Source organism: Daktulosphaira vitifoliae, unplaced genomic scaffold, assembly GCF_025091365.1.
Source record: "Daktulosphaira vitifoliae isolate Bord-2020 unplaced genomic scaffold, ASM2509136v1 Scaffold_3, whole genome shotgun sequence".
NCBI lineage: Eukaryota > Metazoa > Arthropoda > Insecta > Hemiptera > Phylloxeridae > Daktulosphaira > Daktulosphaira vitifoliae.
The window spans coordinates 2,721,162-2,793,250 of record NW_026099574.1 but is presented as its reverse complement, the minus strand read 5'-3'; the positions used below and the strand labels follow the sequence as shown (position 1 = coordinate 2,793,250).

The following is a 72,089-nucleotide window of genomic DNA, read 5'->3' as shown; positions in this document are numbered from 1 at the left end:
GCATTTTATCGGATTATATAAACGTAAAATGAAAGTCAAATTTCTAAAACATGTAAACGGGAACACTATTCACAGTAAAGAAACGAAAAATATTTTCTTGTTTATAACCTCAAATAACAAGACGCGATGGACACGTCAAGGAGTAACCACACTCTCAAAATTGTAGTTCTGAGTTTTAAAAAATATTTATAAAATGTGTAGCTATTATAAATAATCAATATTTTAAATAACACTTGTCTTAACTGTATATTAGATTATTTATATTAATTAGTAATAAGTTTAAAAATTTACCGAGTAATATGAAAATTTTAAATAATAATAGTATAACAAATGTAATTATATAATTTCTTTGGTCTGTAATTTTCGTGTTATCTCGATACTTTACTATCAAAAGTATAAACCTTTTATTAAGGTAAATTAATATGGTCTGTTATCAAAAGTGATCCTATATTGTGATACGTACACAACTAGACTGATAACATATAAACATTTTAATCAACTATATTATATATTGCAATTAATGCACAGCTTAATATATTTAATTTGAAAAATGTTCTCCTAAGGTTAATGTTAATTAGTTTCCCAACATCTTTAAAAACTTATTACGTGTCATTTGAATGTGATGAAATTGATTACTACAATTTTTTTTGTAAATTTTTAAGAATGTTTTCATATAAATCATATTATTTTATCTTAAATACTTTTTTTATTAGCATTATACTCTCACTTAACAAACATGCTTATTCTTATGAAATTCAAGAACAAAGTAGGTATTATCTTATTATCTTATTAACTTGTCATTTTCTTTTTCTGTTTTCAAATTAAGCCATCATTAGTTAAATTTTATGTAACTTATTATTGTTAATTTTATAAATTTATAAAAGCATTTATGTAATTTATCTCCATGACAAATTTTTCAATTCAGACTTGTTGGGTTATTGTATCTTTCAGTCTAACAGGTTTAAAGTCTAAAGAAGTTTGATTTAGGTTAAAGTACTTTTCGTCTGAGGTTCAAGTCAGTCACCAGAGCCATCGTGCATAGTTGATTCCAAAATTTGCTCTAATTCTATTTTTTTGCAAAATGCACTTTATTTTGAAGAATTGTACTTAAAGACAAAAATAGAGGTGTAGAGGCTTTCAAAATTGCAATCTTAATTATAGGTATTCAAATATGAGTACTTTCCCTTTATAAATCATTAACAAAAACTAAATTATGAAGAATATTAATGGAGTAGGTGCAGCCTGATTATAATGTTATTTATGAACTCCAAAAGTCTATAACTTTTTATCTATTCTTACTGATATTTTATTTCTGCATATTCACAATATGAATATGGAAGACTCTACAATGTAATATAATAGTATATCAATTAAATATACAAATACAGTCAAAGGTCTTGATGATATATTAGACAGTTGATTATATTTAAAAAAAAATAAAAATAAAATAAATTATCAGTTTAACATCGTTCTATTTTCCAAACCAAATATGCTACAGAGGGTGGTGGCCTTTTTTCATATGTTAGGAAGTCAAAGATGGTTCTTGGCTAATCCAATGATGGACGGGACAGATATTATTGCTGGCTTACAACAGATATCAGACACCACTAATGAGAAAATCACAAGAAAAATCTCGTTGGCACTCTGGAGATCAAACCGGGATCCTTTATGCCAAAACATGTTTCTAGCCATTAGGCTAATCCACCCCTTATTTTAAGAAACACATAGATTACATAATAATGCAAATCAGATGTCAGGATTTATAAAAATACCTTAATAAAATGACAACCAATATTTTTTCATTATCAAAGCCTCATCTTAACTATTTGGGATCGATTCTGTTTTAATTATTTGATGGAATTTTATACCAACTATCGACTGGACGTAACCTCAAAATAGTTTAGAAAATGAGTATGGGGCAAGTTGTTTGACACTATTAATTTTCCCGTATGGTCATCCATCTGGGCACCAACAGTAAACAGTACTGCTGAACATCAGCGATAGGGTAGTGGCTGAATGATTCACTGTGTCATACTTAACAATCAATATTTTGTAAACCTCATTAATTTGCTCTCATCTTTAACATGTCAATGTAATTCAGAATCCAATATTTAACAAAAACATTAATAAATAAAAAAAAATTTTTAAATATTTAATCTACAAACTTAACTCTTTTAATAGGAAGGCTGATAGCAATTATTTAATAACCTTAAAACATGTATTCGCTAAACTGTATTTATTCCTTTATCAGGATTAAATTCAATAGAATTCAATCATAAAGTAAATAAGTTTTTGCATTGTAATTTAAATTGGTTATTATGTCAAATATAACGAAAGTGTAGTTTTAATCTATATTAATTTCATTTGAACCATTATAATGGGTTGCTCCACCTTTAACTCAGAAATGGAACTTTAATTTGTTTTTTTCTCATGAATTAACTACAGTAACAGAGCAAAAATATATGCATTGTCTAAAATTTAGTATTTCTTACCATTGCTATTTTCTAAATTATAAGAATTCATTTTTAAGGAGACCTATAGTGTTATATTCTATAAATTAAATATATTTAAAAAAATATGCTTCTAAGTTATATAAGTAATGTATAAAAGTGTTGATTAAAATGAGATTCGTTTTTTATAAATATTTGATAATAGATTTTTAAGATTTATTTAATATTTTTAGATGTGCCTATTGAAGTTATTTCAAATTCATATCATGTAAAAAAGGATCATCCGTAAGTAATTATAATTTTTTTATTTAAATATATATATTTACCAATACTTCTCTGTTTAGGAAGGGTTTGGGTTGATATAAAACTACTACTGTATTGAGCATAACTAAGCTTTTGTTTGGAGTAGATATTCATATAATAATATAAATACTGTATAAAAATTTTAATTTTTTATACAGGGAAAAATTATTTGGTCCCAAAAGGTTTTCACTCCAGTACTATATACAACTAAACATGAGTTATTAAAAATAAGATTTCTATATGTTAGATAATAAGTTGTCAACAAAAAGTTCTTGAAAACAAGAATAATATAATATATGTAAAAATAAATACTTCTTCTATTTTGAACAATAAAATATCAATGGCAAATTGGGGTTTCCATATAAAAACATTAAAGTTTAGGTGTTTTTTGACAAGATAAAAATAAATAAATATTTTACCCAAAATATATCACTATATATTTAATATAAATTATATATTTCTATACTTATAATAACAACACTAAAAACTCTTAAATAATAAGATTTTTATAACAAAATTAATTTTGTTCTTTCCTTGTGTGTAATATTTATAGTTATATTATTTATCTTGCATTGTTTATTTTCTTCCAAATTGAGTGAAGTTAAAATATTCTAATATATATATATATATATATATATATATATATACATATGTTTTGTTTTCTTAGATGGTCTGGAAGATATTTACCAGAACGCCCAAGTATAAACCTCTATCCAGATAAACCTCAAAATTTTGAAAACGAAGAATTTTCTTATACTTTACATAAAAATACAATGAAAATGCCAACAATGGGCTACATGGATATAAATTCTACATGTGATGATGGAAAAGTACAAACAAATTTTGAAAATCTTTGCTCTTATTGATTTTTCTCAATGCAATCTTATTTATAGACAAATTTAACGATGGATTGGGATGGATCAATGTACAACTATACTTGCTTATTAAGTGATTATTTACCAGTATTATCAGAAATTGAGCCATTATTAGAAAAAGATCTTGTACCCAAATATTATGTGGTAAGAAAAAAATTTTCATTAAACTTAAAGTTTAAATTGAAGTGTAATAAATAATAAAAACAGTTGATTTATTAAAACAATTTAATTGTAAAATAATCCAATCCCTAGATTAAGTTTAACATATAATGTATAGTTACTCTCTATCCAATAGTGGATTAAAAAAAAAAATACTTCATTAATGTTTGTGTTATCCAGTTCTATTGTTTAGAAGATTCTACTATTTTTTACTATCAGATTTAATTTGATTGTCTAATTATAATAATGTATGAAATTATTTAATATTATGTCTTATGTACCTGTGCATAATAACTGTCACTGGTATCTTTTTATATTTAATTAAATGAAAGCATAGAAAAACTAGTAAATATAAGAGGAGGTGTTGAACTCACTCTATAATTTAAACATTTTAATATTTTCCAAATATTAAGCAATAGATTAATTAAATCAAAATAAATGCTTTATTATTTTTATTTTAAATTATTAAGTCTATTGTAGTTTTATATAAGTTATGCAATAACTTACAAACTATAGATAATAACTTAGAAACTCTTAACTACAATAATCTTAACATAATTATTTGGCAATTAGTGTAATCTCAATTATTATAAAGATTTAAATTTATTGGGCTTTAAAAATGTGCTCCTATAATTATTTCAAATAACTTTTTTATCTCTTCAACCCCAAAACTATGATATTCCAGTTGAGTTATTCACAGTCGCACTTGTGACTTCTAAAATTATTCAATTACTCAAATATTACTATTTGATTAATAGTAATTTTTGTTTTAAATGCCATGTATTAAATATATGTCTGCATAATAATTATTCCAATGTATAATTTTTTTCTTGAATAATTTTTTTTAATTACAGTTTAGAAAAGTATATTATTTATATTTTGCTTTTGGCATCTTAAAGTATATTACTAACAAAAAAAAAAAATTTGACAGGTGATTGGAAAAATTGTTGATCGCAACCTCGATAAATTATAAAATTTTGCTCAAATCATCCCACTGAAGGATTTTGAAAGCATAAATAAAGTGCCAATTAGTCTGAAAATAATACAATTATTAGGATAATTTTTAGATATCAAGAAAGATATATAAATATAAATATAGTAAATTTTTTTTCTTTTTTTAATCATATATAACATTAAACAAGCTTTAATTTGATATTATAGGTATGCTTATTTTGGGTCAGTTGTGCGAAATGTGAGGGTATTGATGAGGATGTAAAATACAGAATTAAGTGCAAGTGGTTGAAGTGGAGAGAAGCGTCTGATGTCTTATGCAATAAAAGAACTCCAATGAGGCTGAAAGGTAAAGTCTACAAGACTATAGTGAGGCTAGCTATGATATATGGTTCAAAGTGTTGGGCGTTTGATAAGAAAGTAGAGCAGAGAATGAGTATAGCATAGATGGAAGAGTGGAGTGACTAGAGAAGATAGGATAAGGAACAAGAATATAAGAGGGAGTATAAGTGTAGCGTCAATCGTGGATAAGATGAGAGAAAATAGACTTAGATGGTTTGGTCATATTATAAGGAGAGAAGAATCGGAAGCTGTAGGAACAGTTATAGAAATTAATGTTGAAGGAAGAAGAGGTAGAGGAAGACCAAAAAAGAGATGGAGGGATGCTATTGAATGCGATATGAGGACAGCTGATTTGAGCGTAGATGATGTGGAAGATCGTGTCAAGTGGAAGTTTAGGATAAGGGTGGCCAACCTCAAGTAATTGCGATTAAGGCGAGGAAGAAGAATAAGAATATGTATGCATGTTACATGTTTACAATTTTGCAGTTTGTTATATTTTCGACTGTTTTATGACAAGTGTAATTTTTTGAAACATTTCAATATGGCATGTGCCAGATTTTTTTTTTTTTGCTGAGAAGCTAAAGAGTAATTGAATATTGGTTTGTTTCACTTTACCAAGAAGTATATGTTTTTCTTTCATAAAACAATAATATATTAAGAATCTCGGAAGGATATTAAATATAAAATGTAAATAAAAATACACATAATAATTTGTCTGTTTACTTTTTTTAAAGCTATAAAATTATATGCATCAGCCGGGAATCGAACCCGGGCCGCCCGCGTGGCAGGCGAGCATTCTACCACTGAACCACTGATGCTTCGTATGTATTAAAGGAGTTTTGAAGTTATTTAATAGATGATATTTTCAAACAATTTATTTAATTTTATTAATATATAATCTTCTTGATACATTCTGAAAACCTTTCAACTTGTCTAACTGTTTTAATAATTAAAAACTAATTTCTCAGTATTTTTATTTACTTTCAATCATGTTGATGTTCATCAAAATGAAAATCATAACATATTAAGGGGGGCGAATTTCCAAGGGACCATCACAAATATTACTATTCTATTATGATTAGTGACATACGGTTTTTCTGTTTTTTTTCTTCATATTTCATATTTTGAAATATATATTATGTTTAATCAATTTTATTTAGTACATCATATAGGTATGTCATAATAACAGTAATAACTTCGTTAATACCATTACAATTATTTTGGCTCAAGTCACTACTGACATAATACTTCGTATCGATGAAATTAGAATATCTACTCAATTTTCTATAAAAATACCAATTATAAAGTGTAATCTGGACAAGTAAATGTTCAGTATAAATAAAATATTATTTTAGATTATAAAATTTTTTACTGTTTTATAGCCACAATATTAGTTAAAGAGGTTTAAAAAAAAGAGGGGGGAAATGAATTTATTGATAACAGTATTTGAAGTAATAAAAAAGAAATAAGGGTTATTTTTCGTATTTACAGTTTATTAGCCAAATATTTATCATTTGTTTAGACTTGTACCTGGAATATTATTTAATAAATCTAGCCCGACTTTAGCAAATGTCTACTTAATTTTAAAGTTTTGTGTTTAGATGATGATTTTGTTATTATTAATCACTTATTTTTCTAATCATTTTTATTAGCTTTAGCTTTTAAAAATTAATTATTAAATTTAAATTTGTTAAAAACTAAAATTAAAAAGTTTTCTTTTGCCAACTTAAAATCATAAAATTGGATATTTGGTTAACTTTTATTTAAAATCTCAGTTTTATTTATTCGTGTTAATAAATGCTTCTAAGTTAAATTTGGAAGTGATCATCTTTATACATTCTACGGTAGTTATCAATTAGAAAATATGAGAAAATTGTTATAACTCTTTAGGGAGATTAATTATAATCTATTCAAGTCATTATATCATTATATATGATTAAGTATAATATAGTTCAAAATATGTTTATTAACATCTAATAAATAATGTAGATAATATGTTTATACGTTTTATTTTATTATTATGTTTTTTTAATAGGCTAATCACGTTTGTATGAAGGAAAACATATCTTACAACCATGATATACCTTCTTTGTAAGTATACACATTTTATTAAATGTATTCTCTATTTACTTCTGTAGCTTTTTATTGTAAATATATTTTATTCTATATTTTTATAATCCTTCAGTAATGTATCCAAAAAGGGACAATTCAATACTCTATTCAATTAAAAAAAAAAATCAAGCCCAAAAATATTTAAATATATCAAATATGTAATAAAAATTGATCACTTGTGGCTAATTAATTAAATAATATTATTAATTAAAAAAACTAAAAAATATTAAACTCAAAACCACAAAAAATTAATGAAAAGTCGCGGATACGTATTTCGGAAAAAATATTACCATTATCAACGCTAAACACATACTTACACCCCGACTAGAAAAAAACTCCCTTATATACCCCTAGTGACCTTATCACCTAGTGACGTTATCACTAAGTAATATTATCACATTTTGCCAGTTTACACAAGTTTAATAATGAATTTTTCAGTGGGCCAAGATCCCAATTAATTAAATTGTTTTTATTTTTAAATATTTCTATTGCTTCTCTGATATTAATTTCTTTATAATTATTTACGTTTTTAATTAGTTTTATGGTTTTAATAGAGTGATTATGTGTCAATAAATGTTCAGCCACTGGAGATTTCTCAACTTCTTGATTTTTAATATTTCTTAAGTGCTCTTTAAACCTGACCCCTATATTTCTTTTTGTTTGTCCTACGTAACATTTATTACAACTTTCACATTGTATTTTATAAATGCCTGATTTCCCCCCTTCATCTACCTTATTTTTAGGGTTACCTTATAAATCTCTTAAATTATTACTCTTAAATGTTACCAAAGTTCTTAAATATTTCAGTTAATCCATTTGAGATGGCCGGATAATATAAAATTGATGATCTAATTACTTTTTGTTCCCCCTCGCTGGTGAGTGTACTAGCTGCCCTCTTTTCTTTTTTCCACTTTTGTGTTCGGACTAATTTTGAAATTATGTTTTCGTTATACCCATTAAATTTAGCTATTTCTTTTATAACCACCAATTCTTTATCAAAATCTATTTTATTCATCGGAATATTAATTAATCTGTAAACCATACTATTAAAAGCTGACAATTTGTGTTGCCAGGTGTGGTTCGATGTGTTCGGAATGTATCTGAACGTGTGTGTGTTTTTCCGATAAATTTCAAAACTTAGTTTCCCCTCTGTTCTTTTAACTAATAAATCCAAAAAAGGCAATTTTCCCTCTACTTCTTGTTCACATGTGAATTTAATCGATAGGTAAAAAGAATTTAAATGTTGTATTAAAACCCCCGTATTAAAATCTTTATTTATAACTGAAAAAATATCATTTACATACCTAAACCAAATTTTTGAAAAATCACCATAAGTGTATTTTAAGTTTGTTTCAAACCTACTCATGAAAAGTTCTGCTAAAAATGATGATAGCGAATTTCCCATTGCTGTGCCCTCAGTTTGCACATAAAATTTATGTGTATCAGTAAAGTAAACAAGATATTAGTTTTCTAATATATTTTTAGCCATGATTCTGTCTCTCGCACCCAGCGGTCCATCATTTTGTAAACTGACTGGAGCATTTATAAGTAATATTTTATCGTCTATCGTATAAAAGCAATAACTTTTACATTGATTTTGGAATTCATCAAGTGAAGATATAAAATATCTTGTATATACATCAACTGATATAAAAAATATATTTTGAAACGCAATACATTTTTATTTAAACGCAATTCATGTAAAAATGAATTGAAAAATGAGTATTGAAAATGTTCCGGAAATACTGCGTCCTTTAAACATATATCAAATTAAAGCTTATTTTATGTAATATAAAATGAAAAAAAAAAATTTGTCCCAACGACCTATCTTCTATGCGCAAATGGCTACCATATTCAAAAATATGCTATTTTAACAAATTTTTTTTTTTAATTAAACACTATCTACAGATTTGCATCAAAGCGTTTTTTATGATAGTGATTTTAATCACTGTCAGATATCATCTATACTGGACCCAACTATGCTACGACCCCACTGTACCGCCACCCCACTTTAAATATTAAGAAAAGAAAAATTTACTGTATAAATTGTACTCACGTGGCACTCTTTCTCCGATTTGAGACAAACCAAAATTAAGTTGAAAAAGTTATTTTTTGTAAAAAAGTTACTATTTTAAATCCCCCCAGTGAGCAGAATAAGTGTTAGATTTTCAAAAAAAATTATATCAAATGAAAGGGAAATATCTAAGGTTTCAATACAAAAAAATATTATTTTTATTTGTTCATTTTTGAAAAAGTTATGGCAGTTTTAATTACAAAAAACATCCCGATAAAAGATAATTTTTATCGCAAACATTTTCGACAGCCATTTGCACATAGAAGATAAGATGTCGGGAAAATTTTTTTTTTTTCATTTGATAGCATATAACATAACCTTTGATTTGATATATGTTTAAAAGACGCAGTATTTCCGGAACATTTTCAAAAGTTCAGTTGAAAAAGATCTATGTTTTTTACAATATTTTAAGTTTTGAACGCCCCCTATATAAGGGGAAATTGTCCAATTTTAATAAAAAGTATGTCAAATGAAAGATGTACTTATAATGTATTTAGAAAAAAAAAATTTGTGCTGATATATACATTTTTCAAAAAGTTATAGCATTTTTAAGTTGAAAATTTAAAATCGAAAATCGAAAATTTTAACACAAAAATAGTGTTTTTTTAACTACGGCAGCCGTTTAAATGTAGAAAAAAAAGTGTCGGGACAAATTTTTTTTTTTCATTTGATAGTATATAACATAACCTTTGATTTGATATATGTTTAAAGGACGCAGTATTTCCGGAACATTTTCAAAAGTTCAGTTGAAAAAGATCTATGTTTTTTACAATATTTCAAGTTTTGAACGCCCCCTATATAAGGGGTAATTGTCCAATTTTAATAAAAAGTATGTCAAATAAAAGATGTACATATAATGTATTTAGAAAAAAAAAATTTGTGCTGATATATACATTTTTCAAAAAGTTATAGCATTTTTAAGTTGAAAATTTAAAATCGAAAATTTTAACACAAAAATAGTGTTTTTTTAACTACGGCAGCCGTTTAAATTAGAAGAAAAAGTGTCGGGACAAATTTTTTTTTTTCATTTTATAGTACATAAAAAAAGCTTTAATTTGATATATGCTTGAAGGACGCAGTATTTCCGGAACATTTTCAAAAATTAAGTTGAAAAAGTTAATTTTTGAAAAAAAGTTGCTATTTTAAATCCCCCCAATGAGCAGGTTAAGTGATAGATTTTCAAAAAAATGATATCAAATGAAAGGTAGATATCTAAGGTTTTAGTATAAAAATAAATTATGTTGATTTGTTGATTTTTGAAAAAGTTATGGAAGTTTTAAGAAAAAAAAGTGAAAAAATTTCGAAAATTAGCGATTTTTAAATTTGTAATTTTTTTGGATATTTCCCCCATTTGCGGGGAACGAAGAAATTTTTTTCAATTTTTAAGGGTAATGTCTTCAACTAGATACGATTTGTGATCTTTTGACGTATTTTTGAAAGAAATCGGTCCAGTGAGAGCTGAGAAAAAGCAACAGACATAAAAAAAAAAAAAAAATTATATTGGATAATCCTTGTGTCCTTGGATTAATAATTATTATAATGAAATATTATAAAATTTCAAAAACTTGGTTCTAATTATATTTCTTGGGTAGTTATCAATTGTCTGATATTTAAAAAATAAATATTATTTTAGTGGCTCACATCGCCCAGCATGGGCAAGATATGGAGAGTATACATTTTTGCCAAAACAAAGGTGGCTTCATAATTTAGAAGTATGTCATAATCAATTTACTATGATCTATTTAATACTTTGACTATCAATCTTCTATAATTTCAGCATGGTTCTGTGGTTATGTTATATCATCCTTGTACCCATCCTGTATTAGTACAACGTATGAGAACAATTTTAAAATCATGTATGTTTAGACATATAATTACTCCATATAATTTAGTACCTGAAAAACGAGTAAGTTAAAAATTTATTATTATATACTTAACATTTTCTTTTTAATTTTTGATTGTAAAAATACAATTATACAGCCAATTGTCTTGGTGACATGGGGCAACAGATTATACATGAATGATGTGGATACAAAACTATCTATTGAGTTTATAAAAAAATATGCTAATCATGCTAAAGAAACAACAGCAAGAGATGGACAGTATGATCATTTATTAATAGAAAAAGCAGACGTTATTTCTCCTGATGACATAACTATTTGCCCAACTCCACACAAACGAAAAAATAGAATATAATGTTTTTTCCTGTAACGAGTTGTTAAAAATGACATGCTACTTTTCTAAAATACTAATGCTTTAATATTAATTAAATAAACTGACTTAAATTAAATTTATGTATTTAATAAAAAAATGTTTTTAACTTGTATTATAATTAATGTGATTTAGTTACTATTATTACTGTTGTTACTTTTATTTTTTTATTCTAACGACTGTTCAATTTTTTATGTCAGTTACATATCTTTTCTTTTTTAAAAATTATACTGAATTATTTTATTAACTCGAATCATTAATTTCATTGAACTTAAGTAGTCATTATTAAGTTCATCATTATAGCCGAGAGGGCAGCACAATCAGTGGTAGTTTTTTATCATTTTTCTGAGCTACGCAGTGACAACATAAGCTTTTGTGTGGCCTTCAGTAATATTACGATTTTAGAACCGCAGTGTCCGGGGAAACTGCCCCTACTTCCTTCTTGCGCAGTCACTAGGGGAGGTCCTAAAGAATAAAATTTACTTTGATTCGTATTGGAGCCTTACTCAACATATATATTATAATGTAAAAATATTGTCAGACCCTCCTCTGCCTCTCTCTCTATAAATCTGCTACTTGGAACAAAAACATTAATTTTTTTCAAATAATAGTTATATACAAAAATGAACAATATCCCCTGTATACTGATATATGAAACAAAATTTACTCACATTTTATCTACTCTATGGAGTGATGACAATATAAATATTACAACTTCTATAGTGAAACTATATAAGTAACTCTGATGTTTTCAAAATATCCGTCTATACAAACTCAAAGAGGGTTTGACTTTTCATTAGTCTCAACAATCGACTGAATTAAAATTGAAATAAACCCAACCGAAAAATTAAAAGAAATTCAAAAACCCAGTACAGGGGGGTCGCGGCAAAGTAGTGACGTGGCATAGTTGGATCAAGTATAATGATATCTGACAGTGATTAAAATCATTATCAAAAAAAAACGCTTTGATGCAAATCTTTAGATAGTGTTTAATTTAGATAAAGGGTTAGATTTATAAAAAAAATATGCCAAATAATAGGTAAAGACATCAAGCATCTATAAAAAAAAATATTATTTTGATATGTTCATTTTTGAAAAAGTTACGGCAGTTTTTAGTAAAAAAAATTTCGAAAATTAGCGATTTTTAAATTTGTAATTTTTTTGGAGGTTTCTCCCATTGACGGGGAACGAGGGAAATTTTTTTAATTTTTGAGGGTAATGTCTTCAACTAAATACGATTTGTGATCTTTTGACGTATCGTTGAAAGAAATCGGTTCGTTGAGAGCTTAGAAAAAGTGGTAACAGACACTAAATAAAAAAAAAAAAAAATTATAGTAAAATTAATACCTTCTCAGCTTCGCATCGAAAGTTTTCTTTTTAATAATAGGTCTCGCTTAACGAAAATATGATAAATGGACCTTCCCTAAACATGTTTTTAATATTCACGATTGACGCAAGTGCAAACCCGTTATAAAGGTATAAAAATAATATTCAAGATATAGATTTTCTAAAAAAATTACATTTTAAAGTTTTTTTTTTTGAAGAAATATTAGAAGGTTGAATTTAAAAAAATGTATATTTTTTAATAACATAGTTCGTACGAATATTAGAAATACATTATACATTTTTATGCTTCTTATTTGATTTGTATATATTATGTATTTACACACTCTTGTTGCAATTAAAGTTTAATAATGAACTTTTCTTATTTTAACTGTAACTGAAAACAAAATAAAGAAATACTTGTTATTTAGCTATTTAAACTACGATAGTAAAAATCATAATAATAAAACAACAATAATAATTAACAACAATGAGGAATATCATTATGATACAGCGTGAGCCAGAAAAATGCGCTACGTTTAATTATTCAATCTTAATATGTCAAGATTGATCAAATTATCGTAAGTATATCCAAATTTAAATGACACGTGATGTGTATCAGATGAGTTAGTGAATTGAAGTAAGAGTAAATGTATTCTAGTGTTGAGCTGCTGACAATAAAAAGACATGCAATAAAATTCTCAATCTCATAGTTAATGTTTAATGGTTTATGTTTTAGTGGGAGTAATAAATTATAAGTCTTAACGATGTCCCAAAACCCGCGTGTTGAACAATATGTCAGTTTCTGTTTGTTTGGCAGACAGCGCGTGTGTCATAACTTAGAATGCGGTTAGACGTGACCGACTCGCTAATTATGTTCCTAAGTTTCTAGTGAATTGTTCATCTTTAAATTCATTTAAATACTATGGTTAAGGACAGGTTGAAAGAATTCCAAACGGTGAGTTTTTTTATTTCATTATGAAACAAAGAATTATTCTTACCCACTATTACATGTTAGTAACATATAAAAAATGTTGAACGTTCCTAAATTATAATATAGTGAAATTCATAACTCGGTAAATAAATAATTCAATTTTAAATTGAATTGTGTAATTTGTTAAGAAATATTTTTAATAATTTATGTTCATCACTTTAAAATAAATTATTTTTGTAGGTATTATTTGAACAATTTAAAAAAAAACTATTTCTGTGATAAATTAGGTACCCACAGGTTGATACAACTAAACAAGTGCTAAACAATAACTGATAGCAAAAAACACGGTTAAGATAACTCTAAATTTTATACATAAAACTTATGTTTTATTCTTAAGTTTTTCCATTTAAATTATAAAATAACATTTTTCTATGATTGACAAACTAACTTCTTTTCTTTATCGACATGACCACTTCTAAGGATAAAGATGTATTTTGTTTTTCAGGTCAGTCGTTCATTTATTATTTGGTTAACCAATGTGACCTTGAGTAATAGATATAGTTAATCAACAAGTTTTAGTATATACTATAAATACACCGAATTGTATTTAACATTCATATAACTTAACAATTAACATTGGTGAATTAGCAATTGACAATTTTGCGGAAATAAGATTTGACTATAAACATTTATTGTATCTCTAAACCACTACCGTAATAACAAAATTTTTAATTTTTATATAATTGCTTATTAAAAATCAAAATATTCTTGGACAAATTGTTCATTTTGGCCACATTTGTGAATGAATAGTAATAGAAGGCTCAGAGGGTCTTACTCCTTAAATTTTTAAAAAAATTATACTATTATTTTCACAATTGATTTATAGAAATACATATGAAATATTGTTATATAAAAAAATTTATAAAGAACAAAATTATTATTATTATTAATTACATTTGGCCCCTCAAAAAGTTTGATCACCTAGTACCTATGATTATTTTTATTTTCATTATGTAGTAAAATTACCTGTTGACTAATTTATATTATGTTGTGTTAACTATAGTTTATATGTAATGATGTTTATACATTTAATTACCAGTAAAATATTCTGTCACCACGATACGAAATTTTTTTTTGTAAAACTAAAAAAATAATAGTGCCTATCATAGTTTTATAAAAAACAATTAAGTTTTTTTTAGATTTTCTTATAAAATTTTACTTTTAATAAAACATTTTTTGGAGATACTTGTTGCTGTCAGGTTGCACGTGTGCATATATTATCTACTCCTATACAGTTATACAGTTGTTGGTATCGTTAATAATTAATATTTTCAAAAAATTAACTTTATAAAAAATATATTTTATTATTTTTTTGCTGAAAATATAAATTATTTCTTTTCTTGCAAATATTTTAATAGGCGTAATAATTAATATATTGTAATATTAAGATTGAAATTATTGATTTTTCTTACATGATTATGATGATTTATGTGAATGTTAATTTATAACTGTATATTGATGAGAAAACAAGTAGAATTTTTTTTATTGTTTAAATAGAAGTCGTTAACAGCACAATGTGTTAGTAGGAAGAGCTCCGTAACGTGACCGTAAAAAATTTCTGTTGGGGCCAAACATTATTAAGTACTTATTATAATATTATTTTGGAACAGAATGTTTAAACAAAACTTTTTAAAAAAATGATGGATATTTAAAAATTCTATATAGATTTATTATAACAATACAGTTTTCACTTTGCACTTAAACATACAAAATAACAACAATTGTTTTATTGTTAAAACCAACTGTCCTGATCTAACTATTTGAAAAACCTCCAATTATTGTTCCCTATACATTATATGACTTCAAGGCCTATTTAGAGGTGAGTTCCGTTGATTCAGTTTAGTGGTGCGTAACTTATAAAATTAATATATTTTTGCAAACATGTACATAACTTATATATATATATTGTATTCAATATTTTTGAATCATAATCTTTTTTGAAAATTTCATTTACCGATAAAGTTTTAGAGTCAAATAAAATACTTACCTTAGCTCATAATAATTCCAAGTACAAAAAAAAACCAAAATTTAGTTGCTTTTATTATACAACTTATTCGATTTTCAAGTTAATTTATTTAAACAAAAATAAAAACAATAGAAATGCAAAAATTGTTTTTTCGTGTGGTATACTGTTTTTAATTTTACGTGACGTCTTGCATTTATTTACAAATAATAAGTGGTAAATTATCGAGAAAGATGTTACTCTCGTGTCAGATTTTTGTTCTTGTATGATATTGACGTCATTTGATGTTAGTATTACAATAGCAATGCTTTTGTAAAGAGGTATTGTTTAAAATATTTGAAACAAAAAATAAATCAGAAAACTAGTGTAAATATTAGTAGATACGTTTAATATCTTACTTTATCACTTTGTTAGTAAGAATAATTAAGAGTATTGCGCTTGTACACAATATCTATGGTGATAATTTGTTTATTACAATCATAATGAATGAAATTAAATAAAAAAATGTTATTATTTTTAGCACTATCCAGGAATGTCTTTAAATGGGGGTAAAGGTGGGAGTAATACCTATACTCTGAGCCAAACAGACAAAATATATCCTATAATGCATTTTTGCAGACTACAACCAACCAAGCCAAAATTCACTATAAAATTATGTTCAACAACGAACTTAATAATTATATTGATGAAAATTTCTATAATTAAATAACATAATATTATTAAATATAATACGTTATGAAATAAAGTCTTAAATGTGTGATGATTGCTTTTTGTATAATGCTCTTCAATTAAGTCTGATATAATTTAATTACTTTCAATCGTCTACTTACTTAGTTTTATATTTAATTAAATTTTATTGCTAACCTAGTTAACTTTGTAATTCTAACAAATTATTAAAATAATCAATGAATTGTTTTGTCATAATTTTGGTATTAAATAAAATTTCAGAAGTGTTTATCTCATGTTTACATTTGACAAGCATTTAGTGTTTGAGTGTACTTTTGTTCACTATCGTTAAAATAGTTTCCAAATGATTTTATTTTTCTTGAATTACTTCAGAGAATAAAATAAATTGTTTAATTAAAAAATTTGTAAGTGTGGACAATCCCAATTAGCTGGGATTAATGCTTGGAAAAAAATAAAAAGAAGAACAAGTTTAATCAAAATATTCAACTCAATATTTTGCAATAATTAAATGAAATAGAAGCCAAAAATTATTTAGTATTAAACATTTTTTTTCTAACTTAATTAATGCGCTTTAAAAGTAAGAGGATTTAAAACTAATTTTATTAAATTTCATTTATTTGGTGTATATTATGTGATATGCCTTGCGTTTGTTTCTATGTTATAATTGTCCGATATTTACTAAGATATTAGCAAATTAATTTTGTAGTTTTTGTAAAATCTTATGATTATTAATTTTATTAGTTATTCTCATAAAGTTCCAATAATTATTATTATTATTAAATACCAATAATAAAAATTAGATTTTAATATAGTATGAGTATGCATAAATTATAAAAAAAAGTAACACAAAATATTTAGCAGATCATAAGTTTTTGATTTGTCAAAAACATCATGGATGGATTACTCAATATATATATATATATATATATTCTATTTGATTTTGTTTAAAATGTTGAATTATCGAACTCTGTTTTATTAAAATAAAATTTATTTATTTTTTTATTAATTATATTACAGAAAACTTAAACAAATAATAATGTTTTTTTAATAGATTTTGATGAAAATTTGGTAATGTGCTTTAACTTTTGATTTCTAAACCTTTAACTTAAACTTAGTGATTGTATTAGACATTTGGGAGGCTAGAGCAAGAACTAATAAAGAGGTTCCTGGAATTTATGGCTTTTTGAATTTTCATTGAGTTAAATTTTTTGATAAACTTTTTCGAGGTATTGATGAATATAATGAAATTATAAGAAAAAGGTAACAACATAAAAATTGCTTGAAGTGCTTGAGCATTTTAAGCACTTCAAGCAACAAGACAATCCATGAAAGGTTTAACACAGTCATAATATAAAAATTCTAAAATTTTAAATTCTCTATTTCTCTACTTACCGTTACCGCTTCTTACATTGCTACTTGATCTTTCTTATTTTATCACTTCTTTTGGATAAATGAAATTTTAAGTAGTAAATACTGAAAAAATTGGATTGGTTGATTGTTATAAACCTTTACACAAAATATAATATTTTTAACAATTCTTGTTAGAATCCTTGTTTATATTCTTTAGATAGTCGAAGATGTGTTTCCAAGTAATATTAACCGAATGGATCCTCGACATCATATAGCAGGAGTAGATAATGTAGCCTTGGATATCCAAGATGCAGAATTTGGTTATATGGAACGTTTCTTTAATCAGGTTGATTTTTTTAAGTTGTAATGTCATGTATAGTATTGAAAGTAGATTTCTAATTATCTCAATGATTTAATCATACAATTTATTTTATTCAATTACTGATTTTATTTTTATTTGTACTATGCAGATCGAACGTTGTCGTTCCCAGATAAAGCAAATAAAAGAACACGTGGTGTTAATGAGAATACTTCATGGAAAATTGTTACTCTTACCAAGATACGACGAAAGTATAGTTTCATTCATTTTAATTTACTGATATAAAATAAATACTTAAATAGAATTAATTTTTTATAGGTTTAAAGCATGAAATAGACATAAAGACTTCATATGTAAAAAAAATGGGGAAACAAGTTTGTACATCATTAAAAGGTTTAAAAATTATTATTTATATTAAAAAATAGTTTTAAAAGATTATTCAACATTTCAAAGATAAATTGTTAGTTTACTGTAATATAAAGTCAAATAAAAAAATTATAGGAGAATTTTTATGCACAATCATGCTAGAATGTTTTGATTAAAACGCAATTTTTTAATTTGATAAATATTAATTAGTAGAGAAGCTCACGTGAAATGTATATAATGAAATTCATTATAGAAAAAATATAATGGAAGATAATTATATCGTATATTATTAATGTAATTAATATCTATACGGATGCATTGATTTACATTCATTTCTATCATTAGCGTATTATGAAAGTTTTCGTTGAAATTTAAATGACGTTGCATTTATTTATTGTATGAATTGCTGTATAATAATTTAATACATGAATTAAACATGCCAAATAACCAATACACGAGGTAATATCCTTAATAAAAATATCATAAATGGAAATCTGTAGGTTGCCCAGAACAGATTCAAAACTAACATCAAGGTCTTCCCAACAACATTGATCTTAAGTGTCACACACGGATAACAAATCATACACATTTATTTGAACGCCAAGGCTCCTTATCGGACATTTATTTTAAAAATGATCTAAACTCGACAATTACTACTTAGATAACAATTACTATTGAACATTTGCGCATAAATACTTTTTGTTTTTATTAGTCCCGTAATCATACAAAGTAATTAATTAATTTTCTAAATAAATAATGAATTTAAATTTAATATCTTATAGGTGATAGAGAAATTAAAAACTATTTATTTTTGATGATTTTCTTATACCGTATGTGACACTATATTATAGCAAACATTATAATGAAACATATTTTTTTTTATAACTATTGTTTACGACCTTCGAATTTTATATCTTTTTCATTTTTCAAATTACTTCACGGCGATTGATTTTTTTTTATTGACTATACATTGAAATAGTAAAATTAAATGTACATTTTTACAAAATGTAAAGGTCATCCTCGTAAAAATAATTAATGCATAAACTCAAGAGTTTAATTAGATTGTGTACTAAGTTTTTTTTTTGTATTCTTTAATTAAATATTTTTTAATTTGATAAAATATAAATAACTTTTTGATAATACCAGTTTTGTGATTATGATCACAAAAAGTGTAGAGACGAAAGAATAATTAGTGCTTATAATATCATTAGACTAATATTTTAGTTGGGACAGGGGTGTGGCAATTATACTACAATCGACATTTTGGGCTAATTTAACTTTTTTCTTCTACGCATTATAAATTGAAATGTTAAAGGTAAAAAAGATATCATTACATGTTGCAGTATTACAGAAGTTTTTGTAAAAATATTAATCCAATCAGAGACCTAGACTTTAGATAAAGATTTAACCACAAAATTAATTTCGTTATTATTACTAATAGTTCAATAAATTTTTAATAATTTAAATAAAAGAAAAAATGTGTTTTACCAAAGTTATTAAGAAATTATTTTTCAATCGTGTAAAAACTTTAAGTCCAATAAAAAAAATAATTAGTATTTCGATTACAGACATAACTAGGTTGTATTTTTTGCTTGAATTAAATATTTGACCTCAAACAAAATATTTGCTCTAGGACAACTACAATGGTGCTGTCATATTGCATAAAGCAATGTTTTTAAACATCCACCATTGCTCTTATATGCAATGTAGTGTTAAATTTATGTAATAAACTTGATAAGGCTCTATGAACTCAAGTTAATTATGAAATAATGACGTAGAACTTATTTTGGGAGGATCATGATTGGTGTGAGTGCTCCTCTGGATCCGCTACTGAAAGTATAGTAATTTATATAAATATTTTTCATGAAAACTTATTTTAATTATTTTAAATGAAGACTAGAGCAAGCCAATTAATTGTAATTTTTGAACGGAAGATTAAATAATTAAAATTTAAATGAAAACAGTGTTCCAAAAGAAGAGAGCACCGCATTTTCACTTCATTAGATCCGCGACTGTCTGTGTTACTAAATTGTTGTTTACACGTAACATTGAAAGAGGAAGTGTTTCTCTTACATTTGCATTTAAATCTCTGTAAATATTACGGTGAAATACAAATAAATGCAATAAAGTCTCACCATAACTGATAAATATCAGTTTCGTATCGTCATTCGTTCAATAAAGCATTACAAATCCGAAATCTGTTATTATAACATCATGCTTGTTGAGCCGTTGAAAAAACCGTTTCTATTTCATAGGGTTGGAGAAACAGATTCGACAAGAAGAAGACGAGTTTTCCAACGACAGTGAACAAGCGAGTGCTGCATTGAGAATCCGAAAAACGCAACACACCACAACCGTTCATATGCTGGTTGAAGCATTAGCCGAGTTCAATGCTGAACAAGTCGACTATAAAGAAAAATGCCAAGAACGCATGCAAAAAATGATATCCATAGGTATATGAATTATTTTATTTTAAAGAATAATTGTTAAAATAAATATGTACCCATTAAATATATTGTATTAATTGCAGCAAGAGCTGAAATATCCAGCCAACAATTCGAAGAACTCGTAAGCCAGGGAAACTTTTCTGCTGTTTTCAATGGGAACGTAAGTTCAAACTTATCTTTAATTCAGTTTGCTTTAGTAATTTAGTTAGTCACCATTAGGTCTTATACAAATCCTTCAATTACTAATGGACGTGATGAATAAAAAAAAAATTATTTATTATTTATTACTCTAGTTTTTTGAATAAATATTTCTTTAGTAAGATATGTTAAATTAAAAAATTTAATAGGGAAAATTTTCATTTGATACATTCGTCCTTTCACAGTTGTTTTATGTAATACAAGTATTACATACATTTTAGTAATTGTGTTTAATTTAATCTATAGATTATTGCTGAAACATTAGAAGCTAGGAGAACCCTACAAGAAGTTCAAGACAGACACTTAGAACTTCTAAAACTAGAAAAGAGCATTCAGGAGTTGAGAGACATGTTTGTTGAAATGGCGTTACTAGTTGAGAAGCAAGTATGGGTTTTGATGCTAGAGTAATTTTTTTAAATTAAAGTTATGTTTAGTATTATTCAAATATCTGATTTATAAGATAAATCATGTCTCGAATTGATTAATTTATTTTAAAATGCTCATGAAGTTGAAAACTTCATGTAAAAACGTTATGGTTGATAAAAATAATCTTTACTTGGAAATATGAGGACCTTATTTGAATAAAATCTTATAATAAATAAATTTCGGAAATAGCTTATTTTTAAAACCAATTATATTCCAATTCATTTAAATCGATTTTATAATTTTTATGTTTTTTGATAGCCTATAACTTCTATTTTGTCTAAAAAGAAATTTTGATAACTCATTATTTGTCTGCTAAAAATGTAATTTTATAAAAGTGTATGAATTTTTTTATTTTAAACACTTATTGTTTTCTATCAGATTTGTCTAATAAGATTTAAATTTTTTGGCATATAATTAGTTTTGGAAAAAAGGTACTCAATGTATAGTTCTGTTTATATTGTATTACACGATGTTCTGACAAATCTCTACATATTGTTCTATGGTAAATTGTCAGAACATTGAGGAACACCTGTATTTGATAAATTCTTACAAAAAAATCTTTTTTTTTTTTTTGATAGAGGAAATCAAAAATAAATGAATGTAACTAGACTAATTTTTCTATATTGTTGTATTGTAAGTTTGATGCTGAATCTCAATAACGGGGTTTTTCCTTTTTGTTAATACCGTCAGCAGTGAAATCAAGATTTAGTTTCGGTTGGGGATGTTACTACAAAAAAAAAATAAATAAATAGTTTGTTTATCCTAGTTGTATTACTGATTTTCACCATTTAATATTCAAATAGTGGAAAGATTTTTTTTTAAGTAATAGACAATTTGTATACTGACGTAACCTAAAAATATGAAATTGATCAACTGTTATATTTAATATAAAACATAAAATAAAACAAAATATATATATAATACAACCAATGAGAAAGGGCAGTGTTATATACAGAATTTTTTTTTAGGGAGGGCTTTTGGGCATTAGAAGTAATGATTCAATCAGAAAAAAAAATTGCCATATTTTCATACAATTATTACAAAGAATATTTGATGAGCAAAAAATAATATGTTTTTCAACTCAATATTAAACAAAACATCAATTTTCACCCTGAGATAGTCAGGGGGTTATCAAAATGCCAGGGAGAACTTTAGTTTTCCCTGAAATATACCTGGATTCAATACTGGTAAAGGGCATTGACACTATAATACTTTCCTTTGCTGTACTACTGAGTATTATTTAAGTTTAGATTGATCGTACTCGTAACATAATTTAAATAAGACATATTTCCATTTTTCCAGGGTGATATAATTGACAGCATCGAACAACATGTTTTGAGGGCTGGAGAAGCTGCAGAATCATCTAAAATCGAGACTAGGAAAGCAGTTCTCTATCAGAGCAAGAGCAGAATGGTAATTTATGTTAATTACAAAAACGAAAAAATATATTTTAATAAGATAAAATTAATTATTACACACAATTTTGCCTTAGAAATAAATAGACAAACTAATAATTCAATTGTTGTAAACTAATCAGAAGTATATAACTGATAGAGTGGTTTGATACTACAAATAAAAATATCTAACTCTCCTGGGCTTTCAAAAATTTTTATATAATATGATGTACATATATTTTCCTTATTTTTGATTTATAAGGGATTATTTTTTCATGTTTTGCTTTACCAGTTTTTGTATCGTGGTTTATTAATTTTATAATTACGTATTTTGAATTTAATTAATAAATCATAATTACTTATACACTAATTACTTTTTAGATTATATTAAATTTTTTTAATAATTTATTTTTACAGAAAAAAATAATTTTCATGGGAATTTGCTTAAGTGTGTTGATATGTCTGGTTATCTGGACCATAATTAGTTTTACTAAAGATGGAAATACAACTAAAAATTGAATTCACATGACGAATTTGTTTTTTAATTCGTACTAATTTTAAAATTTCTGTGATATTTGTGTAACTTTTATTACATTGACTTGATTATTATACTTAATATGTAATTTAATTCAATTTTTAAGTACAAATTTGGCTTATTCAATAATCTATAAATAAATAAAAAATAATTAGTCTAAATAAATTATAAACTATTTGTTTTATTAAATATATATGTATTATGATTAAAAGAATACTGTTTTATTTGTTATTTTATTATGTTTATTATTCTGTTATTTTTAGTTAATACTATATATAAATAATATAATGCAGAATGGCACTCATGTTCAATAATTTTTTTTTTTGAAAATAATGCTTTAAATTTGATAATTTAATTTTTAATTGTGTAGTATCATTTTTAAACATAAATTGAGTGTTCGTTGTATTGTCTACATGAAACTTTTAATAAATGTTAATAGAATTAAAATTTTTTCTACTTTATTGTATTTTAAGATAAATAAAACATATGGTTTGTCTAGCAATTGACCCTAAACACAAGAACTTAGAGCAGATTTTGAGATATAAATTTGACATCTCATAGTACTTATATTATGTTTATTGGAATATGATAAATATTCTAAACTATGAATACTCTAATTAAAACTATATGTTTGCTATAAAAAATATCACGAACAATTTTTTTTATAATTACAAGTACACCTTAATTGACAATAAATTATTACAGTAATTAGACCTGAAATTTAACATAAATATTTTAGTGTCAACACTATAATTAATCTATTCCTAATCAATCTTAACTTACGTAAGCCCCTTTAAGGCCCACATTCATCATACCATATATCATCCCTTAACCAGAGAGGATTTATAATTCTGACATAATTAAAACCATTTTGGGATATATTTTTTGAGAATAATGTGATACTTTTATATAAACTCAAATTTAATGATGTTACAATATACTGATTTTTGTGGTCAAATCTATATTTCACTTTTCTAGTTAAAACCTAACAATCAAACAATCCAAATATTTAATCGAACATTAATTTCAATAATTTTCTAGCAAAACATTTTTATGCCATTATTTTACTAATTCTATGCGATTATTATAAAATCTTTAAAACCAATTTTAGAACTTAAGTGTTCAATTTGAAAATTGAATATCACTACTGAATTTTTATATTTTTAGCCTTAGAATTAAGGTCTTTCTTCATAATTTAATTAAACACAAGTTACTCCCAAAATTAGACATCTTATACTTTTAATTACCAGTATCTCGACTAATTTTGACAGCTAACTTTAGTAAAGTGAAAAAGAAAATCTGTAGATAATGTGTTAATTTAAAAAAATTAATTGATTATTCCAAAAGCTACATGATCTCCTATTTCCTTATTTATACCGTGATCATAAGTTTTATGATTTATAAATGTAATATATGAATGTAAGTATGTCGAATGAAAGAATAAAAATAGTACTTCTCTTTAAAAAATTATAATGATCCGTACATTTTTCAAAAACGTATAGCATTATAAAATTAAAAATATAAAAAAGAATTTTTTTTAAATAATCTTATTTTTTTATTAATTATGATGTTAGTTTTCACTATGAAAACAAACTAAAGTCCGAATTTTTTTTTTTTTATATTTAAGTATATTACCTAAGCTTTAATTTAATATATATATAAAAGTGTCAGTATTTCCCGAACAAATTCAAAAATTAAGTTGAAAAAGTTCTTTTTTCTATATGCATTTTTTAGTTTTAAATCCTCCCTGTATAAAGGGATATGGTCCAATTCAAAAAAAAGTAGGTCAAATGAAAGAGGTATATAAATATTATTTCTCATAAAAAAATTGTATTGGTCTATACATTTTTCGAAAAGTTATAGAGATACAAAGTGAAAAATGTAAAATATAAAAATTTTGAAAATTAGCGATTTTAAAATTCCATAATAAAGTATATTACATATGCTTTAATTTAAGATATATATAAAAGTGTCAGTATTTCCGGAACACTAATTTGTTCATTTTGAAAAAGTAATGCAATTTTAAATAAAAAAAATTTTAAAAATTAGTGATTTTTAAATTTGTAATTTTTTTGGAGATTTTCCCCATTTACCGGGAATGAGGGAAATTTTTTCAATTTTTAAGGGTAATTTCTTCGACTAGATACAATTTGTGATCTTTTGACGTATCGTTGAAAGAAATCGGTTCGGTGAGAGCTGAGAAAAAGTGGTAATAGACACACAAAAAAAAACATATCATAGTAAAACCAATATATAATAATACCTTCTCAGCTTCTCATCAAAGCTAAAAAAACATTAAAAATATAATTTTTGTTTAAGAAATTTTATTAAAAAAATTTCTGTAGTTAGAGGTGGATCAAACAGATATTATATAATATTTGTATGATATATTAAAGAAAAAACTTATAGTAGTTACGTTTTAAAAGTAAATTTTTTTTTAATTTTATTTTTCTAAAAACATTTTGAGTGATAATGTTTAAAAAGAAAACTTCAACATTAATTTAAGAGAATTTCACCTTTTTTTTTTCATGGAAGAAATAACTCAAAGTTGAAACGATATATTTTTCAAAGACATTGTAGTATATCATCATATATTTTAGGTTAAGTATAGGATTACGATATCTGTACTTAATGGTTCAACAAAAAAATTTAAGTTTAATAATTTGATTTAATTTTCGTCGATTTGACTACAATTTTATTCATTATAAAACAAGAAAATTTTCATAATGCAAAACGACGCAGGAGAATTTGTAGATTTGTACTGCCCAAGAAAATGGTGAGAATAAATTTTTAACATTTAGTTTAATACTTTTACAACGTCACATGGCGTATTATTAATTTGAATAATTTATAATTGTTTATAATTGTCAAATAGTTTATTATTTACTTAAATCATTTATAAATTTCATCATTTAGCTCTGCTAGCAATCGTATTATTCCTGCTAAAGATCATGCTTCCATTCAGATCAATTTGGCAGAAATTGATTCATCAACTGGTCGTATAACTGGAAACCATAAAATTTTTACTATTAGTGGAGCTATTCGTCGTATGGTTAGTATTACTAAATTAATTTATTTTTTTTAGTGTCTATTATATGAAAGAGTATTTTATTAATTTTTGGTAAAGGACCATTTAATCCAGGTAGTTATGGTAATAAATTATATTATAAATATAATTTATGAACATTTTAATATAAAATTAAATTAAATTGTATAGATTGAGTCAGTGGCTCTCTCTATATAATAACTTATATAGTTTATTGTTATATTACCTATTTGATCATCTGCATTGTTATTGAAAATTAATTTATCATCAATTTTTTATAAATAATATTAGTATGTAACTAAGAGCTTTTAACATTAGTAAAACTTCAAAGATTTAGATGTGACATTAAATCAATAGGGATAAAACAATTTAAAGTCTAATATACTTGAATTTTTTTTTTATTGTCATTAAGTTTTTATAATTCAATTTACCCTGATTGGTTCCTAATTTTATAATTTTAAAACTGTTTATTATTGTAATTAATTGAAGGACTTTTTATTTATTTATTACTATTATTTTTTTGAAGGGTGAATCAGATGACTGCATTACGAGGTTAGCCAAAGAACATGGAATTGTTGCTAAGTAAGTAAAATTGGAAACATTATTTTTTATAATTTAACAAGTTTTAATTTGTTTTTTTTTTTTAGGAATTTCTAAGTTATCTACTATTATGTCATAATCATTATAATACTGTGAATAAAAAATGTTTATGAATATGTATGTTGTATTTCTTTAAATGAAAATTTCCTTTATATCAGATGATTATTTTTGTGTGAGACAACTATTAGAAAAGTATTTGGAAAAAATAAAAAAACTGTCTATGTTATTTATTGATCTAGAGAAAGCATATGATAGAATGTGGAGAGTGGTTTTAAAGTAGGTTTTAATGAAGAAAAAGTTTACATTAAGGTAAAGAGGTACTTTAATACAATAGAGGGTATGTATGTTGATACTTGTAGCAGGGTTAAAAGTGAGAGTGGAATAACAGGATATTAAGATAAGTGTAGGAATACACCAAGATTCTACTTAAAGAACTTACTTATTTTTATAGTTTAAATAGGAGAAATTAGGAAGGAAAATAATCAAAGTTTTGAGGTGTGGAGATCAACTTTTGAAGGAAAAGGAATAAGAATAAGTAGGAGTAAGGCAGAATACGAGTTTGACAAAGTAGAATATGAGGTAGGTTAAATGAAGATATCAGTGGCAATAAGTGAGTACTTGATAGGAAAGGTGGAAAATTGTAAGTATTTAGGATCAGTTTTGCAAAAGAACGGTGGTAATGACGAGGATGTAAGACACAGAATTAAGTGCGGGTGTAAAATGTTTTGAAATTATCAATATAAAAATAATTTTTTTTTTTTTACAAATTATTAATTTTTTGACTAAATATATAATTTATAGTAGTATTAGGTAAAATGTAAATACTTAATTTATAGAAAATAATATTCTATTTAATTTTAGCATAATATATTGTTATAAGCAGTATTATTTTTCAAGTTATATATTACAAACTATCTTTTAGCTCCAATTTTTATTGATCATGTTTAAAATAATGAATCTTGACCAATTTTTGCAAAAAATTATTTTTATTTATACTCTAACAATATGAAGGGTTGTATTCTTTTCATTAAAGAAAGCACATAATGACTAACCATATTTTTCATTTATTAGTGTGAATTGTAAATAAAATTTAAATTGTTCATTTGAAATATGAAAATGACGTTTTAAATTCATTATTGATTAATTTATAATACGAAATTAAAATTTTTTTTAAAAAATAAGTTGTCAATACTAATATTTTACAATTTAAAATTATTAATGTAGTTCATAAACGTTTGCAGATTCTGGGTTCAGGATAGCAAAGATCTACACAGGGTCAACATTGCTATCTTAACAGGTCATTTAACAAAAAATTTAATTTAAGAACCGTAGAATCTCAATTATTCTTTTTTAAATATTTTAGCAGTAAGTAATTACCTTATCTAATATCCTTCACTCCTTACAGGCAGAGGCATTGCTAGAACATTTTGCTTTATTGAACATTTAAGATTTCATTTAAATTATTAAAGTTCAATATACACCACTGTTCGCTGGAAACGTAATATTTTAATATGATTTTAAAGGGTTATGTTTAGTTAGCTATGGGTAGGTAAAAAATATTTCCTGATAAATATTATTATACACAAAAAAATTCACTGGACACTATCAACTACAAATTTTTTTTCTGCCTTGTTTGGCTCAATACTTATTTAAGTTCATTTATCAGTACAAAATTAATTTTTTCCACATAGTTTTATTTCTAGAGTTTTATAAAAAAAATTGGGGAGCTAAACTAGCGTCACTATTGCATTATTGTTCAATACCTATTTTGAGAAATATTTACATTAAATATATAAATCAGCAATTTTATTGTAAAATATTTTATGTTGTACCCAAACATTTACTGATGTACAATTTATACCAATTGAATTTATCTTAAATTTTCTTGTGATAATAAAGTATACAAAATACTCATTTTATTTTTATTTCTTAACAAAAATTGACACGCAAATTTACGATTAAGATATTTATACTATGTTCATGATATGTTATATGTAAAATAATACATTTTGGAATCTCTTAGATAAAACGATTCGTTGGACAGAAAGAATCTAAGATAAATAAATATATTATACTAAAGGGTATTATTTCAATATAGAAACAAATAGACTAATATTTATATATGACCGAATAAATTTATAACAATAAAAGAACTAGCCCTTAAGTTATCTTTATTTACTTCTATAGACCTTTAGAGTGAATATTTTTACATATTTTATAAATATTTCGTAGAATTGATGACGATTTTGTTCAACAAAAAAGAATGAAAGCAACAATTTGAATTTTTCTTTGAATTATAATCGTTACATTAATAATATATTGTAAATCTTCGAAATTGTTGTAGTAAATTTCATTATTGAAAAATTGGTCATACTGCGTGTAACCGTTATCAATATCAATATTACAACCTTGAGGACAGCTGCAAATTTATTTCACATTATCTATCTGTTTATTATTTTGCACACCGTAATAAATAGAAATCTTTAAGCAGTTTATTTTCTTGCTTTGCTCAACGTCATGTCAAAGTTGGAATAGCGACAAAAATTCAATTTAAAAAATGATTCTTTAGTCATTGACACGGTTTAGTTAATTTGTTGTATTAAATATTATATTATTATCTTAATTTGAATTATTAATTTTTAGTTAATTATCATTAATTTAAGTATTCATTTTGTGTTATTATGTATTATTAAACAATTATGCAAAGTTATTGTTCATTAGTAGTTTTTAAATCATCATTGTTTTATTACAACTTATTCTAATAGTAAGTACATAAACATAAAATAATTCTGTAGTAAATCCTATTACTTGTTGCATAAAGTCAAAATAGAATAAATTATTAGTTATAAAGGTGTGTACTACAGTTGTTAATTTGTGTTAGTAAAAGTCTTTAAAGAATACAATTGTTATAACATATTTTGACTTAAATTGTTATTTTTAAAAACGTTTTCCATGTGTAATATTGGCTCGATTCATTCACTTAAACCATTTTAATAGATATATTGTTTTTGTATATTTGCTATAAATTTTATTATTTGTATTTATTTTTTTGCATAAATTTCTCTAATAAAATTATGAGTCTATCATAATTTTATTTTAAAAAATTTAAATGGATCATTTGCTTTTAAATGATACCCTTAATTTTTGGATCCTTTTATTTGTTAACTTTTTGAACACTTGTTCAATATTGGACTCATAACAATAACTGCTGCTAAAACAGATTATAGGAATTTTGTTCATATATCTAAAATTTTTTAATCATTTTAAAGACCATAAAAAGGAATAAAAATTTATGTCACTTAAATTAAACTTAAGTATATAAGAATATAAAAAAATTTCCATTAATTTATTAGTTCTGTTAGTATGATTTTTCAAGAATTATCACCATACAAATATTATTGCTCCGAGGGGGATTCTATCCTTTCCTTCTTCCTTATATACTCCCCTAACTTTACTTTATGTCATGATAATTCACTTTATAAAAAATTTAAAGGTATATTATAAGAAAGTATAAAGATCTTAAATAGATTTGGCTCTGTATATCATATTTTTTCAAGGCTTGATATGCATGAAAAACTGCTTTACTAAAATATTTTTGTTATTATGTATTATAAAATAATTCTCCACTATATTATATTATATTATACAGAATCATTAATTTATATTAATAAATTATTGACTAAATTAATGCAAATTGTAAGTTAATTTTAAATGTTTATGGTCTAAATTATTTTATAGTGAAGGAAAAATATGAGATGAAAAAATTAAAGTTGATTAATTGTTTATAGCAATAGTTATATGAGTCATTTATCCATTAAAATATTAAATATTCATAGAGGGGGAATTGAGACCTTCCCATGAGTTTAGTTTGCATTTATATGAAAGTATGATAATGAAATATTATATATATATTTTTCATTTATATAAAACAGATTTTTCAAGATTTGAAATAAAAATAAAATTATAATTTCTAAAAAATGTAAGTACATTTTATTTTGAATGCTAACTCCATATTTAACTTATTAGATTTATACATTTATTTTGAGGAATAGTATGAAATTTAGATACTATATATAAAAGCATAAAAATAAATTTTTTTTTTGTATTAGTTTTTAAATTTCAACACATCTTATTTGTTATTTTATTTTAATTAGTTTTAAAAAAAAATTAAACAAAATAGGACCCTAATTAAAAGTCATTTTAAAAATATAATTTTAATATTAATTATTTTATAATTGTAAATTTGTTTTCAGGATATATGAAACATTGACACCCAACTGAAATAAATTATAAGCAAACTGGAGGCGTCCGGGGTTAAAGCTCTGCTTCGTGAGTCAGCTCATTTGAGTAGAGGAACCTCTAAAAAGACTTCTAGTGTATATACGTTAACTGGTAATACATTATCTTATCAAAATAAAAGTAAATTATTATATAATTTATTTTATCTAGTATAAAACAATTACTAAGTTAAATCCTTAACTTATACATGCCCTATCACAAAATAAATGATTTTAAGCTTGTCAATTGGATTGCTTCCAAAATTTGTAGGTGCCAAATAACTAGTACATTTGTTGCCGGTATTTTTAAATAACAACGTCACTTTATATCTGAAATTGACGTTATTTAAACTATTAAGATATACTATATAGTAATGTTATGACTAATAAATAATTTCATTTTGTTCAAATTTTAATTAAAAATTAGTACAATTTAAAAAATACAATAATAAATAATTTATTTAAATTTAAGATAAATTTCATAATTTTTATTCTAATTTCAAGACATTATTGGAATGAAGAACTCTGCCAATATTTTGCAACTGGAACTAATTTCCTCTACTTATTCCACTTCATTGACTTCATACCTGTATTTCCTTTCAAACAACCATATGGAATGGTAGTTTCATTTTATCTGTGTGTATTTTATTTTGTGTTTTTACAGTATTTTTGAGAAGTTATAACTCTTAAAAGTTAATAATCCCAAATGTTTCCTTTGTGTTTCACAAAAATTTTGTATATTTGTATTCAAGTTTTGCACATGATAAATTTGCTTAAAAAATTATCCTCATTGTAATTTACTTTACCTTATTGTAAATTTAAAATTATGACAAATGAAATACTAAAAATAAAATGCAGTTTTTTATAACTAATTTTTATGGCTGTGGATTATTTTAAGTTTAATTCTGATAAATAAAATTATAAAAAGAATTTGGTAGGTGACAATTGTTAAATAATTAGAGCCATGTTTCCGTGGCCTGATCATCAAATACGTAGACCACGATTTAAAAAGAAAGAGAATCAACTAGAACATAACAAATGTGAAATTTTAAATTCATGGCAAAAAGGTAGGTTTGTATTGTAAAATAAATGAGTGATAAGAAATGAAACCAGATTTATGTAATATATTTAACAGTAACAAAGTCTTACTAAATACTATTAGTCTAATTATGAATTTATACAGTGCATTGGTAATGTCACTTGTTTTGACTAAAAACGTCATACTTTTTGGTGTTTATCCAAAATTATGTCAACCACACTCATTTTATGACTGATAAATTGTTGTGATTATATTTTTGAATTTGAAATAAAAGTGTAATTTGTTGAAGAATGTAACGTTGATAATTAAAATTTCTAACAATAATAAAAGCCACTAAAATACCTATAGTTGATAATCTCATAATGTAAAAGATTCAACTATTAAAAACTTAAAAAAATTGTTTTCTCTTTTAGAAATATGCAATAGTGATGATTTACCAGAAGTAGAACTAATAAGTTTATTGGAAGAAACTATTCCTCAGTATAAACTTAGAGCTGACACTCTAACACAGTTTACTGGTAAAATATTTAACAAAAGCTTAAATTTTAATATGACTATAATTTTTTATTTTATTAGGTTACGAAAATAAAGACTGGTTCATACCAAGTCCAGCTTTAAATGAAGACGAAGTTGATACTTCAAGTCTTTCTAAAGAATATATTCGTGAAACATTAAACTATTTTCGTAAGTATAAATTTATTTTAATTAATAGGTTTGAAACTGAATTTTTATACTAAAAGCTATATTTTTATGAATAAGTGAATTGTGTTATCCAATATAATTCATTTTCTTCTAATTTTAAAATGATACAATATTATATATATCACTATGCACAATTCCAAATTTATTCCAATCAAACCAATTTTAAAGATGATAATTATAAGACAAGTCAATCCTAAATTCTAATAGCTCATAATCAAAATTTTTATTGACTATCATAGCATTGGGCACAGTGATATGTTCATTTACATGGATTTCAATGAACATGTTAAAAAAATTTAATTTCCAGAACATTTAATTTTATTGTCTTAATATCTAAGCTGTATGAATATTTAAGTATACATATACAAGTTATTCAATGAGTAAGGAAACAGGTCAATTGTTATAAACAATGAAAACAATAGAAACTCGTTTTCCTTACTTACTGAACACGCTATATATATACATACAGTGATTTAAAATAAGGGCTACACTAATAGATGTATAATTTTTAAATAAGACTTAAAATAAATTTCAGATTTTCAATCATACAATAAAATCTTTCTTTCCTTATTTATAGTTTTTTTCTATCTAATAATATACAAGTAACTATATAATGTTATTTATAATATTTATAAATAAATGATATAAACTTGGTTTGATAATTTTTAAAATGGAATACATTTGATAACATTTTTTTACATTAAAATTATTTGGATATGAATATTAAATCTCTATTTTAGACTTGAAAAGGTAATAAATAGTAAAAAAAAAGTATATTCTAATATTTTATTTTCTAAACATATTTTTTATAATAATATTTTTAAGTTTTATACTAGTTTAATAACTTATTATTATTATTTTTATTCTCTTAGGCTTATATTTTATCTTGCATTGTGGTGTTACAATAATTTAATTGTATATATACTTTTTTAGTATGTTCACTCTTGTTATAATTAATCATGAAAATATTTTATACATGCATTATTATTTATAATAATGCAAGTATATATTATTTATAATATAAATTAGCATTTATATTATACTTTGAAAAACTTCTAATTAGCATTATTTTATTATTTATATAAAATTGGATTTATTGAAAAATGTAATGCCATAAAAATTATATTCCACGCGGGCAGTAAATTCTTAAATTTACATCTGCCTGTTGGAACTGTGATATATTATATACTATATTATGATTTCAAAAAGTATGCATTGTTGACTTATTTTTCAAAACTCTTCCATCTCCACGATCTTTCCAAAATATAGAAAAACAATTTGAAAAATTTATAGACCAATGTTGTATTTCTGCAGTTTGAACTTATGTACATGGATTGATGATAAATATACCGAAAACTTTATCAAATATATTACTGTTGAAATTTTATTTCCTTTTATAAAATATTATGTATTTAGTAAGTGATGTATCGATGAATAATTAAACAATAAAATCCTAAGTACAAAATGTATCATCTTAATATAATTAAAATCCACCCTTATTTCGTTTTTATTTCTAAAAAGGTTTATTTAATTGTCCTTAATATTATTTTAAAACGTAGATTTTTTTCTAATTCTATCAAATTATTTAAAACTGTTTGTAAAACATACAAATAATTTTTCAGTTTTTCGATATTGGTACTTGAAATTGTTTTACGCGTTATGGTGCAACGTTGGGATTGTTTCACCCTCGCTTTTTTGGTGGTGAGTCATCCCAACCACGTAGGGTTGATTACCTCTTTCCGTCTTTTATAGAACAGGCTATCACATATTGGTATATGCAACACTGTAATTGTATAATATACAATTACAGTGTTGTACATATTTTATATTATTACTATAGATTATATAGTATTAAGTTACTTTTAGTTGTCGATTTTTGAAGTTTTTGCTTTGTTTCTTAAATATTAGTGGGTTGTCATGTGCTAAATAATTAATAACTATTACTAGTTCCTAAACAGTAACGTCCGCTTGCTTGTATACGAAATCCTATACTATCCAATACTCATGCAATTTTTAATGTACTAGATTTTTATTTTATATTTACATTTTATTAGTTTTCAAAGTTGATTTAAAACAATTACATTATTTCTATTAATATATAGTGTTCATTAAGTAAAGAAACGGGTATCTCATTTTTTGTAACAAATAGCCTGTTTCCTTACTTACTGAACACTCTGTATACAGTGATCAAAAGCAAGGAAATATATCAAATGTTAGGAACACTAGAAATAATGAAAAGCCTTTTTCTCAATTATTTATTACTGTATACGTATTTATTCTCGTGTTTTAATATAAGAACGAAATTTTACTTTTATTTTCGGATAATTTATTTGTGTATATCAACGTTATTGAATCATTAATATGGTCCATATTTTAAATAATTTTATCTGTTTTACAATTTAGAGAAATAATATTCTATAAACAATAGTGAAATTGTATTTCTATAATTATTATGTTAATTTCCAAACGCTAAGTATAACAACGCCTTTTTTTCAATGTTAAAGTTAAGTATAAAATTACTCTCGCTAAAATGTTATAGCCAACTTAAAAGTCATATGTTACCAAGAATGTTCAAATGGTATGTGTCTGACATTTACTTGTGTATAAAATTCGTTTCAAAAACATACGACTATTTTTTTAACAATTAATTCTTAGCTGTGCAACGTGCTTAATCACATGCAGTGCGAGTTTTTACTGAATAACCATAAAAAATGTGATATTTACGTATGTCAATGGGCTATTTGTAAATAGTTAAATATTTTTACATTCATTGACCAACATGTATACAATAATATCGTACGTTAACAACACTGCTCTGCGCGCAATGGGCTGGACTTAACTCACCGACATATTCTACTGCAAATTTTTTATCTGTGAGTCTTTAGTTGAATGCGTTATACCGTAAGTCGATGTATTGGTACGCCCGTGTGCGTTTTTTTCCGCTCTTTTAAACTTTTAAAGTTTTGTTTACAAACAATAAATTTAACTTTTGATTTTTCACATGTAGAGCTGTGATTCATTCATAGGAATTTACAAAGATTGGTTGTGCTTATGCACACATAAAAAGTACTTCATTTATTGTTAATATTTAAAACTAGAAATTATTTTTGCATAATAATGCATTTTTTAACAAGTCATTCATTAAATAAAACTAACCTTACAGTTGAGAAACGTACGTGTTGATTTGGACAACTTCAGAAATTTTGTAATAAGAACAAAGTACTATACTTTAATTTTATGTCGTAACCATTAAATACATTTCGTAATGTTCTTTTATCCATATTTATGTGTTTCGAGTGTACTGCACTGAGTCCTGTAGGTTTTTGACATTTACCATAGGCCTTTTTTTTAAAGATATTGTAATAAGTCGCACAAAAAGTCGTTTTTAAATAAACGTAAAATTTAATGAGTAATAATCTTGAATTTATTTTCGATCAAACCTACTGATATTTACTAATCGATTCATTTTCATTCAGTTGATGATTATTAAAATTTAATTTTCTGGCTAATATGTTGATATCCTCCGTTAGTTGAACACAAGCGTTCTAATGAAACCAGTTTGTACTACAGCCAGCCTCATGAGATAATAAATATTAGTCATACGTTTAATGAGATAAGTCCGAGATTGGGAGGGACTAAATAGGCTATAGTTTATTCTGTACCAGTATAATTTTGAATGAAATGAATTCGTCATAAATTATAATGGGCATTTCTGTATACACCGGTGTTCGTTTGTCGTTGTGTATAATGAATTCTGAACACGTGAGCCAAACTACGATAAAAATTTTTTTTTATTATTATTAAATAGAAGTGGGGGTATTAAAAAAAAGGAATTGCTTAATTTACTTATAACGATCATAATTCGTGACTACTCGTCCTTTGCAAATAAATACGTCTACGTTTCTCAACTCTTCAGCCAATTATTATATCATAAAAATGTATAAAATTACACTACACTTAGGACTGACCAAATAATGACAAAATGATACGAGATACGTTCGTGACTATAATGAGATGAATAACCGCGATGACCGTGAGGGTGTCGACAACTATCAACAACAGCAGCTAACGAATAACAAGACGAATTATGAAGACCACCATATGGGAAGTAAAGAAACACGTGATCGGACAAACAGTTCCGGTCTCGTCAATCCTTTGGTGGTCAATACGAGTTCGCTGGAAACAGAAGGCGAATCGCCAAAATGTTTTTATCACTTGATGTCCCCCAGCGTACCGGCGAAAATGCCTGTAGATCCTCGACATTTTTCGTCTGAAAAACCACCCAGGGTACGGATGATATTGCCCGAACTTAACAGAGGTACATAAAAAGACCATAACAAAAATTCTATAATATAAAATTTCATACCTGAATAATCAAAACACTTACTGGGTCACGTCAATTGCACTCATTACTTAATTACCAAGTCTTTTCTTGCTGCATTCAAATGTCTATTATATTATATAGTAAATAGGTTTACCGGTTAATAACATCGTCTATTTAACATTGCAATAATAATAGCGTAAATAATAATAATGGCATAATTTCATTTACTACCGGTCTGCTTTAGTCGTTCTGTCGAACACGCTCTAGGCTACATGCTATTCGTATAATTTCAAGGACCTAATAAAAAATGAACTTCAATCATATTAGTAATTTTGTTAGTTGAATAGGTCATTGTAAACGGTTTTGGATATTGAATTATCAGTAGTAAATAAATATAATATCTTTCATCAGTGTTTTCAATTGATGAAAATGCAAAACAAGATACTATTTTAAATGTAAAATTTGTATTTCGGTTAATAATTTGGTTTATAATTAACTAAAAACAAGAGAATTTCATGAATCATTTCTCTGAATACAAAATGTTTCTCGATATATTCGTCAAATGCGTGACCTTCAGCTCTATAAAATTGATTTTTATTGCTTGTGTGGCTTAACGACGCGACCTATGATAACGTAAGATAGTAACATAAAATAAATCGTAATATTTCCTGAAAGTCTGAAATTTATTAATCACTTTTTCGTATTTTGTGACAGTAACTTTTAAATGAAGTTCCCATTCGCTGTTATTCCACTAAAGTTAAAATAGTTAATATCAATATGGCGTATGTGATCCTGTTGGAAATAAACGTATATTTAGCTGAATAAAGCTTTCTAAAATTATTTAAGTACCTGTATTTTTTAATTTTATATTATAATTTATATGAGACGTCTTTTAGTTTTAATTTTACAGTAGTCCGCTTTAAGTGACATATCGTTATCTCCGTGTATTTTTTCTACGATGTTTTAATTTTAATGACAACACTAATCCAATAAATGACACCTGAGTTATAGTTAAATATTGTACTCATTATAATTATAACGCACATTATTAGTGTATAATTGTTACTAATATTACTAAAGTCATAAATAAATAATTATAATTTTTGCTGCATTAATTTGAAATTATTTAAAAAAATGTTCATTAACTTTTGAAATGGAATTTGAAAATGGAACTCATCATAATTCTTAGGGTTTCTTACAGACTCACAATGTCTAAATATACATTTTAATTTTAAAAATGAAGATATATTTAATGTTTGTAAATGGTAATTACCTAATTGCCAGTATTGTTTAAAAACGTCAAGAATGAATTACATATGGTTATTATAAATTCCTAACCACTTCTATGAATATTTAGACTATTGTGCGAGATTTATATATATACATTACGTAGAGGGATTGTCTATTTTTTCTTTGTTGTTTGATTTATGTTTTGTTTTTTTTGTTGTGTGTTGATAAATGAACGTTTTAAAGAAATCTTAACTTTTCTTAAATGTATAATTAAATTGTTAAAGAACTTAAATTTTAGACAGTAATTTAACGAGTAAAAAATAATTATCGCATTATGTAACTTTAATTAAAAAGTTATATCATGTAAATGAAACTACTCTTTTTTTTATGGTTCGCGTTTAAAATTTATCTTTATAAAATGATTTTTATATTAGTAAATTCTATATTCATTATAAATACCATGGTATTTTGATAAATTATTTTTATTAAACTGTATTTGTTGTGACTATTATTATGCTATAATTCTCCCTTCGAAATCAAAAATGGTTTCTTAGGTTAATTATTGCATTAACTTTTTTATGATACCTTTTGCCCTATTAAAAATTAATGTGATATGAGAAATTACATGTAACGACTATTGTTAAATTTGGATAGACGGGTAATAAAAAAAATTAAAATTTCTCCGTCTAGTCGATTAATGGATCATTGATATTAGTTTTCATGTCTAAATAAACTATAGTAACATAGTCTTTTACCCATTCGTATTAAATGTCTAGAAATTATTTAATGTCTATTAAATAAGAGTATTGTTTTCTATGGAATGTTAATTAGTGTATACCATTTATTCATTAAATCAATTTTAAATTGTCATCTTTGGACAACTAAGACAATTGTATAATTTGTTGTCCCATAAAATTGTGATTGAGTTTATTATTTTCTGTTAAATATTAGTCTACGTTAATTCTATTCTCAAAATGTTCACAGTTAACCAATAATTCAAATTCAATTTATTTTAAACAATTCAATTTGTCGAAATGTTCAAAACTGGCTTTTGGAAAAATAGCACGTTTCATTAATTTTCCAGCTGTTGAGATAGTCCATGTATAGATTACAGCAGCGCTTTTCCCACCCAATGTTGAGGAGTTGCGCTGTTGGTGGAGCAACGGCGTGTCCACGGCGACCATAACAATAATTTTCAGTCTTGCACGTCCATTCGTACTGTGTGTCGGTTGACCGGCCTTAGCCGTGTAATACACTACTATCAACATTTTCGTTTGTTATTGTTTTCTTTATCAATAATTACTGTCAGGTTAAGTTCGTATCGCTGTATAGTGTCTTTTCATTTTACTTCAAATGATTATTTTTTTATGTGTCTTATTATGTATATATTTTAATTAACTGTGAAACAACATTTTTACTTTATGATCTAAGCAGTTCTTTTGAACTATCATACATCTGACTAGTATGTAAATAATTTATGTTTGCGACATTTTTGTTATTTTGAAAAGCTTTCAGGGTTCTGGATCATTTTTTTTTTTTTACGTTTTTAATTAACTTAAAATGTAATATTTTTTATCATTCTTTTTAAGAGTTGGCCTTAGAAACACCAAATTTCAACTTGTCAGTCACCTACTGTTCTATTGCTTGATTATTTGATTTTAATACATGTACATATACGAAAATACGTATATTATCTGCAGTTTTTTTATATTTTTATCATAAATCAATATTAATCTTAGTACAAGTTAATTGACTGCAATCAATAATAATACAATTAAGTTACAAAATAGTGCCTATTGTGTCTAAAAATAAGTATCCAGTAGGTTCTTCCATGTTTTGCTTTCAAGTACTTGAACTGTCATCATCCATATCAATGTTTGATCAATTTCATAGTTTTTGCTCATGCGAAACGTTTATAAAACCTTGTTCTGATTTTTGCTAAAAATTGTATAAACTTTTCTGTTTGAGAAATAAAAAAAGTATATATTTTTTATAATCTACGTCATACTGTTATTTACTTCTTTTCATCCTCCTGTTTACCTGATTTCCGAAATATATTTATATAAAGAATTTTTTTTCCTATTAATAATCAGCGTATCACTTGGCGTCTTGAATTCTAAGGTAAACAGCTGAACGAGATGAAGCTGTCTTTAAAAAAAAGTTTGCGAGAGTGAGTATATTATATCAAGAAACCTTGTGAAAAATTGATAAAATCTGCATTACAAATAAAAAAAATGTTCCATGTGTATTTTCTATATTTTTGATATACATTTTCAAGGGCGATCCTTTAAACATTTGCAAGGACATGGCATAATTGAATTGTTCCAAGTGTCAATTTTACGCTTGTTAAATCTAAAATAATATTTTCTTGCATCTTTTTATATTAGATTTTTCCTACTTATATTGTTCTTATAACCCGATAAAGCATTGATTATTCTTTTTCAACTGTCTTCAGTTTGCGTGTGTGATGCTAATCTTCGTGTTCTATAATTAATCGCTATAATTCGTTATAATATATAAGTTTTTATTTAATAATAAAAATAATTCGATGTGTCCTAAAAAGTTTTGTGTCGTTTTTAATCCTTTAAATAAAAGTGTTTGGTTGTATTTTTCATTTTAATATTGTAATTTGAAATCTTTTCCGTTTTTGTTAATATTCTTACTCTAGTTTTTCTTTATTATCGTTATATGCTTTTAATTTTAAACTATTACTAAAGTTAACTAGGTTCAAATTGATTCTATAATTTCCAAACTATTCGTTAATTGCCTTAAAACGCTGTTTAAATCGCACTTTCCCACAAACAGTTTTCCTAATCGGCCACCTGACTCGACCTTACGCCCTAAATCTCGACATACATTTTGTGTTGATCTACACTCTTATATCCGTTGCGGACCACTTCCTCTTTGAGCTTTTCAAAATAATTATTTGTCAGAATATATCAACGTGTACCATTCTATACTTATTAAATTCACACTGTTGTTATTTATAAGAGTCGGTTGTGATATGGTGTGCCTGGGCGAAACTGTCCTAGTAAAAAAGTATAACTGTTGTACACCGTTGTCGATTTTGGACTTATCAAAATTGGCAAATCGTGGAGGGCCATACTGAAAGTGATTCGGTCGAGTGTTTGGAATACGACGACGAGTTCATTTACGACGATGGCGACGGAGATCAACCTGATGATACCGTCACCTCGTTGGATAGATGGCTGCATTTTGGTCAAAATCAGCAGCCGACCAATGGTCAAATCGATGACGAGCAGCTACTCGTCGAAGGTAAAATTCATTTGTTGTCATCATTGTTTTTAAATCATTAAGTGCTCGCCAATTCTAAAACTATTTGATGTTTACTAAATCTATATGTTTTTTGCATAGTTAAGATAAAGTTTCTAAATAAATTTAAACTTACTAATATCGCACGTTTTGTAATAAAATATTTACAAAATTATAATTAAATCACAACTTGTAGTTTTTACCTACTATAGATCAATAAATTAAGTAGATTTAATCATTTACTTATATTGAAAATTATATTTATACATTCACCTATAGTTTCTCAGCGTTATTTTGACTAAATACGACAACTTAGTTCCGTGGTATTTTCAAATAGCAAATAAATCTGCAATATCAAGAATTTATCGGTTAAAAAAGTAATACATTTATATTATTCCTTATTAAACTTTTTACAATATAACCTTTATTTGCAATTTGCAGTAATTTTTAACTGAAAATGACGCTTAAATATTTTTTATTTATTGTTTATGATATTAATGACAAATAATTATCAATCATATTCTTTCTCTGTTTGATCATGATCACCTATAAAATTTTTCATTGTCATTTTTTAAATGCATTAGTAATATATGTTGACCATAACGAATTTAACCTTCAAACACTAGTGTATAAACAAAATGTAATTTTTTTTTTTTTTTTTTTTTTTTTTTTTTTTTTTTNNTTTTTTTTTTTTTTTATTCAGAATATTTACAATCTATACAACAAAATGGTACAATAAGTAAATTTGGTTTAAATTGATAATTAAAATGACATGAACTATTATGATTGGGAAATGACTCGTTAGTCACACCTCTAGCATGCTGTTTAAGTTAGTCTTTAGTTATTTAGTAGATCTCTATTCCATTGTCGTTTTAGTCTGCGAGGAGGGTTTGAGGGTAAAGTATTTGTTGACATTTTATTAATTAGCGGGTTTCTATGTAATAATAAATTTTGATGAAATCGTTTGTAGTACATTACTGCAAGTTCTTTTACGTTTTGTATTTGTAGGTCTTTATGTAAATTTACGTTTGTTATATACCATGGGCATTTGGTAATAAGTCTGAGTGCTATTGATTGAAACGATTGAATTGGCCTTATATTTGATGGTTTTGCAGGACCCCAGATTTGGATTCCATAAGACCAAACTGGACGTATTATAGATTAAAATGTAATTTAAATAAGATTTTATTTGGTCCATTCTTAGAGTTTTTACTTTTAGCAAATAAGATTTTATGAATACTAAATTACTTTTTTTTATAAAAGAGTATTTTCTATAAATTTGACAAATTTCGTAAAAGAAATTTGTGTTGGTTTTTTTTTCAATGAAGTTTTTCAACCTTGAATGTGGTTAATATATACCACATAACATTTAGATTTTTTTGTAGACTTTTGTTTTAGTATTATTATTATTTTCTGATTCCTTGAATAATTTATTACTTTTTAATAGGTTTAAGTTCTGTAACGTTTTCTTATTAATACGTTTGGAAGTATTTCAATTAATTTATTTAAAATTCTCTTAATAATTGATAAAGAATAGTCGATTCTTCGAAAAAATTCTTAAAATAATGTTCTTACGAAACCTAGCATAATAATTGCCTATGACTAACTGTATGTCAATGTAAGTATGTGAATCTACTTTCAGTCATATTAATCATGAGAATTTATACAAAAGTTAGTATGTTGTAACTCTTTTAGTGAACTTACTTCTCAGGACTAACTCTTCCTGGTATTTTTTAATTTCTTCACAAATTGAATTCATTTCTCTAGTGAAGTATCAAACCTTTACGAATCTACTTTTTCTTTATACAATTATGGGTTTGTTGTAAGCGTATAATTTGATCTCTATAATACTGAAAATTATTGTACTTTCCGCAACGTTATATGATAAGAAAAAACAAATAATACATGGTATTATCTTTTGCGTGATTGTATCCTACACTCGTACACGTGGAATTGACTATCTTAATTGTTTCTATGAATTATTTCCTTTCTTTTTAATTATTTCCTTTAAAAGTTAATTTTGATTAATTATTCTTAACTTCCTTAAACTCTAATTCCTTTCACATGTTTCTGAAAAAGGCTATAATAGTCTATTTTATGCATGAAATGAATTTGAATTTAAGGAAGTTGGGAATAATGAATCAAAAAGTATTCTTCTCTTCTTTTTACTTGATAATATTTATTATTTTTAAATGTTGATATTTACAGTACTATGAATTTTTTTATAAATATACTGGAAATTAATAATTTATTATTAAAAAATATTGTATTACGCCATTTTAAATCACATTTCTGTACTCTTTGCTTTAAAAGTAACCTTATTTAAAATGTTATGTTTTATAAAGTTATTATATTTAAGATTACTTAGACTGTCATCAATTAAGTAGTACAAAAAATGGTATTGCAAAAAATAAATATGTTCATATGCATCGTGTCTTTTATGAATACTTATAAAACAATAAGACTATTTCTTAATTCATTAACTTATTTTATCTCTACTGTATATTCTCATCATAAATTCATTCAGAGTTAATAAGTTTTTTAAAATCGCCAAAGATTTAAGATATTAGCGTCATTCTTATTAGATCTATTAATCATGGTATTTTCTTTTAAATTGAAATAAATTCCTCTTTAGCCCTATATTTTCCATCATCTTGCATCACCATCACACCTAGATTTAAGAACATACTCCATCAGTTTGTATACTATTCTTATACATCCGTTCCATATGTTTTTTGTTTAACTTCAAAAAACAATTCTCATTTTTTTTTTTTTTACTATGTCTGATATTTTTACTTTTGCTTCAATTGAAAATGGAATACAGTTTCTCTAATTTTTTTAATTAAGTGACTAAAATAATGTTTAAACATATTTTTATTAATAAACGCCTTATTTTTACGATTTTATAATAAATTGATCATTAGTGGTATTTTAAGTAGAAAATGCATTTTAAACTATTTTACGACATTATGTGCGAAACGGAAAAAGTAACTATTAAGTTATTTCTAGTTGTTCTAAAACATTTTATAAATAGTTTCCAATAATAGACCAGTGCCAAATGGTTTTTATCTGTGCGTAGGAGTTCATACTCGTCATTTACTCGTATTGCTAGCAGTTTTCGTTATTTAATGTTGACCAATGGTCAGTGACTATGCTAATATTACATTTGTCTTGGTTTTATTTTTTCTCTTCGGTAACTTGTATTCTGTTTTTGTGTAAAATTTAATTGTTTATGTAAAACATTGCTAATATTCTGTGTTACCATTTGTACGGACCATAACTACAAATATCCGATCAAAATTGTTGTCTAGGAGAAAGATATACGCGCGCGCCTTTCACTTACCATACGACAACTTGCCGTTGTCGTCTATGGCCGCGTCACGTTTCTGTTGCATATTGTGTGTGTTACAATTAATTTTTCTCGTTCCATTCTCTTTAAGACCTGTTATTAATATTTGAAATATCATTTAATTTTCTTAAATCCTTCCGATAATCGTTAATAATACCCTTTGCTACAGAAAATACACAATTGTATCTTTCTAGATAATCTGTTTAAATACGAAAATAAAAAAATTGAAGTTTTTACTTTTACTATTATTTATGACTGTCCCAAGCTATATTGGTATTTGTTTCTTCTACATCCATATTATGCTGATGAAATTATATCAAAACGTGATAGTGTTTAAGACACGTTTACGTGCAAAAAAGTGAAATGTTAATAATTTTTCTTTGTGTTTATCAAGATCGATCAATATTGTTTAAAATTATCGATCGTCAGACGAATTTAAAAAAAATCTGTGGGTCGAAAACCGCTTTGTGCAATTATTATGCATTTCCTTATACTGTGTGGTGGTCGTACTTCATTGAGTTTCGCTTTTTGAAATACCAAATACGCAATTTCAATACTTTTAAATCACTCTAAAGGGTAATCGACCTGATTTAAACAATTTAGAATATTATATTTCAAATACTGAGGTTTTGTTTTACTATAGTTATTATTATAAGTTTGTCAATGCCTTAATATAATTTTATGTCCAATATAAACAAATTACCATAGTTCGTTGTTGTAGCTATGTATTTTTTGTCATGAATTTGTTATCAAAATTTTACTGACTTAGTTAATTTTGGTAACATATAACAAACATTTTTATTATTTATTGAAAATATTGTATTACACTTTTTGCAAGCGCCATAATTATTATTGATATGGTTCATGATTCGATATTAGAACGTAAAATTTTGCTTTCTTTTACTCAAACATATTGTAATTTGAATAGATTTTTGTCATTAATTTAAGTAATAAGTCATTAGTCTTAATACCTTAACAAATACTAAGTTTCTTTAATTTTATATTAATTATAATTATAATTTAATCTCCGATCCTTATAGATCGATTTTGTTCAACAATACGTCAAAAGATTATAAAACGTATCTTTGCGAAGTTTTTATTTATAATACTTAAAACATTGTTATTGTCGACGACACACTGTTTTGGAAAATTCAATCATCAACCAATGTCCTAGAAGAAGGCAAAATCATCATTGAATTTTTTTTTCAATTGTTGATAATGTTCCAAAACACCTGTGTTCTTTAAACTCGTATCAAATTGATGTTAATACAATGTCTTTTTAGATAAAAAAAGAAAAATTATCTAATTAATACAAAAATCATACAATTTTCAGTTTTTGGGGTGTTTTTCATAATAAAGGAATACATCGTTCATAACTAAATCAAATTATAGTTAATGTACTATATGATTGTAAAAAAGAAAGACGTTATCTTCTTTGAATAATTAGCCTTTAAAGTCGTAAATCATGTATTTTTTGGTGGATATGTTAATTTTTTTCAAATACGCATCGAAACGTTTTACTACATTGATTATTATAACTATGAGTTATCAATCAACACTAATCTAAAAAATGTCAATTCCATTTTGTTGGATCCCTACTGTACTTTACCTTTTATTTAAAATTTTATTAAAATATTACTTACATTGTAGCATTATACACACATTGGCATTAAAAAGTTTTAATTAATTTATGCGTAAATCACCCAATTTAAAAATAACCATTGTTTCTTCAGTTTTATGACCAACTATAATTAAGTTTGTCATAATATAGGTGGTCCTTAATATTGAACTTCAAAAACATGAAATTAGCACCCTCAATTTTGTTTAAATAACCTTAAGAAATATGTGGGTGAAATTTGAGTTCGAATTGTCCATCCTTTTCCGTTCCTTAAAGGGGTTGAAAATTGGTTGAAATTCAGTTATTTTAAAATAACTCATTAAATTTGAAATTTATAAAAAAAAATTAACCGAACTAATAAAAACAATTAATTTTTCTGTAATGTGATGTGTTATAATTATTATTAAGGAAAAAAGTGAAGTTTGTAAAATATCCTTTTATACAAAATATTTTGTTTTTTTATATAAGTTAATAAGTTTGATATTTATGTAAAAATGTTTTTTGAATGATTTTTTTTATAATTTTTATTGTTTACTTACTAATTAATAAAAAAGACAAAAATGTTGGTATGTTTTTTACTTTTCACACTGTTTATTTTTAGTCATATTTGTGATGTCCTTTATGAACGTATTAAATATATGTATTAATTTCTTTTGCTGTATTCAGCACATTGCAAGAATAATGTTAAATTGACCTTATAAGGGCCACTCTAAATTATATACTAACTAGGTAAACTAGTTGTTCATTATTAAATTAAACATTTCATATTATATTTTATTATAATTGTGTTGGAAATATTTTAAAAATTTATTACCGTTTTATTTGATTCCTAAATTTTGCTAAAAAAAATTTCACAAATGTTATATTCATTCCTGGTGTTTTTTTTCTCTTTTTAAAATTAATTGAAAGTCTTCTATGCTTTTTATTTGTTTTTGTCATTATTTTTGAAGTGCTGACATATAATTGATAGATTTATTTTTAATGACGCAAAAAAAGCTTAATACATTTTGTATGTATTAAACTTGAATTTTTAAGTGTGTTTAAAGTTTTGTTAATATACATCACTAAAATAGATATAATGTACAGTTATTTTCTTGTGGTGCAAAACAATAAACTCTAGTTCTCAAGCACATTTTACTTAGATAAATTGTTAAGCATTAATAATAATACTTATTAAGAATCTAAAATTTATCATTTTTCTCATTTACATTGCATAATTTTTTATTTAGTATTTATTAAGTTGTAAAGTATTATTGGTAAATTATTTTGATAACAGCCATTCACTAGCCATTATTTTAGATAAATGATACGATTTTCACTGTGAATGCGTCAAATTAATATGTTTCAATCCGATAAACGATTAAAAAGTTTTATCTTATTATAGAATTACTTTATATGGTTTCTTCAATGATCCCAAGACATTTAATTTTTAAAAATTGCATTTGTTAGTAAATTATTGATGTAGAATAATTTGTCTTATCATTTATATTCGTCGTCCATAACTTTTTTTAAACATATAGAATAATTAAATTTTGTTGTGTTGCTATGTAATTGTAATTGATTCCTCGCAATGTTCTTAAGCTCTTAAAGTTAAATTTTATATGTAATATAATACTACTAAAATGATTTTTTTTACATAATTATATTCAAATCTAAATATGTAAAAGGTATTTAAGTTTTTATTTTATCAATAATTTGTCAATTATTGTTTTATACTAAATTGCATATAAAATTTCATAAATTTACCGGTACCAAACAGAATCTCCAATATAAAAAACATGCATTCAGGCGCATAAGAGAAACCGTGGGTTGCCAACAGATCAATAAAACAGTTTGCCCTTCAACCATCCTGAAATCCCTCCTACCCATTCTCTTCACGCAATCAGGCAAAAGTTATTATCAGTTGCAAGTTTTAACAACACATTAAAATAACTACACGTTATATTATCTCAATTCTCAATGAATGATTTCTGTGATATGTCTCAAATGCAATCTTATTAATTTTTTTCATCATGTGTTATAGTTCTATGCAGCAACCGCGTAAGCCAAATGACAAAAACCTATAATGATATCGAGGCAGTAACCCAACTTTTAGCAGAAGTGAGTTTATTAATTATAATAAATTAATATTTTCTTATTTATAAAAAACATCATCTCTTGTAGAAAGAGAAAGATTTAGAGCTAACAGCTCGTATAGGTAAAGAACTTTTGGCCGGTAATCAAACTCTTGAAGCCAGAGTTGGTTTTCTTGAAACTGAATTAAAAACTGTGAATGAGAGGTATACTCAAGCTTCATACGAATTGCAGAAAAAAAACGATCTCATCAAAATTCTTAGCAATGATGCTGATGACACAGGCTATGAAGCCAGTGAGTTTGCTATTGAATTATTTGTGCTATATTAAAAAGTAAAGCTATTAAATTAACATTATTTTATTAGCTGATGAAACTGTTAAAGGAGAAAAATATTATGGTGTTAGTGCTGATTATTTACAAAAGCGTCTCAAAAGCCTTGAAGATGAAAACCGTTCTTTACGTGGTGAAGCCAGCAGACTCGCCATGCAAACCGATGAGGTAGAGGCTAAAGAAGCTCAACTTATGTCTGATTTTGCTTCCCAACTTAGTGTAACTCGGTCTGATTTATCCGTCATTATGGAGCAAGCAGACAAACATAGAGAAGAAAATGTAACTCTTCACAACAATTGCGAGTTCTTACGTACAAAATTAACAAGTGTTGAATCATCATTAAAAATTGTAGGTGTTTTTGTTAAATGACAACTTATTTGTTTATTAAAAATCAATTTTTATTTTTAGAAAACTGATGAAAATGAAGAACTCATGTCAATGTTAATACTAGCACGAGATACCCAAAATGAACTCGCAGCTGAAATAGCTGAAATAAAAAAGCAATATGAAGAAGCATTAACAATGCTTCAAGAGTGCCAGGCCGAACTGAAAAAACATAGAGATAAAAATATACCTTTAGCTAGGTCTGGCCCCTTATTTACATCTTTACCACCATATTTAAACTCGACTGCACTGAATAGCCAAGGTCATAGTTCTTTAGAAAGCTCATTATTCTCTGAACTTAGTTTGGACTCTGGTATATGTACTGGCAGAATGTAAGTTTTTTATTGTCTGTTCTTTATTTTACTCAATATACATTTATTTAAGATAGTAAAAATATTTTTTTAAAGATCTGGTGCAAGCAGCTATAAAAAGTCAATTGGTATGATGAAGCTAACATCTTCAATGGAGACTAGTACAAGAAATTTATCTAGACAAACTGCTTATAATGACCTTACAGAAGAATCTCCAACACAAAGTGATTGTGATGATTTCTCTGATACTGATTCTTTTATTATGTATGAGAATTTTTGATTATAAAAAAAAAAAAATGTTAAAAATAGTTATAAATTATCCAGCTTAATTTTATCTTTTTTTTTCTTCAAATAAATGATATTAATTGTATAATTTATTTATATTTTTTTTAGTGAACAGCCAGGTATACCAGGTGCTCCAGGATCAGAAGATTTAGCTAATGCTTTAAAACGTTTAACTCCAGCTTCGATTAAAGCACGTCGTGCTGCTCTAGGATCTGGCTTAATGTTTGGAGATCCTTATGATTCTGCTGATACTAGGACTCCAGACTCTTTAATGTCTACTGGAAGTATAAGTTTACCTACTTGGAAAGCACCAAATAAACTACAGGTAATTATAAACTCATAATAAATAATTTTTTTTTTTTTAATACAATCTATATTTAGTTGGTCAAGCCTATGCAAGGTTCATTTACTCTTCAACAATGGAATCAGCAATCTGTACCATCATTAAGTTCAATACTTGAAGAACAACCTCAAGGCATAATTAAAAAATGTGATTCTACTGCTCCCATTGCAGGTCTTCCTCAGACTTTCAGACTTGATGAAATTGAAGAAGATGAACTTGTACATCCTGGGAAGATGTTCCAAATGTCTAGTTATGTTTATACTATGACTAATTCCACTGTCATGCATCCAGATGATGGTACTAGTGTTACACCTAGGTAATATAGCAATTTCATATCAATCTATATATTTATACTACATATGTATGTGGGAATTACAACAGGCAACCACAGGAACAGAGTAAAGATGCAATACTATTATTTAATACATATATATTTATTCATATACAGAAGCCCTGTTAAATATTAACAAACAAAAATAACATATATATTTAATCACACACAAAAGCCCTGTTAAACATTCACAAACAAAAATAACATAAATAAAACAAAACACACATATGAATAAAAATGTACACAAAAACACGTCTTAGCCGACTCACGACTTAATTTAATTTTCACTTCTTATTATACTTAATGATACCACTATCTGCCTCCAGACCCTGGAAGTGGTGCCATCTAGACACCCATGATACCCACATTTATACAACGTATACTATACATTGTTTATTTTGTTATAATAGTATTCGAGGAAGTGCAATGACAACAGCTGTTAATAGCCGTGTAAACAGTAAAGTACCAACTAGAGAAGGAACTCCTATGCTATCTAGAAGAAATTCAACTGTTACATTTTCTACTAACTATGGATTAGCCGCTATGTTAAATGAACGGGGTATTAAAGCAATCACACCTTCTGCTTTAGCTACTCCTATGATTTCTGCTACAGCTACACCTTGTAATAGTCCATATGGTTCACCTGAACGTTCACGCTCTCCTTCACCTTCAGATTCTCCATATTTTCATCCATTTGGATTACCTGGTATATAAATTAAGTGCTAATTAGATTTAACATAAATTCAAAGGCCAAAATTAAATTATTATATAAACTGATAGTATGTCAGTGTACTATTTATATTTTATATTTTTTATGTTAGGTTATTTAATGCATAGTGGTGCTAAACTATTAAGGAAGACTTTAACAGGTACAGAATCATCAAATGAGCATAGGTCTCGTAAATCTAAATCAATAGTAAGACCTGACAAGAAGGTAAAAATAAACATAATAAAATATAATATAGCCAACACTAAATTTATTTCTCTATTTTCCTTAGGCATTGGCTGGTATTCGACTTATGGAAACCATAAAACACTATGTACCAACTGTTGAAACTGATTTGTCTAGTCGACCAATATTTGACATTGAAGATGCTGAGCCACCCAAACCAGAAAATGGTGCATTACAAAAACGATTGAAACAGTTAGTTAATTCTGAAAAAACTGAAGGTCCAAGATTGCGTATGGATTTAGGTACGGTTGGACCACCAGTTCCTTCAACAGACAATGAAACTATTCAACCAACACGAGGAACCTTTATAAGTTCAATGTTTTTTGCTCGTAAAGGAGGATTACTTTAAAGAAAAATAAAATATTATTTTTTATACATGGTGCAATTTTTTTTCTTTTTAGTAAACTTGTTTTTATTTTGAACATTTTTATAGCAATATTAAAAACAAATTTTGTTGACCAAGTTTCTATTACACTAAACATTATTTTTTTGATTGTTTAATAATTGCACTTTTACATGCATCACATTTTCCTATTTCTTTTCTTTGCTATTTATTTTTACAAATTAAAAATAGCATTTCAAACAAAAAGGTATTTATAACATTAATTTAATGAAACTATTGGCTTACATTTCAATAAAAATTATTAAAATATGATACCCATTGTAATATTATCTTAATTTATAATAATACATGTATTTAAAAAATAGTTTGAAAGAAATCATGCCAATTGTAATATGTGTGTTACATCATTTAGATGCATTATAATGGTGCTATATAATTTATTATTTATTAAATAATAACCATTGTTGTTAATTTTTACCTGTTATAACATTTGCTCTTTAAAGTGTTAACAAAAAAGATCATTTTTTCAATTCTTAATCAATTATGTTTAGTTATTTATCAATAATATTTATTTTTTTGGAGTAATATTAAGCATTTAACTCAGTTTTTCACCAAAATAGTATGTTTTAATGAAATATTTTCATATTTAACAAAATGATTAAAACTGTTGACTATTATTAAAAAGAAAACTCTTGTCATGTTAAATATCAATTTTAGTGATATTTTAAAATAATATTAACATTTTTTTTTCATTGTCTAAACATCAAAATATCATTTATTCCAAAGTGTTTTATACAGTAAACATTGGTTTTAATTTTAAGTATTTATTATAAAAATGACTTATTTAAATTTACTTTTTTTTAAGTTAAATTTATTAATTATTATTTTATTAGTTAGAACAAGAGTAACTGTATAGATAATAATTTAGATGTTTCCAAAACATGGATAATTACACAAATACATAATTATTCCCATTTTATTTTGGATAAGTTTTAAACTTTATTATTTTATTTAAAATCATTTTTATCTTTAGATGGTGTTCCTATTTTGTTTTCATTAGTTTATTCAAAATATAAAAAACAATAAAAATATCAACCACTTTCTGTATATACATTTACTTTATTTTTTAATTTAATCATTGCTTTAATATGTACTATATATACAATTGTAGGGTGTAATTGTCCTTATTGTTTAAATTGTTATAAAAGAAGTTAAATTTTTCTTAGAATGAATGTTATGATGCAAGGGATTCGTGTTTGTAAAAATAGAAATTTTAAAGAGACTGAGTTAGTATTCAACCAAATTTTGTATATTTTTTTTATTTAGTTATTTTTAGGTAAGACATTTGCATTTTTTTATTAGCAACATAAATTAACTTTGCTAAGAATATCTCCATTATTTCAATAAATAATGCTATTTTATGTACTCAAATTTTTGGAATTATGCTACTATGTATATGTAATTAAGTCAATAAATTATTCTTGTATAATATCAGAACTAGTTGAATTTAAATAAAAAATTACATGTTGACTGAGATAGTATTTTGATATATATATATATATATATATTTTTTTTATAAAAATAATATTAATCAGTAATAAATGTATTAATTTTAACTGTGTTAACTAGTTGTAAATAACATAAGTGTTAATGTAATTCAATATTAAGAACATAGATTATTTTAATTAATTGCCAATTTTTGAAAGTGGAAGGTTTCTATAAGCACTATTTGTAAAATCAATGATAGTGTTATAAACATTTAAATGACAACTATTATAATCAGCTTAATCAGCTTGGACAAAAATTATTGATAAATTTTAAATTTCTATAAATTTGCTTTTACAAATTGTACTTCTATATAATTTAAATTTTATTATCTTAAAAATGTAAATATAAAAAAAGGTTTCTCAGAAAATACAACTTTCAAATAACCTTTACTAAGTAAAAACTAAACTATGAAATAATAAATATATGTCTAATGAAAAAATAAAATTCAGCTATTACAAAAAAAATGATATTATTGCAAAACGAAATTAAATCTGTAAAAATTATCCATTCAATCTATGTACCATTCAAACTTTTTGAAGCTATTTCTCTAACTATATGATGAAATAACATTTTTTCTTAATCATAATGTTGAAAGCATCAAATAGAAACACTAATAAAGTGGTAATTGGTATATATTTTGTCTTACTTTTCAAATAAACTAATATAACATAAAAACCTAGAGTTAATAACTTATTTGTAGCAATTTAACTTATAAATAAGATTAATTGTAATAAATATATAAATTTGCTATAGATAAAGAAGTAAGTTTTCCAAAAAAATGAGTTAGATTTCAAAATATAATGATAAAAAATTTATTTCAACTGAATTTTTAAAATAAAATATATAATTTGATTACATTTTTGAATCTTGACGGTTTCTCTTGGTAATAGATTTCATTTTTTTATCTACTAACCTTTTACGATTAGCAGCTTCAATCCTAAAAATTCATTAATTTATTAATAAAAATAATTAACAATACTCTTACCTTAATAAAGTACTAATATTATTAATGTAAAAATTTAATTTAATTTAACACCTTTTTTCTAGAATTTATTAAGATTACAAAATTTCTTAAGTTAAATAATACCTTAAAATGGCAGAATATTTTTATGATTTATAACACACAGTGTTATACAAAATTAAATGTTTGTACTACATAGTACTAAAAAAGCATAGTAGCTTATTACCCACAACACTTTTTTTTTAATTTTGTTGGGTTAGTTATAGGCTTTGCAAAAAAAATGTGTAAAACCAAAAATATTAAGAAAAATAGACATTGTTTATAATACCCTTTTAATATATGACATTAGATTAAAAATAATTAATAATCGTAACCATAGCATGGACGGAAAAAATTAATCAATAGAGAAATAATTTAATAATATAGAAAATCCTTACTTAATTAAATTGAACTGTGTATATACAAACACAATTCTAACATTTTGAATAAATTAGAATTTATTAAATATATATAAAACAAAAAAAATAAAGTATAATTTTTAGTATAAGAGTAGTAACAATAACCTATAATAATAGGTTAGATATTAATGGAAAAACCTTTCTTTAAAAATATATAAATTTAATGAATTAATGAAAATTAAACAGTCAGTATTAAAATTAAATATATCAAAGTATAAGTCAATATCAAAAAGTTATATAATAATGTTTTTATAAGTTTATAAGTTTTTGTAATTGTTTTTCAATTTATCAATAGTAAATTTTCTTTTCACCTGCGTCTAATTTTTTCTAAGGTTTCTTCAGTTTGTTGAGGTATTGGTTCAATTGCTTTCCAAATTAAAGAACGGAGACGATCCATAGCATCAGCTAAATTTAATTGTTGTGATCGAGTTTTTTCTGATCTTATTATTAAATATCCTTCTTTGGTCAACTTGGTTTTATTCTAAAAAATTACATATCAAACTTACAATTTAATTGATATAAAAGATAGAATATTCTGAAAAACTTACAATAGTAATTATTCGATGTCGCATACTATCACTTAGCCAATTTGCAGATTCCACTTTGAATCTAAGGTCTACTTTTGAATTTAATTTGTTAACATTCTGTCCGCCAGGTCCACTAGATGTACTGTATGTAATTTCTAATTCATCAATTGGTATGTATCCATTAAACTCGTCTTTTTTTGTAGGTATCTGTTTATAAAAAATAATAATTATAACAAAAAAAAAATCTTATAAATTACAATAAAATAATGTAGATCTATAATAATTGTATCAATTACTTGATCAGGTTGAGGAGTAGTTATTTTTAATGAACTATCAGGATATAAGTTTTTTAAACTAATAGCACTTGTATAATGGCTTGATCGCGATAATGTGGGAACCAATTTTGAAAAACATTTCAATAAGGTAAAACTCATCTTACTACTTTTAATTCTAACTCATATAATAATATGTTTCGACATCAATTATTGTAACTTAAATAGTTAAATGATCAAGAAAAGTATTGCAATTTTCCAGTATTTAAAAATTAAATTTTCGTATTGGTCATGATGAATAAATCCACCTTGTTATCAGTATACTGTTATCATTTTTTACTTTTTTATTATTGATTACAATTAATATGGACTAACCTCAAATACTCATTATAACTAGATAACTGACTTCCTGTAATATCCAATATTGAGCCTTGAAGCCAGGAAAAAGGCCATCAAAGGGCTATTTGATATAACATAATTACATGTATTTCAGTCAGAAAACGTGAACAAAGGGTTCTTTATTAAAAAAAATAATTGAAGTTGGCATTTTCCGGACTTAAATATTAATTTGTAGTCGCTATAAATAAAGTAATACATAACTGTAGGACTAACCATAATATGGTTAGTTCAGTGGTATATCTACTTCTCAAATCAATAATTCTTAAACTTCTAATTAGTTAATTGGTTAAAATTATACTTTTTCAGGAACGTATTTTAAAGAGATGAAAACCCCTGGTGTAATACTGTCGATATTTTTGAAAAATTAAATTTTAGAATTTGATAATTTATACTCAATTATTATACTTATTAATATAATATTAAGATGAAAAAAGTGATAGAACCAAAAAGTGTATTAAAAAAATAAACAAAAAGCAATTTTATCTTCTTTATTCTCTACTAAAATTGTAATTATTTGGTGGTTAATTAATTCTAAAAATGGGTGAATGATATTTCCATTTCGTTTACTGAACAATGTATGAAATGATACATATATCATTTCCAATTTTGTAAAAAATAAATTTTAAATGAATTCAAAAGATTTTTTGTTGAGCAATTGTATAAGAGTAATACTCAAGTACTTTCTAATTCTATTACAAATACTTTTTATGTTAGAAAAACTTTTTATTAAAATTATAACCCTAAAAACTTTTCATTACTACACTCAGTAATTTTGCTGTCCTTTTTCAAGGCGATCAAAACAATAAAAATATATCAGCCTAGCGAAATTGATTAAATAATTTTTAAACTATATATTTTAAGTTAATACATTCATTCATAATAATTACTAAATACCTTACAATAATATTAATATTATTATCTTATTTAGTGGTCTATTTAGAAATTTTTTATGGCGGATCTAGAGAACTTTTAGACACATTGAATCTTTCCATTGCTACTTTGTTTAATGGGGTCAGAACCTATCAACTCCCAGTAAAATATGCCAATGGTTTTATTTGATTTGAATAAACATCATAATCTTAAATACAATTAATGAACACCATAATAAAGTTATTTAAACTATTATATTTAGTTTTGAATCAAGACATAAAAAAGTTTAGAGTAGTAATAGTATTTGAATACTATTACTATAATACTTTTTATAAATTACTCAAATTCAATGCTACAATTTTAAAATTATATTATAAAAAAAAACTAATTACATTTTTTAATGCATTTTTATTATATAGTGTTCTCAAAGTTACAAATAAAAAAGGAATGTATCATTAGTTGTTTACAATTTGAGTAGTTAGCGAAGAAATAGATAATATTATAATTAAAATTGATACAATATTTGAAATGCATATTATACACAAAATAAATTATATTTTAAATACTATGATTAACACAATTAACATAAGCTCTAATATATAATACATTAAATATTATAATACAAGTGTAGTTTACAAAAATTATATATATATACACTATTTTTATAGTAAAATAATTGATATACAACTTTTAAAAGACTAATTTCTCTAAAAGAAAAATAAATATCCTATTTTTTTTTTTGCTTTTTATGGTCCTTAAGGACCATGAATTATGAATTAATATATTGTGTCCTCCTATCATTATTGCCACACACAAAATTATACATTCATCATAATATAATTATAAAAATTATTAAAGTAAACAAACTCTTTTCAGTAATAATAGTAAGGACAAGGATTAAAATTTAAAGTTCATCATCTATAACTGGAAAATCTCCCACTTCAACTGCAGATGGTGTGACAAATGATGCATATTTGGGAAGAGTTTCGAAATACCTCTTTCCATTTATAGAACCATCATGTTTACCATAAGGTTCATCATATTTAACTCCTACCCAATATCCACTCTTTTCTTCTATTTGACCTAGATACATGACTGTACCCCGCTGAATGGGTTTATTAGGTAATTTTATACAACATCTTTGACCAATTTTCATATTATCAATCAATTGTTTTTCAGCATTTTCTAATTTTTCTTTTTCAAGAGCTTCTTGTTTACGCTGTTGTATATACTCTGGATTATATTTACCTAGTTTGTTGTTCTTTAAAAAACTTTTTAATGTTTCCTGTAAAATTTTCAAAATATTATTCATTAAAATATTCATAACATTTGAAAAATCTTGAGCAAAAACCAGATAAAGTATGAAATTATTCAAAAAATACAAACAACACAAATTTAGTTATTGCACTGAAATTTAAAAGCCAGACACCTACATTTGTATGTTATTAACTTATCTAACAAATATATATCTGGTTTGTCCAGAACTATGAATAAAATTATATTTTTTATCAAACATTTAAATACATGCATTTTGAAAAAATTGGAAAACCATATTCTTGCAACAGAAAGATCAATTAATTTTATTTATATACATACCTGTTTTGCATCATATTCTTCTTCCGTCATTTTATAGCCATCTATAGAATCCTGATCTAAATTCTGAAAGGTAGGATCTTCAACTAATAATTGCATACCATTTTCAATTGAATATGAGCCAATCTGAGAGTCATCATCATCTAGCTTTGCGACAAATTTATCTTTGTCATAAGCTGACAAATTCATTGAATTAGCTGATCGACCAGTTACCATTTCTAATTTATTTTTAAGTTCGCTCACAGTCATTCCTCTTCTATATCTACGAGGATTTATTTCTGGCTCTGACAATGAAGTGCATACATAAACCTCAAGCATATTGGACAATTCTTTTATACTTTCCATTTCAATAGGTAAAAATTAAATTTAAAAATACTGATATTTCAATAGCAGACTATTCAGAAATTACTAAAAGAATGGAAACGACTCCAAACATGGTCAATGATTAAATGATTGCTTCCATAATTTTATCAGCGGCAATAATACATGATAACAAAACCAGTGTGTCTACACTAAAAATATGAAATTTGGTATACAAGTATATTTTTAACTTATTTATTTTTTTAAAAATACAAAATAAATAAAATAAAAATAAAACTATTCATATATTTTTTAGTTTTTCCAAACATTTTATAAAAAAGCTCGATTTAAAAATTCAATTTTAGCTTCATTACGGTTTTACTAAGATATGTTTTTTTTTTATTTATTATTTTTTTTTTGTGTCTTTTACCACTTTTTCTCAGCTCTTACCAAACCGATTTCTTTCAATGATACGTCAAAAGATCACAAATCATATCTAGTCGAAGACATTACCCTTAAAAATTGAAAGAAATTCCATCGTTCCCCGTAAATGGGGGAAACCTCCAAAAAAATTACAAATTTAAAAATCACTAATTTTTTCAATTTTTTTTACTTAAAATTGCATTACTTTTTCAAAATTGAACAAATCAATATCATTTTTTTTTTTAATAGATGCATAATGTCCTTACCTATCATTTGATATATTTTTTTTATTCATTTGATCCTTTACCTGTCCACAAGGGGGAATTCAAAATGATAACTTTTTCACAAAAAATTAACTTTTTAAAATTTTCCGGAAATACTGACACTTTTATATATATATATATATATATATCTTAAATTAAAGCTAATGTAATATACTTTATTATAGAAAAAACAAATTTCGGTCTTTATTTTGTCTTCACGGTGAAAATGGCAACTGTATGCTATTTTTGTGTTAAAATTCTCGATTTTATATTTTACATTTTTAACTTATTAATGTTATAACTTTTTGAAAAATGTATGGATCAATACAATTTTTTTATAAGAAATAATATTTATATACTTCTTTCATTCGACATATTTTTTTTTTAAATCGGACCATTTCCCTTAAAACAGAGGGGGGGGATTTAAAACATAAAAATGCATATAAAAAGTAGAACTTTTTCAACTTAATTTTCAGGAACATTCAGGATATTAAATTGATACTCCGATACGAGTGGTTAGTCAGTTGCTAAAGAGAGGGATGGCGACTCCAATTACTGATCTGATCTCTCGCTCGTCAAATTTTGGTGCCCCTGACCGAGTTTCGAACCTGTGGCAGTGCTCGTTAAGCACTGCCGCGTTACCGACTGGGCTACACCTTCCCTCTTATGTAAATATTTATAAAGTAAATTTAAATTTTAAATATTTTTAAATGTTTTAAATTTTAAACAAACACATTTAAAATGTCATTACTTATTATTTAATAATAATAATTATATCTGTTATTTAACTACTCAGACGCCAAAATATTAAATTTTTAGCAAAAACACATTTTTAAAGTTACAAAATAGAAATTGAGTCAAAAGTTAAGTTTAAAAAAATAATAATAAAGACAAATAGTATGTTCCTTGGTTATTATAAAAAATGCAGTATTTAAAAAAAAAACATTTACTTTTTGTTTTGCTTTTATGAAAAAATATTTGTATTTTACTAATTTCAAGTTCTAAAATATACATGCATTAAAATATAATAATACATATTATATGTAAATTTATGCATTTATGTGAATCAGATGTATGAGGCATACATTTATGTAGATTATAACACAATCAGGTAGTGATTGTCTTTAACACTTATTTAATAACATGCTTATAAATACATCAACATATTATGTTACACTATTATTATTATTATACTGATTCTATTAAGTAAAGTTAATATTGATTTGAATTATTTATCTTTAATATTATTATAATAATTAATTAATTAATTAATAATAATAACAAAAAATGAAAGCACATTTTATTTGTTACAAACAATTGCAAAGGATGATACTTTTAGATAAATTCCTGTAATATTGCCTCATTAATTCTTGAATGAATCATAAAATATATACTTTTTCTTACAATTTAGACAATATATATTCAAGGTTTTTTACTTTGAAACGTAGGTTATAGGTACTAAGTACAGTTATTATTACTATTTATTTTAATCTATCGATAACTCATTTTGAAAAAATTAATGAAAATTACATTGTTTTGAAAACTTGATTGAGCCATGAAATTCGAGATATTTACTCTATTTTCATTATTTTCAAACACGTAAATGTACTTAAATGTATAAAAAAAAGTCTTCAGTTAACACTAAAATTTGATTTCTTATCTTAAGATCATTTTGAAATATCTTACTGTAAATTAAATAAATGTTACGTAGCATTCAGTAAAAATTCAATATTTTATAATAAATAATAGGTTTGATTTGGGTTTATTAGGTTTGATTGAATTTATATTTTGTTTTACTCGTTTTAACTTTTATAATACATATGATACGGGTTTCCGAAGGTATTAATTTTTGTATGATGTTCATTTCTTTTTTATTTGTTTGTAGTAGTCACCTCGTCTTCAAGCTTTTTTCTATATAAAAATTAATCATTAGAACGTCAAAAGACCCTTATCATATCGAGTAATTTTCCTCAGTTTTCGCAAAAATCTTTTTTTTAATTTTTATCTTATGATTGTAATAATTTTTTTTGATCCTCAGAACAGTACAATTATTTTTTTAGCGTTATTTCATTAAAATTATATTTCTTTCAATTTTTGACCATGTTTCGAAAATCTTACGTCTTTTATATGTTATAAGATAAAATAAAACAAAAACAAAAACCCAGCACAGGGGGGTCGCGGCACAGTGGTGACGTGAAATAGTTGGATCAAGTATAATGATATCTGACGGTGATTAAAATCACTATAAAAAAAAAAAAACGCTTCCATGCAAATCTTTAGATAGTGTTTAATTTTAAAAAATGGGTGTATTATTCCAAAAGCTACATGATCTGCTAGTTCCTTATTAATATCCTGATTAAGATATAGTATGTTAAATGAAAAAGAGATTATTAAAAAATATTATTTCTCATAAAATATTGTATTGATCCATATATTATTCAAAAAGTTATAGCACTTTAAAGTAAAAAAAAACGGTGGCACAGTGGGGTCGAGGCACAGTGTGGACGAGGCATAGATGAGACAAGTATAGATGATATCTGACAGTGATTAAAATCACTATCATAAGAAACGCTTCGATGCAAATCTGTAGATAGTGTTTCCTTTAGAGAAATTGGTGAAATATTTTAAAAGCAACATGAACTCTTATTTCTTTAATTATATCCTGATTAGTAGTTCTTTGATTTTAAAATATAATATATGAATAAATACTAATTATAGTTTTTAAATTTAGTATGAAATTGTGAGGCCAGCTATGATGTATGGTTAATAGTGTTGGGCGGTTGATAAGAAAGTAGAGCAGAGAATAAGTGTAGCAGAGATGAGAATGCTTAGTTGGATGAGTGGAGTGACTAGAGAAGATAGGATAAGGAACGAGCATATAAGAGGAAGTATAGGTGTTGCGTCAATCGTGGATAAGATGACAGAAAATAGACTTAGATTGTTTAGTCATGGTATGAGGAAAGAAGAATCGAAAGCTGTAAGAACAGTTATAGAAATGAATGTTGAAGGAAGAAGAGATAGAGGAAGACCAAAAAAGAGATGGAGGGATGCTATTGAATGCGATTTGAGGACAGCTGATGTGAGCGTAGAAGATGTGGGAGATCGTGTCAAGTGGAAGCTTAGGATAAGGGTGGCCGACCCCAAGTAGTTGGGATTAAGGCAAAGAAAAAGAAAAATATTACCAGAAATTCCGGTGGCAATTGACATAATATGATTGTTGTTTCGGAATGTACAATTTAGCGTTTAGTTGGGTTTAAATAATATAGCGTCAAATCAATTACCTACTCTATCGGTTGTATCTCAATATACACTACACTTTAATGATACAATAAATAAATAAACTCACACATACACACATATGCATTTATAACATTGTGTCTAATGTAAGTATAACATGATAAAAAGTAACCGTAAAATGAAAAAAATGGAATATAAATTTTATTACTCATATTAAATGTAATGTAACTCGAAAAATATTTGTTTAAATGAAAAAATATAAGATTATATTTTTATTTATAATTGTCTTTTAAACAACTTTTGTGCGAAACTTTTTTTTGTAAGTTAAATATTTTTTTTTGAGAAAATTAAGAAAGCTCATATTTTTGAACTTTTGCGAGGATTTAAAAAAAAAGCTCAATTCCAATCTTGAGGACTATTAGTATGTCATTATACATATTTTAATTCAACTTTTAAAAAAACAAAATTTTTTCCGCAATTTTTCCTTTGTTGACAGGCCTAGATGTCAATTTTAAACTTGTAATTGAGCTAAAAGTTATGGTAATATATTCAATTTATTTTACTATAAACTTTCATAAATCTTTATCAAAAATTTTTCATCAACTTTAAAGAACCAAAAAAATAGGTTAAAATTGAAAATTTGGACTGATTATTTTTAACATATTAAAAATCAAATCAGTAATAATTTGAAAACAAATTTTTTTTTCTTTTAATTATTATTTTATATATATAATTAGTAATAATATAAAAAATTAGAAGTGATAGAAATAGTCTACTTGCAGATTTGAAAACAACGCGAAAATTTGATTTAGAAAAGTATATTTTTGCTTCTGATGAAAGTTCCTTGTAGTCCAGTGCATTTTTTTATAGTAACAAACAGTTTTTATTGAAAATTATTGTATCAAGCCCTTTAAATTTTTATACACGTAAAAGTAAAGCAAAATATAACTTCTTTATTATTTTTATAATTTCTCCGTTTAAATTACAATATTAAATATCAATTTCATACTAAATTTAATAATTATAATTAGTATATATTCATATATTATATTTTAAAATCAAAGAACTACTAATCATGATATAATTAAAGAAATAAGAGTTGATGTTGCTTTTGGAATAATCCACCAATTGCCTAATTAAAACAAAAAAAAAAAAAGTTTGTTGGGAATTTTTTCTGCTATTCTGCAAAATTACTCCTTCGTTGACTAGAATGAATCATTAAATAGAAAATTTTATGAGAATTAAAACAATGTTATTTTTAAGATTAATATGCAGTCAGAAAGTTTTATAATTATTATTTATTGTAAATTTATCAGAAAAACTCATTATTTTTTGCATTTTTATCGTAATAGAACACTTAAATAGAAATCATAGTAATCATTTCTAAGTAATTTTTGATATTTAAAAAGATTCTACTATTGAAATATCCAGAACTGAATTAATTTTAATGATTTACTTTAACTAAAAAAAAAAAAGTTAATATTTTGAATCCCTCTTGTGGGCAGGTAAAGGGTTAGATTTATAAAAAAAACCAAATGATAGATAAAGACATGCATCTAAATAAAAAAAAATATACTGATTTGGTCATTTTTGATAAAGTTATAACAATTAACAAAGTTATAAGTTTTATACACTGGACTACAAGGAACTTCCATCAGAAACAAAAATATACTATTCTAAATCAACTTTTCGCGATGTTTTAAAATGTGCAATTAGACTTTTTCTATAACTTCTAAGTTTTAATATTATTAAAAAATAGTTTTTACATATAAAAAAAAATAATTAAGAACAAAAAAAATTGTTTTAAATTAATACTGATTTGATATAATATTTAATATTAATTTGATTATTAATAAGTTAAAAATAAGGAAAATGACATATTTAACCTATTTTGTTAATCGTTTAAAGTTGATTGTTGTAAATGTTTATAATAAAAAAAAAAAATTTATTTTACCATAACTTTTAGCTCAATTGGTAAGTTTGACATTGACATAATTAAATAGAAAATTTTATGACAATTAAAAAAATTGTATCGTTAAGATCAATATGCAGTCAGAAAGTTTTATAATTACTATTTATTGTAAATTTATCAGAAAAGCTCAATATTTTTTTGCATTTTTATGGTAATAGATAACTTAAATAGAAGTAATAGTAATAATTTCCTAGGAACTTTTGTTGTTTGTTGAAAAGATTCTATAATTGAAATATTGAGAACTTAATTAATTTTAATGATTTACTTTAACTAAATGTACCAATCAAAACAAAGTTGTTAAAAAGATTTACTCAATTGAGTGTATTATAAAATTTGATTATATTTGTAAAAATCAATTGTTAATTCAGGAGAAAAAACAATCATTTTTTTTAGAAATGATTTATATAGCAACATGTTACAAAAAAAAATTGTAATATTATAGTCTAGTAGTAGCACACACAAATAGAGTAAAAAAATTATTAAATTACAAAGTAAAATGATTTAATTTTGTAGTTGAAACCTATCATATCAAACTTCATTCGTTAATAAATATTTTGAAAACATTAGAAATTAATGATTTTAATTGTCTTTATGGAGACGATGTAATAACTAACTGTTTAATTGATAAATTAGAATTTTTTTTTCAATTTTTGAGAGTAATATCTTCAACTAGATACGAATTGTAGTAATTTGACGTATTGTTGAAAAAAGTAGGTCAAGTTAGAGCAGAGAAAATAAATGATAGTCACAAAAAAATATCTTCTCGGCTTTGCATCGAAGCGAAAACTTAAAATATAGTAAAATAATTTTAATACGAATAAGAAATTTCTTCTTGCAAGGGGCGACTAAAGTGATGGGATCCTTGATCTTTATTGAAGTTATTGAATCTAAATGTGATAAAAATCAAACGAGTTAAAATTTATACTAACTTAAAAAGAATTAAGAAAAAATGCAAAAAATTCATTGCCATATGCGGGTTGGAACCTCGTACCCCAAGCGTGTAAAACATAAATTTTACCAACTCGGCAACCGTACGTTGCTTCCGGCGGTTGAAAAATTGGCTATTTAAGCTAGTTCAAATTTCAAAGTTATTTTTCTCGACTTAAAAGAAACAAACATATTTAAATAAGTTTAACTATCTATACTATATCAATTTTAATTTATATAATATTTATGAAAATCTGTACTCCCCTTGTCAGGTATTTTAAAATAAAATAAAATACAAAACCCAGAATTTTAACACAAAAATAGCATATTTTTGCATACGGTAGTCATTTTTACCATGAAGACAAATCCAGAGGTCAAATTTTTTTTTTTCACATTAAAGTATATTACATAAGCTTTAATTTAAGATATATTTAAAAGTGTCAGTATTTCCGGAATACTTTCAAAAATTAAATTGAAAATATCGTAGTAACAATACGCATGTTTAAAGTTTTGACCCCCCTTGTTAAAGGGGTATGATCCGATTTACAAAAAAAGCGTGCCAGATGAAAGGGGTATATCAATATTTATTATAAAAAAATAATAATATAGATCCATACATTTTTCCAAAAGTTATATAAAATATAAATTAAATAATATAACATATAAAATCGAGATTTTTTTCACGGAAATCGTACGTTTTTCTTTAACTTTGATGTCCGTTTTCACCACGAAGACAAGTCCAGAGGTCAAATTTTTTTTTTTCAAATTAAAGTATATTACATAAGCTTTAATTTAAGATATATATAAAAGTGTCAGTCTTTCCGGAACATTTTCAAAAGTTAAGTTGAAAAAATTAATTTTTTGTAAAAAAGTTACCATTTTGAAACCCCATCCTTTGGGCTTTTAAAGGGTTAAATGTTCACAAAAATATATAAAATGATAGGTAAGAGTGGTGACAGACACAAAAAGAAAAAATAATAAATAAGTAAAAAANGGTGACAGACACAAAAAGAAAAAATAATAAATAAGTAAAAAAAAAAAAACACATCATAGTAAAATTAATACCTTCTCAGCTTCGCATCGAAGCTAAAATGTAAATTATAAAATCGAAAATTTTCACACAAAAATAGCATTCGGTAGTCATTTTCAACGTGAAGACAAAATAAAGTCCGAAATTTTTTTTTTTCATAATAAAGTATATTACATTAGCTTTAATTTAAGATATATATAAAAGTGTCAGACCTTCCGGTCACTTAAAAATTAGCGATTTTTAAATTTGTAATTTTTTTGGAGGTTTCCCCCATTTACGGGGAACGAGGGAAATTTTTTTAATTTTGAAGGGTAATGTCTTCGACTAGATACGATTTGTGATCTTTTGACGTATCGTTGAAAGAAATCGGTTCGGTGAGAGCTGAGAAAAAGTGGTAATAGACACACAAAAAAAAAAACACATCATAGTAAAACCAATACCTTCTCAGCTTCGCATCGAAGCTAAAATTACAAATTAAAATATTAGACCCTTTAATATATATTTTGGCTGTAACTGAACATTAATAGGCAACCTAATTAGCTCAATCGGAAACGCATCATGCTTTTATGAATCGTCTATTCATATCATTATAAATACCTTTGTTTTTCTATTTTTTGAGGTTGATATTTCGAGAGGAGGGCCAGTGCAATTCACCCAAGTGCCCTTCTATAAACTAGACTCATCGGACCCATAATGTGAGATCCACATAATGTTTTTATTACTCTTTTTAACACATTTTAAACTGTTTTAATTTATGGGATCAATTCTTAGGTTTGTTACTTTCAAAATTTTTAAGCGGAGGCATTATTACTTAATGTGAAGTAAAATATTGAGTGTTATTCACTTTTAAGAGTTTAAAAATTATCTATATCATTCAGAAATTCCATTTCAAATCAGAATATTAGTATATTTTTTCATATCAAATTATACATTCAGTATCTCTATTATGACTATTTTTATTTAAAGTATCATACGTGAATTTCTAATTTTTTATTTTAATAATTTAAAGAGAACAATTTAGGCAAATTAGCTAGCTAGCAAGTATCTAACGTTTGGCTCAGTGACATAGTTAAGTTTAGATTTTGAGGTAGGGGTATATGTATCATGACCTCTATAAACATTCCAACCGAGCCGTCGTTTTCGCTTATTTACCTGCTTTCAAGCAAGTAAATGACGATCAATTACTTAGCAAAAATATTTCTTTTTTTAAAAGTATTTTATTCTAACATAAAATTTATTTAAAAAACTACCTTAAACCTAAATTATTTTTGTTAACTTAAAAATAATTTAAATATAAATAATGAACTGCGTAAGCACAACGTACACAAAACTTGTTACTTTATTTTATTATTCTTTCGTAACTAAATATTTTTAAACGATATCATTGTTAAAAATTTGTGAATATGAGATAACAGTTGTGTTGGTTATGAGGTAGTACTTTCAGTGCTAGTGATAACATAACATGAACATTTTTACTGGAACTGATCCAAATATTAATGTTTTTAGTTAGTGTTTCCTTCGTACGTTTGTGACATGTGAGTACGTGAAAACTCATTGAATGTTATTGTCTTCTAGTGTTAATATTATGCTACCGCAGAATTGACGTGTTTTTAACATTCTACATCACAAATCGGAATGCATCCGTACAGTGATTTTCCTCCAGTTAACTATTGCTGTCCAACGACCAATAATATTAAAGTAAGTTGTCAAAATTTAACCAAAATTAAATATAGACTAATAAAAGTTATCCAGCGTAGAAGTTGGATAACTTGGAAACTAAGATATGTCTGATTTTAGAGTTAATTGGTAATTTAGAGCAGAGCTCTAGTAACTAAAATATATTTCAGTACCAAAATTATTTTTATTTATGACTAGTAATAACCAATATAAAAGACCTTGGGGTACTTAGTAAAACTGAAATGAAAGTCTTTGATCCTAATTTCTGTTGGATTTATAACAATGTGATAAAAATTTAATATTTGTTTTATTATATAAATTTCAAAATTTTTTTTATTAGTATCACTATGATTAAAAATTTGTTTATTTTTATCAATATAATAAATCAAGATTGTATAATATTTACAATCTACTGAGCAGACTTTATTTTTATTATAGGTTTATGCGATTTTGGTTTTAATTCCTTACTGTTTTTGTAATTTTTATCTTTGAGCTTAACTGAAATGTAAAAAATTAATTGCAAATTTAATTAAGTAAGTTTAATATGTATTTTCTGTGGTTTGTACATTTCTTTATCACAAAAAGAGTCAATGATACTAAAAATGGTCAATTAAAAAAAATATCTGATATCTTTCTCTTAGATAACATATTACACTACCTTCAATAAGTATTTAGGTTTAAAATTTGTGTAATAAGAGAATGAAATAGTAGCTTAATTAACATGTAAACATTTAAACATTCTTCATTAATTAACAATTAGCTGGTAATAATTATTATTAGTATAAAAAACCAAATATCTTTAATATATTTAGTGTTATTAATAATAGATAAGTTTGTATAACATTTTATATTAAATCAAACCCAAACATAAATTGAATATCATAGAGAATAAAAAAAAATTATTTGTTATAGATAATTTTTAATTTACATTATACAAATTATTTGAAATATATCATATTAATTTGAATGATATTGTTGCCGTTAAAGTTTAATTATTATTTTAAAACTAATATATGTATTATCATGTATTAGAGCCATTCAATTACTTACAAATAAATACAATATAAAAATAATAATTTTTTTTTTACTCTTGCTAGGTTGTATTGGAATGTAAATTTTTTTTAATTAAAAAAAAAATTAATTATTAAGATTAGACATAACTAATTTATATTTGAGGGATATTAATAATACAAAAATATTTGATAGTACAAATGTTCCCACATTCATAATGAGAGACTCAATTTATGATATAATTTATCAGAAAAAATAAAGATCTTTATTCCATTTGTTATTAGGATTGAAATATTAATGTCAAAATAGTTTAAATATTATATAATTTATATTTTTAAATATTCGTAAAATACTGTTACTTTTTAGTAATTTAAAGTCTATTATACCTCAACTTAAAGTAATTCTGAAATTATAATTAACAAAACTGGACTTATTTAATTTTTAGTGATTCAATTATCTTATTAAATTTATTATAGCATAAAAAATAGTATTTCAGAGATCAAATCTATTGTCTACTTAAAAGTTTTCAATTATATGTTATGATAACAGAATATTAACCTTATAATTCTATATATTAAATTATGAACTATTATAGTTTATTGAAAAATTATTTATTATAAAAGTTTTAATTATTGATTTAGGTTTAACAATTAAAGGTGATATATCAATATGTATTTCAGGCCTAATATTTTTTTTGAAAGCATATTTTTTGACTAACGCTAATATTTTGTAGTAGACTTTTTCATTTCTATTGCCATACTATCTTAATTTTTAAAAATCAAGATAGTTAAATGAAGCCCCAGAAGTTATTTGCTGGTGTAAAAAAAATTGAAAGTATTTTTGTTTCTATATAATTTTTATTTGTAAGTTTATCAATTTTCTTTACTGAAACGTGAGTTATAAAATATTTTATTTAAAAATGGAGACAGACTATAACTTTCTTCTCTAAATTCTATTTTTTTTTCAACATGTTGGGAATACTTGACTCATAAATTTCGCTTAAAATTAATCAATTTATAATATACTATTAAGTTTAATGAACTTAAGAATTAACAAATTTATAATTCTACAATGGGTGCTTAACATTCTTTTAGTTGTTTTTTAAAAAAGTTATTGTTGTTATTTTTAGCTTCAATAAGAATTGAAAAGGTATTAATTTTACTATGATGTGATCATTTTTTATATTATTTTTTGTTTTGTAACTGTCATTACTTTTACTCAGCTTTCACTAGACTGATTTTTCTCAATGATAAGTCAAAAGATCACAAATCGTATATAGTTGAAGACGTTATCCTTCAAAAATTGAAAAATTTGCCCTCGTTCCCTGTTGATAGTGAATATCCCTCAAAAAATTACGATTAAATGTCGACATTTTTAAAAATTTTTTTTCTAAAAATTGCCATACCTTATTGAAAAATGAACAAATCAAAATAATTCTTTTTTTATATTAAAACCATAGATATTTCTCTTTCATTTTGATATAAATTTTTTGAAAATATTACCATTTATCTGCCCACAGGAGGAATTCAAAATAGCAACTTCTGCACAAAAATTTTAATTTTTCAACTTAAGTTTTGAAAATATTCCGGAAATACTCCGAGCTTTAAACACATGCTAAAATAAAACTAATGTTATACACTCTAAGTTCAAAAAAAAATATTTGACCCGACGACTTATCTTCTATATGAAAATGGTCGCCGTAGATAAAAAGCCTTGCAATTTTGGTGTTAAAATTTACGATTACATATTTTATTTTTTCAACTTCAAATTACTATAACTATTTGAAATATATATATATTAATAAAATTATTTTTTCATAAATATTTTATGTTTACTTCTTTCATTTAATATACATTTTTTGAAAATCTGACTTTTGACCTGACCACATAGAGCATTCAAAATAACAATTTTTACGCACAGATAAAACTTTTTCAACTCAATTTTTAAAAATTTTCCGGAAATATTGACACTTTAATTTAATCTTAAATTAAAACTTATGTAATATACTATACTACGAAAAAAAATTCGAGATATAATAAACATGGTTATCATATTCAAAAATATGCTATTTTTGTGTTAAAATTTTGGGTTTTGTATGTTAATTTATTTTAATATACCTTATAATGCGGTACACTGATTTTCATGAACATTATATAAAACTAATTGACATAGAATCACTGTCAGATATCATCTATACTAATCCCAATTATGCCGCGACCTCACTGTGCTACCGTTTTTGTTTCTGTCATTACATTTTCTTAGCTTTTACATCAAAAGATCACAAATCGTATCTAGTTGTAGACATTGATCTTGAAAATTGAAAAATCTACC

At 25.0% G+C, this 72,089-nt stretch overlaps 8 protein-coding genes and 1 non-coding gene across 24 annotated transcripts in view; 5 read left to right on the top strand and 4 right to left on the bottom strand.

Moving 5' to 3' along the window:
* The window catches only part of LOC126901316 (uncharacterized), a 6,094-nt gene extending 5,948 nt beyond the window's left edge, over window positions 1-146 (bottom strand). Inside the window, exon 1 of the mRNA XM_050677715.1 lies at window positions 1-146. This exon is cut by the window's left edge and continues 21 nt beyond it. Coding sequence (XP_050533672.1) covers window positions 1-4 — 4 coding nt within the window. The 5' untranslated portion in view covers window positions 5-146.
* Window positions 147-524: 378 nt separating this feature from the next.
* On the top strand, window positions 525-11,724 carry LOC126901318 (uncharacterized). 2 transcript variants are annotated; one of them, XM_050677717.1, is made up of 8 exons: window positions 525-766; window positions 2,684-2,735; window positions 3,421-3,583; window positions 3,647-3,772; window positions 7,116-7,171; window positions 10,900-10,978; window positions 11,044-11,172; window positions 11,247-11,724. In XM_050677717.1, the coding sequence occupies exons 1-8, from the start codon at window positions 568-570 to the stop codon at window positions 11,460-11,462; spliced, it is 1,020 nt and encodes a 339-aa protein (XP_050533674.1). In that variant the 5' UTR covers window positions 525-567; the 3' UTR covers window positions 11,463-11,724. The 2 variants fall into 2 exon arrangements, with proteins under 2 accessions (XP_050533674.1, XP_050533675.1); XM_050677718.1 differs by having other exon boundaries at window positions 525-770.
* On the bottom strand, window positions 5,828-5,898 carry Trnag-gcc (transfer RNA glycine (anticodon GCC)). Its single transcript has one exon. It is a non-coding gene; the product is annotated as a tRNA-Gly (tRNA).
* Window positions 11,725-13,593: 1,869 nt separating the features above from the next.
* On the top strand, window positions 13,594-23,644 carry LOC126901320 (syntaxin-like). Of its 5 annotated transcripts, none has more exons than XR_007703017.1 (9): window positions 13,594-13,758; window positions 18,012-18,140; window positions 18,265-18,364; window positions 18,432-18,506; window positions 20,735-20,932; window positions 21,010-21,086; window positions 21,371-21,508; window positions 22,519-22,737; window positions 22,853-22,963. XR_007703017.1 is itself a non-coding variant. In XM_050677719.1 (9 exons), the coding sequence occupies exons 1-9, from the start codon at window positions 13,726-13,728 to the stop codon at window positions 23,461-23,463; spliced, it is 963 nt and encodes a 320-aa protein (XP_050533676.1). In that variant the 5' UTR covers window positions 13,595-13,725; the 3' UTR covers window positions 23,464-23,636. The 5 variants fall into 5 exon arrangements, 3 of the variants coding, with proteins under 3 accessions (XP_050533679.1, XP_050533676.1, XP_050533677.1); XR_007703018.1 differs by having other exon boundaries at window positions 21,371-21,528; XM_050677719.1 differs by lacking the exon at window positions 22,519-22,737 and adding an exon at window positions 23,362-23,636 and having other exon boundaries at window positions 13,595-13,758.
* Window positions 23,645-26,083: 2,439 nt separating this feature from the next.
* Window positions 26,084-27,241, top strand: LOC126902246 (40S ribosomal protein S21). Its single transcript, XM_050679314.1, has 4 exons — window positions 26,084-26,255; window positions 26,396-26,531; window positions 27,052-27,107; window positions 27,173-27,241. Exons 1-4 carry the CDS (start codon window positions 26,206-26,208, stop codon window positions 27,180-27,182), a joined length of 252 nt encoding a protein of 83 aa, XP_050535271.1. The 5' UTR covers window positions 26,084-26,205; the 3' UTR covers window positions 27,183-27,241.
* Window positions 27,242-29,596: 2,355 nt separating this feature from the next.
* On the top strand, window positions 29,597-53,824 carry LOC126902241 (trafficking kinesin-binding protein milt). Of its 8 annotated transcripts, none has more exons than XM_050679297.1 (15): window positions 29,597-29,889; window positions 31,379-31,517; window positions 32,341-32,469; window positions 32,855-32,959; window positions 33,018-33,125; window positions 48,961-49,037; window positions 49,101-49,305; window positions 49,394-49,689; window positions 49,750-50,057; window positions 50,133-50,300; window positions 50,430-50,646; window positions 50,703-50,980; window positions 51,406-51,701; window positions 51,817-51,929; window positions 51,994-53,824. In XM_050679297.1, exons 3-15 carry the CDS (start codon window positions 32,367-32,369, stop codon window positions 52,294-52,296), a joined length of 2,577 nt encoding a protein of 858 aa, XP_050535254.1. In that variant the 5' UTR covers window positions 29,597-29,889; window positions 31,379-31,517; window positions 32,341-32,366; the 3' UTR covers window positions 52,297-53,824. The 8 variants fall into 8 exon arrangements, with proteins under 8 accessions (XP_050535254.1, XP_050535251.1, XP_050535255.1 ...); XM_050679294.1 differs by having other exon boundaries at window positions 29,599-29,889; window positions 49,376-49,689; XM_050679298.1 differs by lacking the exon at window positions 32,341-32,469 and having other exon boundaries at window positions 29,599-29,889; window positions 49,376-49,689.
* An 810-nt stretch (window positions 53,825-54,634) lies between these two features.
* Window positions 54,635-56,369, bottom strand: LOC126902245 (peptidyl-tRNA hydrolase ICT1, mitochondrial). The gene is made up of 4 exons (XM_050679313.1): window positions 56,081-56,369; window positions 55,806-55,991; window positions 55,569-55,738; window positions 54,635-54,775 (listed from the first exon to the last, which is right to left on the bottom strand). The coding sequence occupies exons 1-4, from the start codon at window positions 56,216-56,218 to the stop codon at window positions 54,691-54,693; spliced, it is 579 nt and encodes a 192-aa protein (XP_050535270.1). The 5' UTR covers window positions 56,219-56,369; the 3' UTR covers window positions 54,635-54,690.
* Window positions 56,370-57,894: 1,525 nt separating this feature from the next.
* Window positions 57,895-59,383, bottom strand: LOC126902244 (tubulin-folding cofactor B). The gene is made up of 2 exons (XM_050679312.1): window positions 58,922-59,383; window positions 57,895-58,610 (listed from the first exon to the last, which is right to left on the bottom strand). Exons 1-2 carry the CDS (start codon window positions 59,261-59,263, stop codon window positions 58,230-58,232), a joined length of 723 nt encoding a protein of 240 aa, XP_050535269.1. The 5' UTR covers window positions 59,264-59,383; the 3' UTR covers window positions 57,895-58,229.
* A 9,014-nt stretch (window positions 59,384-68,397) lies between these two features.
* The window catches only part of LOC126902243 (inositol-trisphosphate 3-kinase homolog), a 57,642-nt gene continuing 53,950 nt past the window's right edge, over window positions 68,398-72,089 (top strand). The window contains exons 1-2 of one of the 4 annotated variants that reach the window (XM_050679303.1): window positions 68,398-68,501; window positions 68,577-68,768. In XM_050679303.1, coding sequence (XP_050535260.1) covers window positions 68,706-68,768 — 63 coding nt within the window. In that variant the 5' untranslated portion in view covers window positions 68,398-68,501; window positions 68,577-68,705. Of the gene's footprint in view, window positions 68,502-68,526; window positions 68,769-72,089 lie in introns of those variants that run through there. The other 3 variants (XM_050679302.1, XM_050679307.1, XM_050679311.1) reach the window with 3 other exon arrangements.

Bases quoted from the DNA above. Each gene is read 5' to 3' on its own strand.
- LOC126901318 (XM_050677717.1), top strand. From the start codon at position 568: ATGTTAATTAGTTTCCCAACATCTTTAAAAACTTATTACGTGTCATTT. The intron at 767-2,683 runs GTAGGTATTATC...TAATATTTTTAG, and splicing joins TTATGAAATTCAAGAACAAA to ATGTGCCTATTGAAGTTATT. The intron at 7,172-10,899 runs GTAAGTATACAC...ATATTATTTTAG, and splicing joins AACCATGATATACCTTCTTT to TGGCTCACATCGCCCAGCAT.
- LOC126901320 (XM_050677719.1), top strand. From the start codon at position 13,726: ATGGTTAAGGACAGGTTGAAAGAATTCCAAACG. The intron at 18,141-18,264 runs GTTGATTTTTTT...TGTACTATGCAG, and splicing joins TGGAACGTTTCTTTAATCAG to ATCGAACGTTGTCGTTCCCA. The intron at 18,507-20,734 runs GTTTAAAAATTA...TCTATTTCATAG, and splicing joins AGTTTGTACATCATTAAAAG to GGTTGGAGAAACAGATTCGA.
- LOC126902246 (XM_050679314.1), top strand. From the start codon at position 26,206: ATGCAAAACGACGCAGGAGAATTTGTAGATTTGTACTGCCCAAGAAAA. The intron at 26,256-26,395 runs GTGAGAATAAAT...TTCATCATTTAG, and splicing joins TTGTACTGCCCAAGAAAATG to CTCTGCTAGCAATCGTATTA. The intron at 26,532-27,051 runs GTTAGTATTACT...ATTTTTTTGAAG, and splicing joins GTGGAGCTATTCGTCGTATG to GGTGAATCAGATGACTGCAT.
- LOC126902241 (XM_050679294.1), top strand. From the start codon at position 32,367: ATGTTTCCGTGGCCTGATCATCAAATACGTAGACCACGATTTAAAAAG. The intron at 32,470-32,854 runs GTAGGTTTGTAT...TTTCTCTTTTAG, and splicing joins TTTAAATTCATGGCAAAAAG to AAATATGCAATAGTGATGAT. The intron at 50,058-50,132 runs GTAAGTTTTTTA...ATTTTTTTAAAG, and splicing joins GGTATATGTACTGGCAGAAT to ATCTGGTGCAAGCAGCTATA.
- LOC126902245 (XM_050679313.1), bottom strand. From the start codon at position 56,218: ATGAGTTTTACCTTATTGAAATGTTTTTCAAAATTGGTTCCCACATTA. The intron at 55,992-56,080 runs GTAATTGATACA...TTTTATAAACAG, and splicing joins CTACTCCTCAACCTGATCAA to ATACCTACAAAAAAAGACGA. The intron at 54,776-55,568 runs GTGAAAAGAAAA...ATGAATTTTTAG, and splicing joins TTAGAAAAAATTAGACGCAG to GATTGAAGCTGCTAATCGTA.
- LOC126902244 (XM_050679312.1), bottom strand. From the start codon at position 59,263: ATGGAAAGTATAAAAGAATTGTCCAATATGCTTGAGGTTTATGTATGC. The intron at 58,611-58,921 runs GTATGTATATAA...AAAATTTTACAG, and splicing joins AAGAATATGATGCAAAACAG to GAAACATTAAAAAGTTTTTT.